General features: G+C 36.6%; 8 protein-coding genes across 9 annotated transcripts in view; 2 read left to right on the top strand and 6 right to left on the bottom strand.

Annotated features, from left to right (window-relative positions):
• The window catches only part of LOC145232344 (26S proteasome regulatory subunit 6B), a 4,538-nt gene extending 2,143 nt beyond the window's left edge, over positions 1–2,395 (top strand). Inside the window, exons 6-10 of the mRNA XM_080096945.1 lie at positions 44–219; positions 327–412; positions 1,669–1,745; positions 1,867–2,035; positions 2,130–2,395. Coding sequence (XP_079953071.1) covers positions 44–219; positions 327–412; positions 1,669–1,745; positions 1,867–2,035; positions 2,130–2,299 — 678 coding nt within the window. The 3' untranslated portion in view covers positions 2,300–2,395. The remainder of the gene's footprint in view (positions 1–43; positions 220–326; positions 413–1,668; positions 1,746–1,866; positions 2,036–2,129) is intronic.
• A 980-nt stretch (positions 2,396–3,375) lies between these two features.
• On the bottom strand, positions 3,376–14,421 carry LOC145232343 (APOBEC1 complementation factor-like). Of its 2 annotated transcripts, none has more exons than XM_080096943.1 (13): positions 14,309–14,421; positions 12,518–12,756; positions 11,946–12,088; positions 9,319–9,486; positions 8,604–8,783; positions 8,066–8,222; positions 7,384–7,571; positions 6,990–7,126; positions 6,447–6,729; positions 5,376–5,433; positions 5,025–5,141; positions 4,692–4,790; positions 3,376–4,605 (listed from the first exon to the last, which is right to left on the bottom strand). In XM_080096943.1, exons 1-13 carry the CDS (start codon positions 14,328–14,330, stop codon positions 4,147–4,149), a joined length of 2,250 nt encoding a protein of 749 aa, XP_079953069.1. In that variant the 5' UTR covers positions 14,331–14,421; the 3' UTR covers positions 3,376–4,146. The 2 variants fall into 2 exon arrangements, with proteins under 2 accessions (XP_079953069.1, XP_079953070.1); XM_080096944.1 differs by having other exon boundaries at positions 4,380–4,605; positions 6,404–6,729.
• Positions 14,422–22,009: 7,588 nt separating this feature from the next.
• On the top strand, positions 22,010–28,047 carry LOC145232863 (uncharacterized). The gene is made up of 14 exons (XM_080097539.1): positions 22,010–22,114; positions 22,340–22,485; positions 22,690–22,778; positions 23,017–23,083; positions 23,407–23,468; positions 24,068–24,218; positions 24,612–24,700; positions 24,881–25,036; positions 25,341–25,536; positions 26,214–26,364; positions 26,586–26,736; positions 27,094–27,246; positions 27,317–27,401; positions 27,847–28,047. The coding sequence occupies exons 1-14, from the start codon at positions 22,022–22,024 to the stop codon at positions 27,953–27,955; spliced, it is 1,698 nt and encodes a 565-aa protein (XP_079953665.1). The 5' UTR covers positions 22,010–22,021; the 3' UTR covers positions 27,956–28,047.
• A 251-nt stretch (positions 28,048–28,298) lies between these two features.
• Positions 28,299–32,677, bottom strand: LOC145232861 (carboxypeptidase B-like). Its single transcript, XM_080097538.1, has 13 exons — positions 32,511–32,677; positions 32,359–32,431; positions 31,963–32,063; positions 31,381–31,501; positions 31,100–31,198; positions 30,567–30,668; positions 30,235–30,342; positions 29,893–29,980; positions 29,754–29,815; positions 29,267–29,404; positions 28,916–29,000; positions 28,586–28,697; positions 28,299–28,380 (listed from the first exon to the last, which is right to left on the bottom strand). The coding sequence occupies exons 1-13, from the start codon at positions 32,675–32,677 to the stop codon at positions 28,299–28,301; spliced, it is 1,338 nt and encodes a 445-aa protein (XP_079953664.1).
• Positions 32,678–33,643: 966 nt separating this feature from the next.
• LOC145232860 (carboxypeptidase B-like) lies at positions 33,644–37,706 on the bottom strand. Its single transcript, XM_080097537.1, has 13 exons — positions 37,642–37,706; positions 37,428–37,500; positions 36,996–37,096; positions 36,453–36,573; positions 36,138–36,236; positions 35,877–35,978; positions 35,593–35,700; positions 35,212–35,299; positions 35,090–35,151; positions 34,734–34,871; positions 34,451–34,535; positions 34,220–34,331; positions 33,644–33,725 (listed from the first exon to the last, which is right to left on the bottom strand). The coding sequence occupies exons 1-13, from the start codon at positions 37,704–37,706 to the stop codon at positions 33,644–33,646; spliced, it is 1,236 nt and encodes a 411-aa protein (XP_079953663.1).
• A 4,187-nt stretch (positions 37,707–41,893) lies between these two features.
• On the bottom strand, positions 41,894–48,533 carry LOC145232859 (carboxypeptidase B-like). The gene is made up of 13 exons (XM_080097536.1): positions 48,469–48,533; positions 47,956–48,031; positions 47,774–47,874; positions 45,845–45,965; positions 45,369–45,467; positions 44,969–45,067; positions 44,571–44,675; positions 44,103–44,190; positions 43,421–43,482; positions 42,919–43,062; positions 42,540–42,624; positions 42,273–42,384; positions 41,894–41,975 (listed from the first exon to the last, which is right to left on the bottom strand). The coding sequence occupies exons 1-13, from the start codon at positions 48,531–48,533 to the stop codon at positions 41,894–41,896; spliced, it is 1,239 nt and encodes a 412-aa protein (XP_079953662.1).
• A 1,979-nt stretch (positions 48,534–50,512) lies between these two features.
• Positions 50,513–56,417, bottom strand: LOC145232857 (carboxypeptidase A2-like). Its single transcript, XM_080097535.1, has 13 exons — positions 56,353–56,417; positions 56,149–56,221; positions 55,710–55,810; positions 55,047–55,167; positions 54,850–54,948; positions 54,610–54,708; positions 53,862–53,966; positions 53,514–53,601; positions 52,648–52,709; positions 51,983–52,120; positions 51,666–51,750; positions 51,404–51,515; positions 50,513–50,594 (listed from the first exon to the last, which is right to left on the bottom strand). The coding sequence occupies exons 1-13, from the start codon at positions 56,415–56,417 to the stop codon at positions 50,513–50,515; spliced, it is 1,230 nt and encodes a 409-aa protein (XP_079953661.1).
• Positions 56,418–60,122: 3,705 nt separating this feature from the next.
• LOC145232856 (carboxypeptidase A2-like) lies at positions 60,123–64,274 on the bottom strand. The gene is made up of 13 exons (XM_080097534.1): positions 64,210–64,274; positions 63,848–63,920; positions 63,403–63,503; positions 63,070–63,190; positions 62,866–62,964; positions 62,368–62,466; positions 62,120–62,218; positions 61,882–61,969; positions 61,757–61,818; positions 61,323–61,460; positions 60,950–61,034; positions 60,643–60,754; positions 60,123–60,207 (listed from the first exon to the last, which is right to left on the bottom strand). Exons 1-13 carry the CDS (start codon positions 64,272–64,274, stop codon positions 60,123–60,125), a joined length of 1,227 nt encoding a protein of 408 aa, XP_079953660.1.
• Positions 64,275–69,862: the final 5,588 nt, after the last annotated feature.

Here is a 69,862-nt window from a genome sequence, read left to right as displayed (position 1 = left end):
TATATTATTTGTAAATGCTCATTATTGCATTTTAATATTTTAGATTGGAATTGACCCACCTAGAGGTGTACTCATGTTTGGTCCTCCTGGTTGTGGTAAAACAATGTTGGCTAAAGCTGTAGCACATCACACAACTGCATCTTTTATCAGAGTAGTTGGTTCTGAGTTTGTGCAAAAATATCTTGGCGAAGGACCAAGGATGGTCCGTGATGTTTTCAGGTAATAATCGTTTTGAAATTCTAAATTCCGCGGGGCTAAGTTCTTTTACATTGTAATTCACAAACTTATGTGTTACTGACACTGTGCAATCAGCTCTTTGTTTCCAGATTGGCTAAAGAAAATTCCCCATCTATTATATTTATTGATGAAATTGATGCAATTGCAACAAAACGATTTGATGCTCAAACAGGAGGTACATAACATTCAATGCTGTGGCCATGTCATGTTACTTTACAAAATAAAAATTAATGTGTTTTTAATCACTGCCATGTTGGATAATGGTTTATCTTTTTGTCTAAATCATAACAGTCATTATGGGTCCCCTTCCCTGAAGGGGACTCGTATTGATTTTACTCAAATTGTTTTTATTTATTTTTATTTTTTTCTTTCCAAAGTTTGTCCGACTCGTTTTTCCATCAAATGTTTGATGGATTTGGCTGAAATTTACACAGATGGTAGATGTAGTTATGTAGATGTGCATCCCACTTTGTTTTTGTTGATAGCCCCAGTATTTACCCTGCTAGCCCCCTAAAATGGGTGAGTTTTCAAACAGTGTCAGAATTGGCTGAAATTTGGATTTCTTGTATAGTATGCCATTTATAGGTGTCGATTGTTGTGTTCAACCCTGTAGTCCTAACATTTACCCCACAAGCCCCTAAAGTGTAAAATGTATTTGTATGTTACTGGGCACCACAAACGAAAGATTTCTTTGGCGCAATAGTGTTACAAGGGCAACCAGTTGTATGTTGCTCGTTGGTGGGTTGCTTGGTGGTCGTTTTTGCGCCATGACAGTTTGGGGCTTGTCAACAGCCCTATGACGTCAGAAACATGAACGGTTGTTGCTCAAAACTCCTCTAGTGGTCGAAATTTTAAACATTGGCGGATTGGGCTGAAATTTTGCAGTACTATTGATTGAGTCATTGCGGTTTTTATATATTTTTTAATTTGTGTGTCGAACCCAATTAGTTACCCTACTAGCCCCCTAAAATGTGTCAGTTTTTTAAAACGTTAAATAGGACATACTTCAAACAATATCTGGGGTGAATCTAATTTTATAGTTCGTATTCTACATAGCATTATTATTTAAGCCCAGTGCCGGTCACTGTGTTTTACCTTACAACACCATACTTTCTCATGGTTATCTCTTGAATTGCATTATTTTCAACTTTGCATGTGTGGGGACCCATGAGTTTTTGCCTGCAGAAACGACTAAAGTTATAAAAGACGGTAACTAATATGGGATCCAATACAAAATAAGCATAGGAAATATATTTATGTTTTAAAATAGGTTATAGTGTATATGCAGGGGCAATATGTGCTAAGCCACCCTTCTAGTTTATATTACAGTTTTTGCATTGACTGTGTTCCTTAAAAATGTTGTTTGAAACTATCCTTTGCTTTTGAGAAGGCTGTTTTGTGTCAGAGTAACATGTACTTTGGGGTTTTCAGCTGATAGAGAGGTTCAGCGTATCTTGTTAGAGCTTCTCAACCAAATGGATGGTTTTGACCAAACTGTCAATGTTAAGGTGGGGCTGCTAGACACCTTTGCAAATAAATCAGTTTACAACAAGCTTATTGAATGACACATGTCCAAGATACCTAAAATATCTTTGTACACATAAGTTATTGACAAGTTTGGTATTTCAGGTAATTATGGCCACTAACAGAGCAGATACATTGGATCCAGCTCTTTTACGTCCAGGCAGATTAGATCGAAAGATTGAATTTCCATTACCCGACCGTAGACAAAAGCGTCTTGTTTTCTCAACAATTACAGGCAAAATGAATCTCAGTGATGAAGTTGACCTTGAAGACTGTAAGTGTTTGCGTCGAAAATAAAACTGGAGTATTATTGTGCTTAAGCCTTAGAGTAAAAACGCATCGTAACTTATAAATTTCATATCTTACAGATGTGGCTAGACCTGATAAAATTTCCGGTGCAGATATCAATGCTATTTGCCAAGAAGCTGGTATGTTGGCAGTGCGTGAAAACCGGTATATAGTGCTTGCCAAAGATTTCGAGAAGGCTTACAAAACACAAATGAAGAAAGACAACCAGGATATGGAATTCTACAAGTAGTTGTTGGAAATTGCAAAGAATAACCCAAATGCTGCTTTTTGTCACAGGTCGCATACAGTTCATTATGGCATTCAATAAAATATCTGAATAAACATGCATTTGTGTCTTGTTCTGCAGAGTCAATTTGCATTTGTTATTACGGGTCCCCTTACCTGAAGGAGGGACATTTTGATTTTATTTCTCTGTTTTTTCTGTTCTTTGGGGGTTGAATTTTGACCATGCACTTTTAGCCAAAATCGTTTGTAAAACGTTTTTATTTTTGCACGCTAGTCACCACAAAAGAAATGTTTCTCCAAGCGATTCTGGTAATTAATTTCTGAATTGAATTTTTTCTTAAATTGATCAATTGTTTCAACTGAAATTTTGTCAATTCAAACTTATTGGATTTTTCAAGCAATGTTATCTACGTTTAATCACAGAAGCAACAAACTTATATTTGGTTTATGGCCTATTTAACTCCCATGTGGGGACCCATAAGTTTCTGATTGCAGAAAAAAACAAGGTTATACAAGTGTGGCAAATATTGGACCCAACGTCGAATAATATCGTGAATATATCTCCTTTTGAAAATTAGTAACAGTGTATGTACAAAAGGCTGGTGTCTGAAAAACAAAAATTTTCAAGATCATCAAAACTGTAGGTCTACTGATTACCTGGAAAATATTTGTGACAAAAGCTATTAACAGTCTTCAAATGCAATATGCCTTCCCTTTTAGTGTTAAAATAGTGCAGATCTGGTACGAAGGCCAGCTCGGAGAATTACCGATGTAGTCACTCAAATGCTTTGTGTAGGAAGTGAACCATTTTGTGTTTATTTAAACGTGGCCTATTTTTCCCAAATAATGCATTTGGACAACACTAAACCAGTGGCGGATTAACCATTAGGCAAAGTAGGCACGTGCCTACAGACCAGTCAGAAATCCAGGCCAATTTACAACAACGATCTTTGTGACAATGATTTGGCAACACTGATAATTCTATTTTTTTAATTGGCAACCCTGATTTTCGGGCCACTTATAAAATGTGCCTACAGGCCAGCAGACCCTTAATCCAGCACTGCACTAAACGCACAGGAATTGTGATGTTTTGGGTTTATTAATTAACAAATTTACAGTTGATTACACAATAATCGCAACACGCCATTTTTACAATAATATCACACACCCATTATCGACATAAATTGACACAAATCATTTCCTATTTATTTTCTTTAGTCATAGATTACATGAATTGAATTCCAAAACTCCGAATAACGAAGAGACACTATGTGAAATTTTTTAAATGTAAAACATAAGTAATAAACTTTAGATAAAAAATGGCAATATGTGGAACTTTACCCTACAACAATAATTGTTCGCATTGATTTTTTCATTAGCACCAAATTGATATCAAGAATAAATAAATTGATTGTTTCAATTTTCCGATTATTAGCAGATTTACAGACAAACTACGGCACGTAGAAACTTTGTGCGTCACAATAGCGCATTCTTGAAATTTAGAATGCTGGATTGTGATGCAACACGTCAGCAACACTGTTAATGGGAATGAACGTGTTCATTGTCACAAACTTGAAAAGGGCGCAGGTGGTTCAACTAAACATAACAGCACAGTAACGAAAAGCAAATTTTCGTGGAATAGAAGCAGAATTACGCAGCAAAGCGTTTGCAGTTTTTACAGGCAGCCAGCAAAGGTGCTATTTTTATGTTTGATTGCATTTCTCTACAGGTTTAGTTAACCAGGCATAGTTATGCTAGAGCATGTCATATCGAGTCAAACAGAGCGCACTTATATGGTGCAACTACTTTTGGGGTCCACCCAGCAGCATGAAAACGCGGTTTTAACGTGGTTTAATATTGAGTGTATACCTCATTTGGAGGTGAAGCGATACCAGTGTACCCAACCCCATTAAATACAGGATAGCCAGCAGCATATGTACCCTGAGTTGTATCAACACTTGCACCGTTGTACACAGTGGTATAGCCGTTGACATCTGGGCTGCGAATGCTTATAGCAGCCACACCAGTTGTGACGTCACCGGTGACGAACATGGCATCGTTGTCGTTGCTGGCGTCATTGCAATTGTTGTTACTGTCGTCCTGAATGTTAAGGACATTTATTACATGTTCGGCTGCGATTTCCTTGGCTACTTCAAGAGAAGTAGACAATTTGGTAGGGGTGTACAGGCTGCTGGGACTGGGTGGCGATGGCTGTAGGGGCGGCGACGCCTGGTTGCTGGACGCTTGGTTGAATTGCTCCTGCGAGGCTACCGGGGATGGCAGCTGGTTGTCCGATGCCGGTAGCGCCACCTAATAAAAGCATAGGGTTTTTCATCTTTTGAAGTTGTTCGCCAAACAGGCTTATGCTATTTTCGCGTTTTTTGCATTAAACTTACCCGGTATAAAAACAGTTGGCGGCCATTCGGGCCAACGGTTGAGTGCAGCTTGTATTCCGGCATCCCCAGGCCCGTTCTCTTGCAGTATTCCTCCAGCAACTGCAAATTTGAGATGTTAACTTTTTATCATGCTAGAAGTACCACTCGTGTTAGCTATGTTTTGTATTTTAAGTACAATTGTTTGTGATCAATACGGTTTTTTTTTCAACGTACGGTCAAAAAAACGCTTAAGATGAACTTGTAAATTAAATTACGATTATTTAGGGGAAAAGTTGTTTTAGTGACCGAAGCCTTATTCTAGTAAGGTTACGACCTAAAGTTGTGAAAGCGAACCTGTGTTGGGGATTTCTGTTGTTGGCTGGGCTTGAGTGAGTGGGGACTGATAGGGATGAGCTCCATACCTGGCAGTAAGTCGTATCTCTCGCCCGGCCCCGGTGGCACCGATGTTACCTGTAAACAAAACAGTAACAATGTTAATAAGGAGGCTTTTATCAAGAATTTGGTAGTTTTTGATTGGCGCAAGTTAAAACACGAAGTTTGTTGATCAGTAAATTCGTCTTGAAGTGTATTCGCGAAATTTGAAAGAACTAGTAGAAACACAGTGCAGGAAATCTTGATTAACTGTATTAGTGATGTGCAATGAGAGTCGATAAATTTCAACAATGTTTTTGTAGTAACGCTTACCTGAGACGGCGCCTGCCATATTGGACGCTTGTAATGGTTGTAGTAAGTCGTCTGAAACCTACACGAAATGATTAATTGTACAAAAGATGATTTAGTCAGATTCCGAAATATGTTTTAGGATTTTGTTCATAGAAAGTATTAGTGAAAAACCAACCCGTCTTTATATGAATTAAACCAATCTTAACTAACAAGCAATGTGTCAACGGCAACCCACAGTAAAAACAACATCAGCAAAGCCAAATTAAGTTAGTTCTCAAATTATCTACGCAATTAAATGCCTACTGGTTTGAACACTATACAGTCAAGGATTAAAGGTGAAATCACAAACAGTCGCCCAGATCCAGTACAAAAATTACGGAATAAATGGTTCGGAAAGACCTTGTGTGAAAAATTATTTATGTTGTCCAACATGTAACAAGCGCCAGAAAAATGCTTACTTGACTACAAGAAACGTTAGCAGACTTTTATGCGCTGCAAGCATTGTGGACTGGTAAAAGGTGGTTATCTGCCAGCAGCTTTTCAGTTTTTCATCGATTGGACAGAATTTTGCCCTTATGTTTTGAGATGGTTATTTGCAAAATAGGTTTTCCAATGACGACAATAATTTAACTTAAAGTGAATTTGCCAATGATAATGTAAGAGCATATTTGAAATTTTAGTGATAAGTATGTGTTTTTGTTTGAAGTGCAGAATCGGGGTCTAGATGAAATTATGACATCAAAATTATGACGATTACGTCGTTTGGGCGCTTATGAAGAGCTTCGCTTCAAAGCCAATTTTGCCAAATTTAGTTTGTGAAAAAACTGCGTCTACTGAGACGTTTTACCGGAAAGTTACAATTGATGTTGAGGCAGACCTTCCGGCATTCTGGCGCTCTTTTGCGAGCAAGCTCCGGCGGCAAAAACAAGAATTAGAGACAGGAATTGTTTAACGAACAAGTGCACATTATATGAGTTACAATCACTAAAGAAGGTAAAGATAATTGGGTAATTGTTAGAAAAGTATTAGATTGATTGTTCATTGCACACCTGCAGATCTCCACCAACTAAGGAGACCTCGGTAGGCGCATACCCACGACCGACGTTCAGAATATTGCGCCCCGCGACGCCACGGGTGCTTGTGCCCCGGTTCCGACCTCTCATAGCGGCACCACGACCTTGGGACCCTGCTACGCCCGTGCTGGCGCCAGGGATTCCAAGTGGCACGCCGGCGGAACCGATTTGGGTAAGGCCAAGATTGGGAATTTGGGGTATCCCTCCACGCAGATTGGATGGGACCGCGTATCTGGCTCCCGGTGGAAGGGCTGGGATGGTAGTTGCAGCATAGGGTACTCCGCCGTAGTACAGAGGCGCTCCTAAAAAACATGAATACATGATATACACTAAATGATTTTTTACATGCGTTTTTGTTTTAAACGTTTCGGTAAATGCTCACGCAGTCAACAGTGATTTGAGGCTACTTCAGTCACCCCCATTTATCAATACTTTGCATCAAAAAATTAAAAGGAAGCAAGGGGAAAATGATAAAATGGTACACAGCAGTAACGCAATGTTGTAAAAGGGTATGAAGCACCTATCTGTCAATGAGAGATAGTCGACATGTGTAATAATGTACCTGTGTAAGAATACACTGCGGCTGCTGCGGCGGCTGCTGGGTCAAGCCGTGGATCGTAAGTTGTAGCGATTAATCCAGGGTAAGCTGCAAGGTTTTCGGTCGGTTCCACGTTTACTCGGTTTGCAGCACGAGTGTATCTAAAAGCAAAGAGTTATTCCACAAGTCGGAAATTCTAATTTAAAAATTATATATTCATCCTGAAACATTCCAGTTCATCAGCGTTTTATTTAAGTGTATAAATAATTAGGGTATATTGTTAAATTTATTTTGATATTATTTCACATCTTCATTTGTAATTGAGCGCCCTGTGGTCTTTAACTGATTATTTTTGTACCCGAGCAGATGAAGGAACATCATGGCGTCTAGAGATCAAACTTGAAAAACGTTAGCTAACCTGACATAGGTTTCACGGTCCACAGGTTTGGCCAGAGTAACCTCCATTGGTGCTCCGTCCAACGGCTTGCCATTCAGCGCTTTCATACACTTGATGGCGTTCTCTCGCGTGTTAAAATGAATGAAGCCATAGTCGCGGATTTTCTTGACCCGCTCAATGGCGCTAGCAGGAACAATGGCAGTAAACTCCTGAAGTGAACATAAACAGTGATGAAAAAAACGTGGTTTCATGCAGCTATACTATATAAAGATGAATAACTGAACATTTGTCGGTAGAGCCGGGCTAGTATTTTTGGATTGAATATCAGACCCTTTTACAACTCTGCTAAACACAATTGGCGCTGATAGCATTGCTATTGGGTTGGTGATAAACTTCATGTTTTGTGGTTAGTCTCATTTATAGCCTAGGTCGGTTGAGCAATGTGAATGTATTATGACCACAATACGAACACAGCCGAGTTGCCTGACTGCTGCAGGATTTTTTATTAGATAATGTGGTGGCATTGGTGACTTTAATTTGCTTAGTTTTGGTTGTAGTATAATAAAACTGGAAAAACTTAATAGTTAATTGCAGCACATGTTTGTAGTGTGGGACAAAACAGATTAAGGTATTTTGAAACTCTCAGACTATTAAAAAGGCGTTTGGAAAGATGTCAAATGGTGGTCCATTGTTACAGTCTTACCCTTTCCAGCTGTTCCTCAGTAGTGTTCAGCATTAGATTTCTGACGTAAAGAATCTTGACAGTAGCCATTACGTCATCATCCACTTCTACCTCAGGTTCAGCCCAGTCTACGGCGATCGGGTGTCCCCATATTTGTGGCCGAGTATGCATAAGTTTTCTGTGAAAAAAAATCCATAAATGTTTACTACTTTTAGCCAATAATGGATATATGATCGTTGTTAAATAGCTTTGTTTATCATAGAGAAGTTGTGGTTTATGCGCTTGCGTAAGTGTTACTTATGGTTGTGTATGTTTTGACTTGTTTGGAGCTGTTGAACTTTTATACTATTGTGGAGTTGGGAATAAAAACAGCAATTTAATTTTGGATTATTTTCCAATTAGTTTTTTACTAAATAAGTGAGATACTAAAAATGGATAAACTATTTACTCGAATTACTCCGAACGGTTGGCTCATATCGTTACAAGGATGTAATACCCCAACGCTTTACGATAATTTTTCAAACCGTAGCAATTGTAAAAGCACTTTATGTGTAATAACCTTCTTGCCATTGCGGCTGTGTGGTGATCCTGGTATTCAACAAACGCAAATCCCCGGTTTTTCGTTTTATCCGCTGCTGACGGGTAAACGATGACGTCGACCACGCCTTCCGTGACCTTCTGCATTTCGACAAGAATCTCTTCTTTTTGTTTTGTCTTGGGGATTCCCCCTACAAAGAGTCTGAAACGAAGAAATCGAATCATTTTAGTTAGTGCAAGAAAAGGCATTAATAGAGTGTGGAAAATTGTAGTTAAATTCAAATGTAGGATGTTTCATTAAATTTACAACTTCCAAATATTTGTCAAATAGCCGTGTGTTTAACGACAGTTGTGCAGTTAGGTGTAAAGTGAAAGTGATTTCCACTGTGCCAAACGGACTAGCATCTTTATGACACCAAGCGCTTAACAACAAACTCGTTTTATTTTAGGCACAAAGTGAGCAACCTGCTGATAGATCTGTATTTTCAACTTCAAACTAATATCAAAGTTTGTCTAAAAACTTCTGTTGATCACAATTTATGTGAAAATGTATATTATTGAGTTTTCTAGGGTTTCTCCGCCCGTTCTAATTCGGAGGTTTTCTAAAAGTGTGTGGGCTTTCTGCATTTAGTCATGTTTTTTTAGCAAATATCCGTTATTTCATAAAAACACTATAGATTAATCGCATTAGTACAAAGCTTTCTGCAAAAGGATGTGGTGCTGAAAAGTACGTTTACCTGCAATTGTCGACACTTTTACAAACTCCCAGCAAACGTCCTTTGCGTATTTCAAAGTTGTTTAACTCTTTCAGCGCGCGTTTTGCCTCGTCTGGTGCACAATACTTGACGAATGCGAATCCACGGTTGTTGCCGTTAAAATCCATCATTAAGCGAAGTTCGTAAATTCTGCAAAAATATATGTTTTTTGTACAAGTTTGGAACCAAAGGCCCACGTATCGTGAACTACAATTAAACGTCGTTCCAAAAATTCTGGATAAAATATCAACAGTATTTGAAACTGAAACACGTCTGTGGACAATTTATACTTTCGTTGCTCTGTGTTTCTAAATAAGTAACCTTGATTTAAAAATGGTAGTCTTATAGCTAACAACCGTCACGAAAAGAGGCAATTACTGCCACGAAACAATCACCAAATGGCTTTACAGCTCCTTAAGCAAACAGACTAACTAGACAGTACGGTTCGACCGCAATAAGTTGGGCGATTCGTAAATGATTTACAATGCATTTCTGATCTTAACATAGTTTGTTTGAGTCAATCACGAGTTTTCGCCGTAGTTTATCGCAAAGATGCTTTGGCGCGAAAATTTGCCTAGTCATGTAACCTAGTGTTGTACTATAACACATCCTATCATTTATTGCATGGAATAAAATGTTAGACAACCTGTAAGTAAGATAGGAAATGGTGTAAGCAAGGTTTAACACGAGTGTTTGATGCCAAAAGTTAACCGCATTTCGTGTCGTGGCCATGTTTCAGGGCGCTCTTCTGCTTGCATGTGCATTTTTAGTGAACTGATCAATACGATTTTTACTCTGTTTCCCCTTTGTTTTTTACCCACGTTCAGTTAATTCATAGCAAGGTCATGGAAATTATTACATATCAAGATCATGGAAAGATCTAAGTATTTGAATCAATGAAACTCATTTGTCAAACAGAATGTGAATATCTGGTTTTCTCTTCAGATTTGTTTGACAAAAAGATTTGTTTGTCAGATTTGTTTTTTGACAAAAAAATTACAAATCAGTTCTGTTTATAAGACCGAAATAAATTTTCATTATATCATAACCTCCTTTAACGTGTTTGCACCAAGGTAACCCGTGCTGGCGAAGTGAGAAAAACGAGTTTATCGCCGACGATTAAATTGCCGTTGACGATAAGCAGTGTCTGATTGATTGCTGTGCAAACCTTTCGCGCAAAGCTCCTGCATTGCGGGACAAACAACATATAATACGCTTGTTTTATTATCACCTAGCAGGGTGCAAAGTGTAACAACGGACGTCCTATATCACCCATACGATAAGATCTAGGCGGCTTATATTAATGCAGGCCTTGTCATGACTTGCTTATACCGCTCGTGCATGTGATTGGCAAATAATTACCCAACCCCCGTGATCGATAAAGACGCACAAGCTGCGCTAACTCCTAGGTAAACTCCATGCGCTATATCGGTAAAGTGATTTACGGCTTTACATCCTTTTGAATTGCGCTTATATCCACATATGTGATCAGTATATCAAGCGTTGAAAAATGATTCGAAAATTTATGGTTAGACTCGAACGAAAAGTGAGTACATGCCACATGTTTGGTCCAAAACCACCGAACAAGTAGATAATTTATGGTTTTAAATAGGCTTAATAAGAACACACAAACCAGTAGTCTCGTAAAACTTAACTTTCGTTGCATTTCGTTAAGCGCTGGTAGGATTTTATGATAAGCAGCTGTTGTTAAAAAATCTAAAATGGTTGGCGCGTATGTGGCCTGATTAGCTTTTTAATGTTTTAAAATTATTTACTTTAACAGATAAAGCAACAATTCAGTGACACATAAATAAGCCGACTTTTTGGTTGGGGTAATTACTGCATTCGCTGTGCAATAGTTACCTTATGACTTGCATATAATGGTGTATTGTGCACCCTAGAGAAAACAATAGAATAAATTCTCCTAAAAAAATTATGCAAACAATGATTTTGCGATGAAAACCGCCGCGTAAGAAGTTTGGCCAAAAGCGTATTTGTAGCTCCAACTTAAATATTTATCATTGTGCTTCACCCCAGTGTCGTTGCCCTCGGGTGTTTGGAGTGTTTCGCACATGATTAAACTATTATAGTTTTACCGACAAATATTTGTTCTTAAAGCGCACGATATTTACGGGCATGTCAACTGCAAGTGATTTGAAATAATATATTTTAGTGTACAGGTATATGCCTGTAGTGTTTGAACCACCAGGGCTGGATTAACCGTTAGACAAAGCCAGCACGTGGTTGAGGCATCAACACAAAGGTCGCCAAAACACTTTTCATAGCCGAATTTTTAGTGGTGTCCTCAGTATTTGAAATCCTGCTAAGTTGAATTTTTTTCTTGATGCTGCGCCGTCTTCTATGAATTAAAACGTAGAAAGAATACAACAATATTTAAACCCCCAAGATTGCTTTGCCCCCGAGCTACAAGTTACCACTGAAAACTACAAGTTACCACTGAATTGGGCAACGAAAATCTGAGTGCTTACGGTCTTCAAATGACTTAAAGCATCTCTTGTTATTTCTGGCATGATTAGTGATTTTTGTGCTGCATTGGTTCTATACTTTTTTCTAAAGCTTTAAGTCGTGCATGCAATGGCATATCTTACCGCCCACACTTCTCCAGCACCGGTACCAACTCGTCTTCATACAGATCTCTGGGCAGTTTTCCCACAAATATCTCACATCCCTTAGTAGGTATGGGGTCATCCCATCCTGGTGGAGGTCCACCGTATTTGCGCTGGCCGTTTTCCTGCGAATTAAAAAAAGTTATTGGCAGCAAACTCATTTAGCTTTTGTGGAAAATATTAGGTAATAAAACTCCACTTACAAGTATGTTATGTTGTAGAGTCGCATGTTTTTTTAACCATTGCGAAATCTAAAGACCTCGATGAACTCATAATCGTTATTTGATTTGTTTTGCAAAAGTAGGCTACGAACGATTTTGAGAGTCTGACAAAAACTGACTTTGATTAAGAGATTCGAATCGATAATCCACTGAGACAAGGTACGAACCTAATTACATTCCTAATTCCCACTTACGTACGCACAAATGCTCCATACATATTTAAGGCTTTGCATTTAGTGGCTTTGTTAAAAGATGATGTAAAAAAAAACTTTATGACTGAATGAAATAATAAATGTATTTTGGGACTGAAAAGCTTTCAAATTCTCCACTTGCCTGTTTTAATGTATACCCAGTTGTTTTGCATAGTTCGAGCAATACAGCCTCCTTGGCTGGGTTGTTACACAGTGGCTCCTGATTGCTGGCATCGCTCGGCGATTTTTGATTGGCTGGAATCATTGGTGGTGGTTCAACGTGGCGGTATCCGATTGGCGAATCGTTGCTGAGTAGCAGTGCAGTGTCGTACGGGTGCGGATGAGGCTGTGTGGTCAATCTCTTCGGAATTACGGTGCAATCTGTAGGAATATTGATGGCAACGATAAGTGATAGATATTTGTAACTCTGGCATAACTAGCAAGACCAAGAAATATTGCTAAAATCTTTACTGAAGCTTAATTGATGTGGACAGATTACAAGTGACCATGTCACAATTTCGAAGATTGTATTTGAATAAGGACTGATGATGCCATGTTGTATATGTCAAAATCCATAACAATGAGAATTGCAAAATTTAAAACATGCACAGACTGATGTTTGACGTTAGTTAATGCTGTGACACGTCAATGTATGTAACTGGAATCGTGTGTTGAGCATCAGTGGATCAGGACAATTTCTACGTCTTTGATATTTTCGCATTTGTGAGCCAGAAGTCGTTGTAGACCAATTAGGCCATTGAAACCACGCTTGTTTTCTTTGTGTGAAACTATTGTAGGATTTTGATATTTTTGATCGCGTTTATAAGCCTTGTTGCATAAAATCGTGGTTTTTGACGAACATGGACCCAACCTTATCATTTTCTCCGTATTTGATGTAAACTTGTACTATGTTGAGATTTTTAGAATAGTAATACCGGTTACGTCACGGCCGAAGCGTGATGGATGTAGCCGCCCGTAAAGCAAACATTGCAAAACTTATGAACTTATCGACCTTAGGTCTATTTCCAAGTTTCATTCTGTTCAAATTATTACCCAATTTGACTAACAATCTTATTATTACCAGGTTTTTGATAGTTCGGTAAAGTAGCCTATTTTATGAAACAGAATATTTTAGTCAGTCATGTGCGTTCAACCGTGACCATCACAGTCATTAGTTTAAGTCAGTCGAAGCTGCTCAGCCGGTCCTTAATAATTAACTTTGCCCTACTCGGAACAGCATCGGTGTGTTTTCAGCTATCGTTGCTCACTGGTCAAACAGAGACAGTTAGACTCGAAGGCCCAGTATGTAAACATAGCCGGTTTGCCGTACGACCTGTTTCACAATCTACTAAATCGCTGGACCTACAAATCGCCACCCACACCTATTTGGGTTAACAGTTTTAAGTAGATGAGTGCTGCCCTGTAGTGTTTAGTAGATTGTATTATGTTCTTGCTGAACATAGCGTTACCCACTAATTTTACAAATGCGAATACACACCCAACTTTTGTCACCCAAACCATGTGTCAATCCTATTCACTGCTTAGCCTTGGGTCTTATTTAAAACACACTTTCGGGCATTCGAAGATTAACTGAAATACGTGTGTCAGTCAATGGTGGTCGGATATACATTAAGTTAACAGAAAATATTAAAAAGGTTTGTTCCTTTTAAAGTTTGTTTTCGCAGAACACATCCATTGATAGTATTTTGACCCCCTGATATCTCATGACTCAATCATATTACCCCGACGTGCTTGAGTGATTTCGGGACAGGCAACACCCAGAAACACACAGCCTTTTTACACCTGCTACGCAATGTTGCGTGCGGTTGGAAACAAAGTTAATTTTTTGCCAACATATGCTAGCAAGATCGTATAGGTATTGTACGTTGTACGTGAAACTTTCTCAAATGACAAGGTCCTGACTTTTGCTTACCTGTCACAGTGATGGAAGTCATTGATTGATACAAAATTGTTAAAGGATTAAGTGGAATTAATTGAAATTAGTCCCAAATCTCATACAGCTATTATACAATAAAGTAATAGTCACATTCTGCAACGATAAAGTTTAATTGATCAAGTTTAAGCAAAACGTGCAGGCGAACTCTATTCTTTCCACACTCTGTAATACTGTTTTTCATAGCGAACTATGAGCTCACTGCTTAATTCTTTTTGACATTTTTCTTGTCTTCGGCGTGAATAAAGACTGACTGAAGCAACTGTTTCGTTTTGCCACTTTGTAATTTTCACGTATAACAATCGATCTATCCCTTTCTTTAAAGCGTTTCAAAGACAGTTACACCGTCACAACATCAACATATAGTCGGAAAATGCTAGATATGTCACGCTTTCGACTTTACTAAGCCCTTGACAAACCAAAGGCGTCTAAATCAAGACCTCAATATATATTACATTGAATTCTCGTTTCACAGCAGTCCTATCGACTCAAGGCCTACCTGTCTTTACCTGTACTGCACACACTCACGTGTACAGAACGTTTTTAGGGCCCGAGCAAATAGACCTTCAGTATGTAAACATCACGTTGCCCTAATAGACCTGGTATAAAGTTGGCTTGTTTGACCTGTTTTGTGGAGGCTGTTTGCATGTGCGTTCGCTTTTCCAATACGTTATGGTGCAGGTGGTCCGACAAACGGCCTTTCTGTGTCCCGTTGGGTCGTCAAAAGTTAGCCCAAGACGGGTTACGTGCCTAGTTAAGACGACTGAGGAAAGGTTTAGGTTTTTATGGGGGCATGAAGGCTTAAGCAAACAGACAAACGAGATTGAAATCCTTCCATGGTTTGAAGTCTTTGCGTTAACAAATTTGACATCGACTTAATCAAGTCTGTCTGTCCAACTAGAAATCAAGTAGAATATCGAATTGTGAAAAATTCATTCAGCATTTCCTTTTTTGTTACCCATTTTTACGCTTTGCGAAAAAAGTGCTTTCTTAACGCGTTATATTCGTAGAATTTTGTGTTTTTTTCCTGCATTTATCCCATTTTCTTCGGGGCATTTTACCCATCAACGAAACTCGATGGGCCAAATTCAAGAAACCAATTTTTTTCAAACCTAAACAAAATCTTGCAATAACGCTTGTAAGTTATGAGCAAAACGCATATGTGGAAGGTTACAGAATTGTTTGCACATTGTTTACTCACGGATTTAGAAAAACAAACATTAAAAGAGCATAGACAAACATAATGTAGTAACAGTAAGCAAAAACCATACCACACGTTGCCTGTAGTATGTTCGAATCGTTACAACCGACATTCTAATATTTGGTCAAACTTAGGTTTATGAGAATATTTTTCACACCAAACACGAAAGTGTTTTTGTCGTAGCGTTGACTTTCAAACCTCATAAAATGACTTTTGGAAATTTGGTTCAGGTTGTTGACTTTGGTCTGGTGCAGCACGTTATGAACCCACGGGGCACGGTTGAGTATATGTTTAAATATCTTATTTGTGTTTTGAGAACAAGTCTTTTCTTGCCGTTGGTGTTTTTTCTGTTAAACTTTATTAGGAACATAAGGCAATTTATTGCCTGGTATAAAATATGACTGATAAAAATTTTGATAAGAATTCGTTCCACATTTCGTTCATCTTCCCATTAAAACATAACTGAAATTACATTATATGTAATTTAAAATCATGACATAGGCTTATTTGTATTAAGTTGATGTCGTATGTTGCCGGTAGAGTAAAACTTAGTGAGCCTACATTGAAATAAATATTTGGACAAACCATTTGTTAGTTCAAAGGAGTTCAAAATCTGTAAATTTTTAAAGCTTTTATGCCCCGGAAGAATCTGAACCTCGAGTCTGTGACTAATAAAGGCCTTACGATTACAAATGTTTGCTTAGTTTAGCTTTGCCGTTTTAATTTTGAAAATGTAACGCGTTAGCATCTTGCGATAAATGTTTAGTTTGTCTGTGTTTTGGGACTTTTGAAAAAGTAAATAGCAAATACGCGATTGAAAAACATTAAATTGCATACTTTCTGGAATGCAAACGTATCTAAAAATTTAAATTTATAGCATAATACTTTCGTTTTTCTATATTCTTTCAGTCTTCATAATAGTAATTATTTTAGTTGAAACCCTTTTTGGCTGGCCCCGGCGTTCATTCATTTTTTGATTTGTTTCATTTGGCACTTCATTTATTTCGACATAAAACTAGAACGTTGCTGCAAAAAAAAAACTGTTTTTCACCCCTAAGCGTATTTAGACAGAGCATACAATGTTTTGTTAGTTTTTTAAGGGACGATGTGAACTTTAGCCGAATTTCCTGCCATATAACCATAAAGCACTCTTGCACAAAAGGTTTACACAGCTATCACGTTCACCCCCAATAAACCTTGAATACGCTTTACCGGCAAAAGGCTACAAAAATAATACAACGCCTAAATTGGATACTTCAAATCAATTTGGCATCATATATTACCTAATGCCAGGCTACTTAACCTAAGTGATAGTTTTGTCTACATCTGAAAACGCATTTGAAGTAATTTTCCACAGCATGGTGTACTGCTGGTGTCAAACTGATTTAGTGTTCATAACTCTCGATACAAAATCTCCATGTAATTTCGGTCGTACATGTGCTGCTATTTGAAATGTGTGTTATTCATTTGACAAATATGGATTTTTATTTTAGTTGTGAAAACTGTAATATCCATAAACAAAAACGTGAAACATTATAAACCAACAAAAACAATTTCGCCTCAGACTTTATCACCACAAAAGCCAATGTTCACAGTAAATATTTGGTCTAGTATATACAAATATTCCAAAATAGAAGCGTTCGATTTATATGAAAAAAATCGTTGAAAGTTTTCGGCTAATAAATATATCCAACAAGTTTATTGATATATCCGTAATTTCATAGAAGGCTCCAACATATCACTTACTTGCAATCTATTCAAATCAAAAGCTGATGCTACGTTTGAAGCAAAATATATTTTATAACTATGAAACATATCAAATTTTTAACCTTCAAATTTTTAAAGCAACCAAAAACTCTTAATAGGTAAAAACAAAGAGTTAAACTTACCTCAAAATTTCTTTCCCGAATCACAGGCGAGCGCAGAAATTAGCTCTTGGTCGAGTCGAATCGCTCAGCACTTGATCCAAGGAAAACGAGCAACACCGATACATATAAGAGGCAGAGCACAGCGGAGGAATGAGTTACAACCCGGGTGTTTACTCGGCTGATGGCTCGGCGGAGTAAAACAACGTTGTGTTTGTACAAGATAAGCGTGGACCGTCGTTCCCTTCCACCGAATGCTAATACGTTACTTATTAGCAAAATGCGAAAGAGTGTTGCGTGGATGCTAGTGGTGGTGCGACGTTGCAGTTTTAAGACAATTACTAATGATGCGTATTTCGATTGTTTGACCGACAGCAAGCGGACATTCTCGGTTTTGCAATGTAGTTTTATACTCTTTGAAATTAGGATATTGCAAATACATACATTATGTTTGTGCAACGACTAAACTACTGTCGTCAGTTAAACCCATTCGAACAACCCGTCTATCGATGTCATAAACATTATTTCTGACCGTTGGCGATTTTCGGCATTTAGCTAACTAATGTAATAATGTTCGAACACTGGGATGCGATGTAATTAACATGTGTTGTATTTTTAACTGTCCGCCAGAGTGCGCTAACGAGACGCCATGCTTATCTGAGACCTAACCTCAAACTAAATCAGACCAAAATAAGAAAAACTCCGTTAAACTCTAACACAAATACAGCTTAAAAACTCTAACACCACAACCTGTATGTTTAGTTTGTAGGATAGTTTTCCTGAGTATCGCGTTAATAAACCAGATAAAGTTAAACAATAACTATTAAAAATTATTGACCCAAATACAAATATTTCCGTAAAATCGGTCGTTTAATTTTATAGGGAACCTCTAACTTACGGAGTGGGCGACTCCACCCAGCATGATCAACACAGCCAGAAAACACGTACATAACAGTGCGAAGAAAATGCATGAATAAACACGAAAACTTGTCAATCGGTGAGTTTGGTCCATATTTAGCCCTATTTTTTTAACCTGGTCGTTGACCTGTATAGACTAGAAGTCTTACTGCAGAAGTAAATATGTTTTAAATTCTGGATATATAGGCTATCACAAGCGGTTTGATTGATAAATGCATTAGTATCCTGATTATATTGACATAGTCAGTGCATAACAAACGGTTTAAAATGACCGTTAACTAGAGTTTGTTGTTTGCACGGACAAGATTGGTTCAGTTTAGGATGATTCATTTAGCTCAAAGGCGCGATTAAACTCGATCACCCCGCTAAAAAAATTTTTGAAGTCATCCGACTTTGTAAATCAAATTGGTACATCGAAAATCGAAACAAAGGATATTAAATAAATGTACACAAATTAAAACGGGAACATGCAGTGAGTTATTGAAGCACACCAAGCGATGCTTGCACCTACACGAAGCCTATGTGCGGTTATATTGCATACACATCCTAAGCAAGACATCAAAACGTCTCATAAGTATGCAGTCCAGTTGCAATATTTTATATTACAGCGTTGGTGGAAACATCCTTTAAAATCCACTTTCCGTGTTCAGAATTGGATAAAATTGTCAAATCTGTACCAGACGGTCGTTTTGATACATAGTTATGTGTGTACCAGGCGCCAAATGTATATATATAAATGCACCAAAACGATCCCAACATTTAAATTGCAAGTTTGCATGCCTGGTACAGCCCTACACTGCGATTTTCTTTTCTTTTTTTGTTTTTGCGGATTAAATGGCGGGCCGCTCCTTTACCTGAGGCGTAAAAGTGATCGCCTTCCAGGTGTGTTACGTCATAAATATTTTGGAAATTGGCGAAAAAGTTTGAAGCCTGAATATAAATGGAACATTGTCAGGGCATTTGTGGTTGGAACTAAGAAGGCTTGGGTATAGGTTGAGAAGGGTGTTATCATAGGTAAGTAGCATGTAAGCGTAAATTTATACTACTGTGTGTACGATTTACGATTTTATAAGGTATGTTTAAACGCTAGATCGGGCATGGTTTCTTTGTTGTCAACATAGTTGTTGCATACGATATGTGGACTTAGAATTTAGATCAGGGGTGGGCAACCTGCGGCCCGCGGGCCGCATGCGGCTCTTCATTAAAGGTTGTGCGGCCCGCAGAAACGCTTGGATTTCAAAAGTACTGGCAAACGAGTCCAATTATTACATATTTTTAAACTGATTAATGCGCCTGATGCTAGTTTTCTGCGATCTGGCAAAATGTGGCTAGAATCAAATACGAATTTTACTTGTAGTTAAGCATATTTGGTAAGAAACAAAGCAAAATCACTTTGTGTTATGCACATGTGTGGCCCGAGATCCGATTTTGACATTTATAATTGGCCCTACAGTAACAAAGGTTGCCCACCCCTGATTAGATCATAGAATCTAAAATGTTTCTGTTTGTTAGGTTATTTGCAAAGCATAATGTGTGGATTACATATTGATAGTTGATTTGATACGATGCACAAAATTGCAGCGTTAGTTAAACCGTTTTTTTGCAGCTAAAGATTATGTTGGACAGCCGTAAATCATTGCTAAGGACAATCTTTCTTCTCGCGGTGAGTGTTGGGACGATCGACCTTTTATTGCACGTTTTAGCGTAAAACTCCTAACATGCCAGAAGCGATGGCTTGGTTGCCGGCCAAAATATGCTAATATCTTATCGGCAAGCAAATTGTCGTCTCATGGTACCTAGACCACGCCCCCTGTTTGTATAATGTACAACTACCAAACGTTTAAGACTTCTTTTTTAACCATGAAGTTTTACTACATTTTTGTATGTATTCTGAAAGCTCAAAACGCAAAGCGACTGCGATAAAACAAGACAACGCAAATTAAAAATGTTTTGGTTAAAATTCAGGTCCAACTGGACATCACGTAGGATATGGAGACAGTATTACTTTAATTCATGAAATTTATGGGCGAAACCCTTTAAATAAAGTGTACATCATTCTTTATGACCACATTTCTTAGCAGCATGGATGCCAGTAATTCACGTTTGTTGAAAAGTTTACTTTTCTGTCATATAAAATTAACATTGAGTTTCTGAAAAAATGTGCAAGGTTAGTGTGTCACTAAATTCATGAAAACGCCTAAAGTTTTACAATCACCCCAAATTTCTTGTAAAGCTTCGCCAAATCTTTGTTGGAACGAATCGGGAAAATTAATAATAAAATTCCCTTTTCGTCAACGTGAATTCGATATCGTCTTGTCGGCCTTAAAAAAGTTACAAATTTTTTAAAACTGTTTGCCGAAAATTCCCGGCCCTTGTTGAAAAGAAACGTGACACCGAGCTTAATTTCCTCGCGTATCGGGTTTGGGCTTCTCCAATAAAGTCAACTTTGAACAAGAATATCGTGCCTTAAAATTTTGCCCACGGCTACGCTATCAAACAATGGATGACATTCGCGAACTATTTATTTCCATTCTTGACACTGTTTGATCGATAAGTTTGTAATGTAGACAATATCAACGTTATAAATTTAATGACTTAACGTTGGTTGTTTAATTAAGTACAGGACTTTTTTACGGCCTTGGTAAGGTGTTGAGTTGCCTACATGAAATAGAGTGGTGCCAGGTAATACAAAATCTTCTGATCAAAATGTAGTTGCGTATCATATTCCAACGAAGTTTTAGCGGCAAATGGTTTGAATTTAGCGAAATTTTGGGAACGAATTGAAAATAACATGCGAAATGTGTTTTTTTGAAACAATGCGATGATAAAAAATAACCGCGTTGTTTCATTGCCAAATTTTACAATTTTGTTTTTTTATTTGGCCCAAGTGAGAAAACGTTTCTAAGCATAGACAGACTTTGATCAGATGTAACATGCTCTTATTGGCTGACGCATAAAACCGAAACAAAACACTGGAAATAAATATTATAAACGGACGTCATGTCACCATTTAATTCAAACACGAATAACATGAAATCATGCAAGTAAAATCATTTAATAACTTAGTTGCTGCTGTTATAAAATGCAGCATGATAAATCAACCTATTTTTGGAAGCAAGCCCAAAATCTTCTAAACCGCAAATAAGATAATTGGGTTCCTGGCAGTTTCCAGTTCCGTTATTTATGCGGTGGTTTTCAACGCCTAAAGGCAAAAAGTTTGCCTGGGAGCGAAGAAAACCGCAACCGTAATTACAGTGTCTGTGGCCCTTTCTTGAACTGCGATTTCCACTGCATGTACTTATATTCCAGAATTTCACACTTTTGTCAATACGTAGCCTATATGCGTAGAAACTTGTTTAACTCACGTTTTATTCTGGCTTTTACGGTACTTATATTACAAAATTTCACAGCTTTATTTTCCCAGCCAGTAAAATGTTTATGCTAAAATTAGATGAATACAGTTTTACTCACGATTTTAGCCCCAAATTTTCCAGATTACTTCGATGGGAAAAACGAAAAAAAAACGAAGCACTTTATTTTCTAAAAGTAAGATTAAAGGCCATACCTATGCAAATATGTGTATTGTGTTTCTATAACGGCCTCGATAAAATGCTCTTAACAGACAACCCAATTTGATTAATTTAAGGCTACTAAAAACTGATCAATTACTCATTTTTGCAGATATTTGTTCATTCAAGTCAAAGCTTTATGTCGTTTATTGATGAAAACTTCATGAGTAAACTAAACAAAGATGAACAGTTACAAGTAAACAACAGAGAAATGGTCGTGTTTACAAAGCAGGTTCGGTGTAAAGGTGTATTTTGAACTAACAACATTATCTGAAGTTAAAAAACGCTCTAATAATCATTTCTTTTGTCCTATTAAATATTTCGAATTTTGTTTTGATATTTATTTTAATTTACATCAAATTAGCCGAATAATTAAAAACAATATTAATATACATCCATATAGTGGTTATATGCCCAAAAACATTTCTCACTTTAAAACATTGTTTTGACACTAAAGGTGGAAAAGAGCTATCGTGTAGGTAGAATCTTGTTCATTGCGGAAAATGACGTCGGCAATCACTCTACAGCTCCGCCTGGCGACCTAAATCTTCGATATAAACGAGCTACCACTCAATCTTCTACATCGCCGTACACCTGTTGCAGGTTTTTAAACAGCAAATGGTCTTACATAATCCGTTACGAAAATACAATAGATTCAATGATGGGCTATCGAGCAATTTATTTTGTTTATTGCAGAACAAACGTGTAATTTGTTTTTTAGGTTTCGAGAAATAATCGCTTTTTTCTGTTTTGCAATTTTATACGCTACCACGTTCGTTTAGAACTTTTGCCTCTCTTTCTTGACAGAAAGGAGAAATATATCAAGACGCGGACTCGGAATTCGAACGGAATTATGACTGTCGAAACCGCACGCTGTTATTCAAATTATTGCGCAGGTTGGTGATGTTTCTTCTTTGAAACAGTGACCATATTCCAAGTGAAAATAATTTTGCACAATACAGTAAACGCCGTTTGTATTTAATTTAGTTAAACCCCAGCCGGCGTAAAAAGCTGAAAGGAAAAATTCCGATGTCTGCCGTCTGTTATTTTTTGTAAATATTTTTGTCGTTCAGGCTGAACTTTTTTAGCTTTTTGATGTTTCTTGTTTTTAAACAAAATGTTTTGCGTTGCCAGATTGCGAAAACACAGAGAGTTTTTGTGATGTGTTTGTGAGTCGTACCAAAAGTCTGTGCAATTCAGCGTAAGTGTTTGTTTATACATGTAAAGTATGGATTCACTTAACATGTTGAACTCGGTCTATTGAAAATCAGTCATGTCACTTTCTGTCGATTGATTCCAAAACTGCAGCGATTTTTTCAACCTATTTTCGAGCATTTTAAAATTATTACAAATGTTGTTAAAAACAAATTTCACAGATAAAAACAAATTTCTTGCTATTTTTCTCCATGTAATAGTATCCTGAAATAAAACTTTTTACAAACTACTTTGTACCATAACCTGCTAACATTGTACATGTTACAATCTTAGGTGAACCTGGCAATATTTTTTTTCTTCCGATTACAGGTTCATGATTCACTATTGCCCAAGAAGTTGTTCAATTTGTTCGATACCGAAACCAAAACCGGGTACGAATATTGTTTGGTATTTGTGAAAAAAGTTATTTATTTTTTTGCAGAAAGTTGTCGCATTAAAAAAATTACCCAACTAAATCCTCTTTCGATGTAGCTGCTTTCCGATCCTGCATAATAAAACGCTTTAACACAAAAATCCAAATTAACAAACACATTTTTTTCGTCGTTTTAGCGACATGTGCGTCTCAGTATATCTGATATTTTGCTATTCATTTTCAGCAACTAACTAAGAATTTATTTGTGTAGTACTTATTACAAAAAGCACATGCACATCGCAACCACAACCCGTCATATTTCCTTCATAATTGTTTTCGCAAATAAAAATTTTACCCAACGTTGGTAATTTTTATGCCCAAATTCAAACACAAAAAATCTGATCAGGGTGACCCAAAGCCAAAGCCTATTATTATGTTTGCATACTTTGCTACATTACACTTTTTTTGCTGTTTGCATTAAATATGTATTAACTCTTGTTTTGAAAATGCCATAAAATTTATAATAGTCTTTATCCACCAAGTAACTGAAGATGGGGGATTCTATATTCAAGTTTTAAGTAGGAAAATTGCTTTACTTTAGTGTTTCTTGGTCAACAGTTTTGGTGCCTGAAACACGAACTGTAATAATTTACCAAAAGAGCGGATATCCACACGACAAGTTTAAGTATTTGCTTTCGACTAGTTCAAAACCAGGCAACGGCTATCGACCCGCAAAGAGAACATTGAAAACCGTGACAATGTACAACAGGTAAAACTTGCAATAATATGTAACCATGTCAAAGTTTATCAAATACTTGAAACTCATCAAAGTTTCACATTGCGTGTTATACCAGGAATGTCAAAATTTATAGATTTATTTTGTCTGAGAAAAAAATCGAAATCCACACCGTAACGAGTTTTATACTTTTACCCCCAAAAGCAATATTATTTGTTTTTATGTCTATGTCTGGAAAAGTTTGAAACGACATAGTTTTTCTAGCTTGTTGCGCAACATGACTGGAATAATTAGTGCAAACAAATATTTAGACGATCAGGCGGTCAGTCTTTCATATTGTTGTCACATATATCGTTTTACCATTGCAAAGCGTTTACGTATGGGTTTTATAAATTAATGTAAAATAGTTTGTGTTCTGATTGACAGGCCTACCAAAACGTTCAAAATCAAGATTTACTTCTGTTTCCGAAACGACCAAGACGGAGATTTTGTTTCGTTTGATCCATGCCCGTCAGGTGTGCCCTAAAGTTAACACTAAATTATTCCGTTTTGCAAATTAAAACCACAAAGAATATTTAAATAGCTTTTCTTGCTTTTCTAGTGTTACGAACCGGTTAAGAGCAAAAATTCTAAAAACGAATTACATAGAGCCAGTGCAAAGAAACTTCTTTCTATGTTAAATTTTGCTTTGTCAGGTTTACACCAGCGTTTTGTTCTATACGGACGGGGTTCAATTTCTTCTCAACATCAAGTGATTCTCACATATAACATGGGCAGGAATACGATGATTAGTCGAAGTCATCCATGCTGTGGTTACACGTCTAGACCAAGCAAATTCTTTTTTGTCAAAGGTGCTAGATTTTCTTTCTGTTTAAAACATTATTTTTCTCAACATTTGTTACCCAGATTCAACAGTCTACTCTCTACTGCATAGTTTTGTTCACTTAATTTTCACATGTTAATTGCACTAATGCTTGAACGGTTTTGACGAAAAGTTAGTTCGTATTTACAAACATCGCATAAGTTTTCAAACAGGACCTATTGTCACGCAAATAAGTCACATTGCATAAAAATACCTACAACAGTAAAAAAGGGTAACAAAACACAAACACAACAAACAATGCGGTGAATTAGACGTTGACTGATTCTATTCAGGTGTTAACCAGAAATCCTCGTCTGTCGGAAGCAACAAGACACCTCCTGCAATTCCAAATCGTCCTGCGACACAAGCCCCAACACCGCGACCGGTTGTGGTAACCGCCCAACCTTACAAACCTAGACCTTTGACCCCGGTGAAGTCTAACTTGACCACTGATCAACAGAAATGCTTAGATGCTCACAACTACTTTAGGCAAGCAGATGTTTAAGTTTATCTATTAAGCCAGTGGTTCTCAATTCGTTTCAGGCCATGGACCACCGGCGCTCTAAAAATAATATTGTGGACCATTCCAATTTTAAACCAGCTTGAAGTAAGCATACGCAAAAAGCATTTTGGTTTGAAACAGACTTCTTTAAAACCGATTTTTAAGAAGTATGCCAAAATTATTAACAATTAACATTTTGATACTCCTTCAATATGTAATATACAATCATCTTCATTTTATCACCAAATTTAGTGGACGTCCTATGGACCACCCAAAAAGTAATCATGGACCACCAGTTGAGAACCACCGTATTAAGCAGTAAAAAACACCCCTTTTGCCAAACTAGTTACTTTAACGCAATGTTTCTCAAAATATACATATGCTCCCAAGAGAGTGTGGTTTGGTGAACCACGAGGTTCTTACTTATGGCGCCCACCGATAACCAGCAGCAAAATAAACCTGCAAACTTTACTTGCAAGGTTTTAGATCTCAATTTATAATCCTCTTTTTGAGTATGTGTTCATAAACATGACATGAGGTTGATGTCGAAGACAAATAATAAAAAAAACATTGAAATCTTTTATCAGGATTTTTTGCCAATTTGAAAGGGCTAAATGATTGTAATTGTAAAAACATTTCTCCTATAGGCTATACCATTTTTTAGGGCGCGACATAATACACGTGCTTTAGTGTGGGACGACAGTTTGGCGAAATCGGCTAGTTTGTGGGCGAAACATCTTAGTTTTGCTGCTCCTACAAACCCCAATCAGTTAGAACCAGGATACAGAAAAACACCCCACTGGCCTCACTCGATTGTAAGTAATACTTTTCGATTTTCAATTTCCACTAAAGAGAGCGATCCTATGAAAACATTGTACGATAACCTAATTGATTTAATGCAAGAGAAGATAAAGTTCAACTATCGTTGCTGAAACGATACAAAGACAATAAGTTGCATGTTTAAATCCTTTTACATGTGCCTTCCACAGTTTTGGAAAAAAATCGTTTCGCATAACGTTAGTAATGTGCCTTGTAGAGAGGATCCGTGTATCGTGGTTCAAACGTCGGTGAAAATATTGCTTTAACCCCGCGCAGCGCTTCCCAAGAAGAAGTAGTGGATTATTGGTATTCCGAAATATTCGATTACGATCAAGCTACTGGAACAGCTACAAGTCAAAATCCAATTGGTAGGACGGTTCGTTTGTTTTTGTAATATTTTATGAACGAATCGTGCAAACTGGAAGGTTGATGCCCCAGGTGTTTTCATGTTTGTCTCAGGTTGACCATTGGTCATTGGTAGACTCTTTTGTCAATATCGTCCCAACCTTAAATATGGCAAAGAGCCAGAAATAGAACGACAACTGAAAGTTGTATTATAGAAATGACACCACTACGGCAAAAATATTTGGAGGCTATGAAGAGAGTACAAATAATATCCTGTGATTTCAAAATAATTTTATCATATAGCTAGGGATTTTACACTAAACATAATCTGTGATACCATAGCGTTGACACGCGAGACGTTTTGTCACTTGTTTGTGCAGGACACTACACTCAACTTTTGTGGAAAGGTACTGCCCGTGTTGGTTGCGCGAAAGCCCCAAACAGTGAAACTCAAAGTTACATTGTGGCGCATTACAGATGGGCTGGAAACTACAAGCAAAGTATTCTCAAAAACGTGCTTCCACCTAAACAAGGTAGGAGACTAGTTTGTTTACTACACAAAACAGTTCGCACTTTTAATTTTATTTTTTTTTCGGAATCAAGGTACTTGCACGCAAAACAATTGTACATACGGCAATCAGTGCTTAGCTTATGGACAAGGTTCAAGCTGCAGATGTCAAAGTGGCAGGTGAGCAGTGTTACTGTTCCACGTTCAATTTACGAACAAGTTATTTACATTTGCAATCTCAAACAAACTGTTTCAGTTGTATGTAGTCATCAAAGTATATGTCAGTACTATACATTTTTAAAAGCTGACTTACAAAGGCAAACGTAAGAGCACATGCAATAAAATGTTTAGGCTTACGTAACGTTTTATTACCCTATTTCCCGTTAGTTTGGCCGTTTTCTCTCATAAAGCATTTAATAGGCAGTTCTTTCTTCACAGAAATATTATTTGACAAAATGCTAAGACAAGAAACGCCTTCATTTTGATGGTACCATCCAGTAACTCTATATAGTCCAGCAAGTGATGTAAAAATCGAAGTTTGTAGAAGGTCAAAAACTATACAACTTATTTGAGTGTTTTATATATGTTATTTATTTATTGCTTTAAATTGTTTTGTATTGATTAGAATGGCAACTTGTAGAGGAAGAGAAGGCTGCATTGCCCGTTGTGGGTCCAATTTTTGCAAGGGGATCACTTATTGTCGATGCAGCGGAAGTCGTGCCTTTTGCGCGTAAAAAACTACTAAAAAACAGCAATGGATCTATTGATTTTTTGAAATGTATGTTTTTATTCTGGCTGTAAAAGATTGATAGTTCCTAACCCAGTCCCTGTCAAACTGCTTAAGAAATATTAAAAAAAAGGATTTTAATCTTTTTTTATTTTTCACATTTTTTGTTTTACTTCGTAAACCTTTAAATTCGGAAAACGCTTGGATTTTTTCTGACTTACAGAAGAGATTTTATTTAAAATGTAGCAGACAAGGTGACAAAAGTCTTTGTTTATTACTTGCTTTCATTTGCAGTGACTTGCATATACCAGAAAGACTGCAAGTAGAAACTTTTTTGGCTTAAAGCTCGATTAGCCACATTCACCAATAGTCACATAGTTGGCAATGACTTTCAAACCGGCAAAGGTCTCTTCAGCTGTTGGTTGAATGAACCTGGAGTAAAACATTTATTGTTTATAGCTTTTGTTGGTAAATAAGACTAGACAGCAACTCTATAAGTTAGTAAGGAATTTGTAGGTTTAATTTCAGAGGTTAAACCTAAAACATCATGAGGATAAAAACGCATTTAAATATCCGCAACTTTTTTCAAATTAATTTAGGTAACAAATATATAGTGGAAATTAATAATTAGGCTTACGCTTCGGGAAGTACGAAACCAAAACGACCGGTATCTCTCAATTCAGCAGCAAACGAGCATGTAATGCCTTGTTTGTCGTAAAAATAGTCGGCTGTGCTTCCAGATGCTTGGTCTAAAAATAGAACGTTTCAAACAGTTTCTATAATGATTGATTAACATGGTTGTGTTGGGTAACAAGTCTTTAGTAAACACTATTGAATTAGGTCTTGGGTTGGAAACCCCTGCTACGCAAGTATTTTCTTATTTCACGAAGTTTAAGAGGTATTCTATTTCACATAGTTTATCAGATGTGATGCTTTATTAGTTTTAATTATTAGAATAACTACTTACATATCACATCAGAAATCGGACCAGATTTGTACCTCATTCCATGGACGCTTTGAATTACTGAAGCGCTATGTCCTGCGATAACATTCTACAAAAAAACAACGATTTCATACACAATGTTTGTAAATGAAGATGTCAGGCAAAATTGTTGGAATTTTAACTGAATATACATTAACTTTTTTAGCCGGTAGCAACTGAAAACAAATCTAGAATGTAAAACCTAAGGCATTGTGACGCTTTTTGGTACGAACTCGATGTTACATTAAGTTCTAAATTAAGTTGGAAAAATATATCATAGTAAGATTTTTGACAATGAGGTTTTTTGCTAATGTTAAACACAAACAAAGTTCTTACAAGCGTGGCATAATCGAGTGCGTATGCATACGTGTATGCGTAAGGGAACATCCATAACTGGCCGTATGCGTGGATATCAATGTAAGCTTTGACGTTGGGAATGTTTCCGACGAACTCTGCTTGTGACTGTACTTCAATCTAATAAAAATAATTTTTTTAAATTTTGGGAAGTTCTACATGTAAATGTACCAGTCGCGAATTCAACAATTTAACATCTGTAACCAACAGGTAATGAACAGTTTTGTTACAATGACATTATTATTTATTTTTATTTGTAGAACTAAGTTGAAGTAAAAACTACCTTTTTCTTGCTATTGTGTGGTAAATAAATCACAGTTATGGGTCTACATTGAACAAATTTGCTAAAACAGGCAGCGTGTTTGTAAAAAATGAGCTTTGATTCAAGTCACCCTTTAACATAGCCGACTGGGTCAATTTTACAAAACTAAAAACAGGTTTGTAAAATAAAACAGTAACTAAATCTCACTTCAGACATCATGGATGGACCGTAGTATGAATCATCACAAGAAATATCGCTTGCTCCTGGACCTAATCAACGATAAATAGACAGAATAGACATAGTACATATGGTAAGTTGTGTCAATGCATAAAAAAGCAAAGCATACCACCCCAATTTGCATCCCAGTTCCTGTTCGGGTCAACACCGATGCACACCTCTTGGTTGTCTGATCTTGTCTTGCGCCACATGCGATCCTGTTCGTTTTCACAAAGATTTTAAAGTTCTTAACCGACATTATGATTGCGTTGTACGCTTGCTCCAGACAAGCGATGAGTAGCCTATTCGTTTGTAGGCTGGCAACAATTACCCAAACAAACCTAAACAACCACAGAACTAAGATGATGATCTAATATATCAACCATTATACAAATTAAACAACCAACTTGACACCTGAACCTTTTTAAGGTTTTCTCACTAATAGGTTGCTATTTTACAAACTACAACTTACATCAGTCCAAGTATAAACATATCCATCAGGATTGGAGATTGGAATTACGTACACATCCATGTTATTGAGAATGGAAGTCTCGTCACTTCCTGTTGTCGCTTCAACAAACTGAAAACAACCAAAACTTTCTGCATAATATGTCAACAGCTCAAATGTTAGATGTGTATAAGTTTGGACCACTTAGTTTAGTTTCTTGCCGCAAGCACATTTAAAAAACAATGCACACAACTTTTCTAAGTTCAGAATTGGACATATTTAGCCTAAGTTGAAACGTGAGTATTCGTTGGGCAACATACGCTAAACGGAAATAGAATTTGTGAATATAATCTTACGTATTTGACAGTGTACAAGCAAGTTGATGGGCTGACCCATTCTCTGGAGTGAAGTCCACAGTTGATCACGAAAGCAGGTTTATTGAATCCTCCTTTGCTAAGCTGAAAGTTGTTTACTCACATGACAAAAACATTTATCACAGAAAATGTAAACATTTTTGGTTGCTATATTACTTTCGAAAACTTTTTTACATAAATTATTTTATTTTTAGAACCGTCGGCTTTCGTACAGGCATGATCAAAGTTAACATTTCTGATGTATACAAATTCATGCTAACTTTTATTACCGAGTAACTGGTTAACACTCATTCGGTGAATTCAAAAAAGTAGAGCAAATGACATCTAGGTAATAGAGTGCTTAAAATATTAAAAACGTTAAAACCAATTCGCATTAAAATTCCCAATTGATAACTGTAAAATGTCATTTAAATTTACATAACAATCGGTATATGCACTCGTCAAGTTGTTCATAAACTTCCAAATCAATCACTGTTAAGTTTAACTTGTTTATACTTATATGTGTTTCATGTAACCTTAATAGCGTGAAACTGTCTTCCTTCGAAAGAGAATCCCACTGACATTTTGGTGGCAATACTGGATGATGCTGTGATATCGTCGATCCATTGCTGAATCTGTTAAAAAGACAAACGTTTGTCACGTTGCTAACATTTCGCCCAGCACCATTACCTTTTGTAACTCAAAGCGTATACGCTTATATTGTATTATTTTTACACCAGTTGCACAAAAACTTTACCAGAAATGTTTCTGCTAACTTAGTTGTTGTATATCACAGTATTCCAATCAATTTTTCTACCTCATCTAAAGTATGGTATACATTGTAGTTGAAGCTTGCCAAATCCATTTGTTCTGGTCGAAATGACCTTTCATTGTCGATGTTCTTCTGCACATCATCGATGAAAACCTCGTTGTTGATCCTAAACCAAGCTTTACAGCATTAACTTAGCTTTAGTTTAAAGTATAAGCTGCTACTTACAACGAAAATTAGTTTACGACAATTAAGCGGTTTTTTAGATATTTTAAGAAAAATCTTAATCGTGATTAACATTTGCTTTAGAAAAACAGACCTCATCACATAAGACTTTTATTTTTTTTGAATTTCCACAATTTTGATAATGGCTATGAGGTACATATCGTTACATTATTTCCCAATGTAAAGTACAAGCAATCCTAGTTTGCTTTGTATCTCAGACTTAGCTAGTAAAGGAGGTAGGGCAAAAAAGTTCGCAGTTTGTGGTAAAACATGAACTTCAAATGATACCTAAACCGCTAAAACCGTAGGTAAGTATCTTAAAGTATATATAAACGAAAATAAAGTAAAGGATTTGGGCCAACAGAGGATTTAAAGCCGCGACTTCGGTTGATGACAAAATATTACCTGTGGCGATTCAAGAACACTTTGACAGGTCCGACGAAAGCCCATGAAACATGAATGTCAACAGGTCCACTACCTCTTGGGCCGGTCCAGAAATCAATTGCCTAAAATGTTTTAAGACAAATTTGTAGAAATCGTATTTCATAACATTGTTTGATATTCATTAGGAAACTGTATAATTACAATAAATGTTAAGTTGACTTAACGGAAAAATTTATCTGTTACCCTTTATAACGTTGAACTGAAGTAACCAGGGTTAATCATAAGCTGCGACGTGATACACTGTTCAACGACTTTTATATGAATAAAATAAACATCTGTAGGGATTGTATTTTGCAAGAAAATGGCGCTAGCTCACTAGTGTCCTAGAGTAATATGAAAAGCAAAACAGTCGTTTACCGGAAAAGTTTCAGGCAATTTTTTCAGCTGGTCTCTCTGCCCTTCAGTGGGATGAACTCTCAATACTTGATCACTACAAAGAAGTAATTTTATTCTTTGATATGCAATAAGGTGCGCGTTTTACTGTTACAATCAAATTTGACAAAATATACCTTAATAAATTAGTACACGTTAATGCTCTTACTTGTGAAAAAGCCTTTTGGAGAAACCAAACGCCAAACAAGCACAAAATATCATAAAAACCTTCATGTTTAAAAACTCGTTGTTCACGAACTGAAATATCAGCAGCTTCATCCGATACTTTATTTCCTTCTAACATTACCACAAAAACTGCTGACACGATATGAAACATGGCCAGCAATACATGGAAAATATAGCAACTGTCGTTATGTCAACCTGGCTTCTTTGTGAAGATTGTTTTAGGTTGTCTCGAACACACAATAAATGTTCCACTACGTTCAGCAGTTTTACTGGTTATTAATGCTGACGTAATGAAATAGTAATGCTGGACAAATTCTGTTTAACTTACTGATTGTTTTTCAAACACTTGAAAACATTTTGGAATTAGACATGCTATTACAGCAATATATGGCTATATAACAGACTATTAGGCCTATAGCCACACTATCTCATGACTTGTTGATTTGTGATAAATACTGTCGCCCCCTTAATAAGTTCACCGAAAAGACAAACACTTCACTGGGTTGACTGTTGACACAGAATGAGATGCTGAAATGCTGGTTTTCACGATAACAACGCGATAAACAACCACCAAAGTAACAACAACGGGTCTACTGTTCTTGAGTTGTTTGTTTTAATTCTGATTGTGAACACATTGTTTCATTGGTATCATTAGCTGCAGCTTGGACCTAAATTAGTTCTATCTAGTTCACTACAGGGTTTTTGCTCCGGGTAATAAAATAGACATCCTTTTCGATTGGAGGTGAAATACAAGATTAACAGGTTTTTAAGCAATTGTTTGTGCAATTAAAGCGAAATGTCTTGTGCATAATGTTTATCTTAAATTTAAAGCACAGTTGTAGTTTTTTATTCGCAAGCCTTCTTAAAACTAAGCACAGCTTCTATGAAACTTGAACAATATTCACTTTTGGACTTCTATCTTTCTGTATAACTCTTAAGTGTTTTCTAAATTGCTAAACAGACCTTACTTAAAAATCAAGCCGGCAAATTGAATTTTTTTTTGTTTATTACTTGCTTTTATTGCAGTGCCTTGCATTTATTACAAGGTTGCTGCATATTGAAGCTCCTTTAGTATACAGCACAATTAGCTGCATGCACCAACAGCTACATAGTTGGAAATGACCTTCAAACCGGCAAAAGTTTCCTCAGCTGTTGGTTGGATGAACCTGGAGTAAGAAATTTATGGTTTACTCCAAAATTGCCATACGACTTATTGCCATTTTGTTGGTAATTAAGACTGGTCATGGCATAAATATTTATTGTAAGTACGAAAGGCGCATATTTTAAGCCGTTGTTTTCATGCAAAACAACCAAGAATATTAATGTAGTTTATTTAATAACACTACTTGCACCGCATAGTTGTCGTTATTTTTGACATCCACAATCAATCACCTTTTAAGGTGTATACATGCTGCCAAAATTTATACACTTCCAAGGAAAAAATTAAGCAACTTAATTACGTTGAAAAGGCAATTGGTAAATGAGCAGCGTAATTTTTAAACAAACTAAATTCATTTGATATTTCCGTTTAATTTAAGTAGTAAAAGCTGTAATAAATTTTATACCCATAAAGGGTATAAAATCGCAATAGAAAGTTCGCAACACGTTCAATATCATCTGAGGAACACATATATGCTTGAAATTAACAAAATAGCCTTACCTTTCGGGAAGGGTGAAACCGTACCGACCGGTATCTCTCAATTCAGCAGCAAAAGAGCATTTAATGCCTTGTTTGTCGTAGAAATAGTCGGCGGAACTTCCGGATGATTCGTCTGAAATAAATAACTTAAGTTTCGTATTGGTGGACCAAAACGAGTCCAATGATTTGATAAGCTTTGTTTCCAGTATTTCGTTGTGGGCTAAAGTTCATCATAAAACATTTACTACTTACATATCACTGTAGAAATTGGACCATGTTGATAGGTCATACCATGAACGCTTTGGATTGCTGCGGCGCTATCAGATGCGATAACATTCTACAAAACAAATGTATTTTTCAATGTCTGTAAACCAAAAACTGGGGGAGCTATGACTAAAATATGTATTGATCGGTGTAGCATACAGAAAATGCAAAAACAATCTAGTAGGTAATATAACAAAGACAAATAGTTCATTACAGTTAAAAAGTAAACTTTTTTTTTTTTTTTTCGTTTAATACAATAACAAACTCTTACAAGCATGTCATAATCATCTGCATGTGTATATGTGTATCCGTAGGGGAACATCCAGTATTGGCTGTACGCGTGGATATCAATGTAAGCTTTTACGTTGGGGATGCTCGCGACGAAGTTTGCTTGAGACTGTACTTCAATCTAAAATGTTTTAGTGTTAAAAGATTTATGTTCTACATGTAAATACATCAGTCGTAAATCAGCATAAACAATGAACAGTTTTGTTGCAATGACATTAAACATGTAGTGCACAAGGGCAGAATTTTAAATAATCAGCTTATTTTGTTAGCTTTAGAAACGCAAACTCGACTCATTGAATGAAGCAAGTCAAGGCTGCTGAACAAAAAAGTTAATCTCACCTCCGACATTACAGATGGACCGTAATATAAATCATTACAAGATGAAGCGCTTGCTCCCGGACCTGAAAAGTGATACATGAACATAGTATAGTTGTGTTGCTGCATAAAAAATCAAAACATACCACTCCAATTAGCGTCCCAGTTCCTGTTTGGGTCAACACCGATGCACACCTTATTGTTGACTGATCTGGTCTTGCGCCACATGCGGTCCTGTTCGTTTTTACAAAGATTTGAAAATGGTCAAATCACCATTATGATTACGTTGTAATTGACTTTGAGTGAAGCTTCGTTTTTCCGAGTTCATGCGGCTCAATCAGTGTTTATGTTAATCGAAAACTATGTTACAATGCCAGGCCAAACAACAACCTAAATGCTAATATTAATAAAACAAACGTTGTACAAATGAAATAACTAAACGTTTTTGGAGATTATAACGTGTTACTTTGACTAAAATACCTGGATTGTTAGCACAAAATATTGTTGTTTCAAACGCTTCAACTTACATCAGTCCAAGTATAAACATATCCATCAGGATTTGAAATTGGGGTCACGTACACATCGATGTCATCGAGAATGGAGGACTCTTCACTTCCTGTAGTCGCTTCAACAAACTGAAAACAACCAAACCTGCTGCAAGGTGGTGATGGCAAGCACAACAAAAAAACTATACGCACATAATTTTCAACCAATGACTTTTTAACTTTAGCATTGGACATATTAACCCTAATTTGAAACGTAAGTACATTTTGGCAAAATACGCATATCAGAAATATAAACCTTATCTTACGTATTTGACAGCATACATGCAAGTTGCCGGATTAACCCATTCTCTGGAGTGAAGTCCGCAGTTGATCACAAAAGCAGGTTTAGCAAATCCTCCTTTGCTAAGCTGAAAATTGGTTTAAAATAAATAAATTGTATTTCAATTGAGTAATAACTGCAAAATGTTTAGTTATCACTATAACTGGCACTTGCCCATACAAAACTACAAATTTCCAATTCAATCACTATAAAGTTAATTTTAATTCAAGGCAATGTGCTTTTTAACCTTAATAGCGTGAAACTCTCTTCCTTCGTAAGAGAATCCTTCATGTACTTTGGTAGCAATACTGTATGATGCTGTAATATCGTCAATCCATTGTTGTATCTGTAAAAACAACATTTCGTTCTCCAGCTTGTGTATTTACTAAAGTTTTGTCCCATTGGTGCAAAGAGCTCGTGGTCGAAACGATAGTAAAATTACAAGCTATTTACAAAAAAATTGCATATATTGTATAGCATTACTCAACACCAGTCAAAAAAACTGCTAAAAATGTTTTTACTCGTTGTTGTATATTACAACATTGAAATCAGGTTTTCCCACCTCATCTAAAGTGTGGTATACGTTGTAGTCAAAGCTAGCCAAATCCATCTGTTCGGGCCTGGGTGATCTTTCATTGTCAATATTCTTTTGTAAATCTTCGACGAAAATTTCGTTGTTGATTCTGAACAAAACTTACGACATTAACTTAGCTTTGGTGGATAATATTTCACACAAAAATTGGGTAATTAGGTGTTAGTTTTTCGGTATTCTTTGTGATTTTTTTGAGAATAGCAATGAGCGTTTTAGATTATATCAGTGTTTTACTCTGGTTTATGCAAAACGTATTTGTTAATTTTTCTCCCTATGTAAGAAACAAGCATTCTAACACAGTAAACTTTCAATAATACTGCAAAAACACATTATTTTGGTTTGTAACATCGCAAAATAAACATATTTTATACGCTGTAAGTAGGTTTAAGCCAACATTATGTACAAGTTAGCGGTTTTTGACATAATACAACCTTGCAATAACACCCAAGTTGTAAACTATTTGGACTAACAAAGCATATAAAACTGTTATATTGGTTTGCAATAGAACATTACCTGTGTCGATTCAAGTACACTTTGACAGGTCCTACAAAGGCTCGGGGAACATAAATGTCAACAGGTCCACTACCTCTTGGGCCGGCCCAGAAATCAATCGCCTAACATTTTTTAAAACAAAAGTTCCTAACGTTGTATGTTTAATACTCATTAGAAAATAAAGTGTAGAATTGCAACAAATATTAAGTCAGTTGAACCATAACATTCAACTACTGTACGCTTTATGACGTAACAGAGCGTTTGTTCTCAATCCATCGCGCGATGCGATTGAACTGAAATAATCCAGGTTAATCGTAAGCTTTGACGTGATACATTGTCAAGATATTTTAAAAAGTTAAATAAACATCTACAGTGTTTGTATTTGGCAAGAAAGTGACAAATTAGTTAACTAGTTTCCGAGAGTAATATGAAAAGTGAAAAACAGTTGTTTACCGGAAAAGTTTCAGGCAATTTTTCCAGCAGATCTCTCTGCCCTTCAGTGGGATGAACTCTCAGGACTTGATCACTGTAAACGGGTAAATTTATATATAAAAAAAAGTACTGTGTTCAACTAGTTACAAAAAATTTGAAAACACATCGAAAAAATAGCGAATCATTGAGCAGTGTATTCATACATTAGTTATGAAGTACAAATTGAAGTACTTACTTGTGAAAAAGTCTTTTGGAGAAACCGAGCGCAAAAAGAGAACAGAGTACGATGAATATCTTCATGTTTGAAACTCGCAGTTTACGAATTGAAAAATCAGCACCTTCAACCGATATTTATACCCATCTAATAATGATGCAATAGCTGCTGACATCATGGTGTAAAACTGTAAAACATGACTTGCATATGGAGTGTCTGGAAAATATGGCAACTGTCGCTTTGTCAATCTTGGTTTTTCATGACGTAAACTGTATTTAATCGCATGATGAAAGTGCACACGGTTTCATGTTTTGTTGAACCAAAATAAACTTACGTCTACATTTAGCAGTCTATTACTGATTGGGGTATTGACTTTTTAAATAGTCTTGCTGATCACAGTCGTTATTGAACTTAGCGATTGCCCTTTTAACCCTTGAAACAAGATTGAATTTAGACTTGCTATTATAGGAACACGTGGTTTTAAAACATGCCATAAAAGCAACACTATCTCATGACTTGTTAATTTATGATACAAATACGTCTACCGGAAAGACAAACACTTCGAAGTCAGCTGTCGTTCGCACAGAATAAGATGTTTTTAACCTTAAGGTGCTAATTTCCTTTTTGCTATAACTGTCTCATACGACGTAACTCATCGTGAAATGTTTACAAGAATTTTTAAATTTAAATTAAATTGTATACAAGAATTGGCGTTTCAAATTTAAATTTTATAGGAAGGCATGAAAAGTACAATGCGATGTTACTGTGCTTATCACCCTAGAACAGGGGTCACCAAACTTTTTTCATTGCGGGCCGGATAAGTTTAAAAATGATTCACGCGGGCCGCATAGTTTACATGCCCTAACGCCTTCTTTCCAAATTTAGCCCGTGAGGCGATTTTTCTACGTGCGCCAAGATATGGTCTTTCTATAATCCCATTTAAAATCTGGTGATGCGACTTTTAAATTGTATAGGTCATGTGTTGCGAGCAACGCTTGTATATTACGTCAAGTAACAAAAAAGGCAAATGTTTGCGCACAATTTACACTTGTAGTCTTGTCTGTGACGTAACAAACTGGCGTTGGATCAACCCTGGGCATTTTAATCCTATGAAACTATTAATCCTGGGCGTTGTAATGTAATGAAACTAGATAATATTATTCTACATATCGCGACAGGAAAACTTTCGTTAGGAGTAGATAAATTTTTCAATGTTTTGGTAAACCAAAAAATGTGGTCGCGGGCCAGATAAAATGACCTCCGGCCCGCGGGCCGTAGTTTAGTGACCCCTGCCCTAGAAGCATCACTAATAACTAATTTTGCACAAACACATATTAGGAAACCGAAACATCCTTTGCGTTCCCAATTTAAATATTATTTGCAGTTTGGCTTGGGATTGGTGGGTTAGTATTGTAGTACTCAGTGCCGGATTAACCATTAGGCAAAGTAGGCACGTAACTACAGGCCAGTCAAAAATCCAGGCCACTTTACAACAACGATCTTTGTGACAATGATTTGTCAACACTGATAATTCTATTTTTTTTTATTGTTGGCAAGCCTGATTTTTGGGTCACTTATAAAGTTGCCTACAGGCCCGCAGACCCCCTAATCCAGCACTGGTAGTACTCCATGTCTAACTTAGTGGTTCTTAACCTGTGACATTATGATGTTTTCGTGGTAAAGGTGGTAAAAGCGTGTAAATGAGAAGCACCGCCTAAATATTCGTTAATTAATTGCTGGTACAGAATATGTGCATTCAACCGCGTGGTAAGCACAGTTTTTCCATGTTTAAACTTGCCTTAAGATGGTTAAGCGTGGTGGTATAAATGTAAAAATCTAAAGGTTATAAAATTTTAGCTGTAGTCTTGCGCAAACGTTACATGTTCCCTTTTTCTGTATGTTGGTTGTAGGGACCTGTGTTTATGACAACTACACAAACAGCATTCAATGCTTTGCTTATAGCAAAATATCAAACTATAGATTGCAAATAAACGTTGATGTTGCAAAGTCTACTACATTCAACAACCGATTTTGTAATTGTAAACAGCATCTAGTACTCAAGGGGTATGTTCACTATTTAGTTCATCTAAAGTTTAGATTAGATTCTAAACCAGGGGTTGGCAACCGTCACTGTGGAAAACAAAAACAAAAAATGCCTTACTACAAGTAAAATCGCATTTGATTCTAGCAGCATATTGTCAGGTCGCAGAAAAATAGCACCGGGCACATTAATCTGCTCCAAAAAATAATAATTGGACTCGTTTGCCATTACATCTAAAATCCAAGTGTTGTTTGCGGGCCGCACAACTTTAATCAATGGGCCGCATGTGGCCAGATTGTCCACCCTGTTTTAAACCATTCGTCATTTTGTAGAAAGCAATTCACAAACGTTCTAACAAATGCACATGTGATGAAACTCTCTGGACATTGTTTGGTATACAAAATGATGTGTTTACCCAATTTTGTTTGTAACCTCGCAAGTTTGCTTGAAAACTTTGGCTAAATTAGAATTTTTCGTCAAAACCCCAAAACTTCGGTCCCTGCATGTCAGGAAATGCAAGCCGCTGGGTCGTGGAAAATCACAAAGGTAAACTTGGAAAATATTTTTGGTCGCGTCAAAAACAGTTTGGGAACCACTGCTTTACGCCACCTATCAGTATTAGAAAATCTTCAGTATTTACAAAACTGATGGAGTACTATTTTTTTGCATTGAAAAAGAATTTTTTGCTCACACTTCGGGAAGGTTAAATCCGTATGAGCCAGTATCTCTCAACTCAGCGACAAAAGAACAAGGTATACCAGCCCTGTACAACCAGTCAGCGCTGCTTCCTGATGAAATGTCTGTAAAAATTGCTGGGCGTAAAATAATTTTCATATTTGATGCATGCGAGAAAAACTAACTATTTGTGTAAATAAATCAATTTGCAACACATGCGGTGATACATTACAGTTCATCTAAACATGTTATGAAACACTGAACCAGCCATTCTTAAACTTGGTTTAGATTTTAAGCGATTGTTCGCGCTCGATTCTTTTTAGTTTGTAAATAAAAAGTCGTTTCCGTTCTTAACCTAATTGAAATTGACGAAACCAAACGTAATTGACTTTGCATGTATTTGTTGGAATATTTTCGCATGAAATAAGTTTTTAACTCCAGGTTTTGTTTCGCAAAGGCACAGTTTAGTTTTATAAATAAGTAAAAAAATTGACCGCGGTTGCTCAAATAAATGCGAAGAGACCGTTGTAATAAAAAAGGTAAAAAGTTTCAGAACCACTGCACGAAACTAACAATACACTCACAAATAACATCCGAGATGGCACCAGGTTAAAAAATCTTGCCGTTGACGGCCCCAATTGCATCAACACTTTCCTCTCAATACTTTTCTGCAAACATATCGTTCGTCTTACAAGATAATATGACTTAAAGGCTTAAGTTTTAATAAACGGACTTGTTTTAGATCTGACATAACTGTCAACATTTTTTGTCGCATTTTCACTAGACTTTGGGTTTCGAGCCAATCCTCTCATAGCGTTTTTTAAGTTAGAACTGCAGTCATCAACAGCTTGTAAATTTTCCGTGTGTTCTGGATCACGAATATTTTCGGGGGACGACCGCTTGCACAACTGCGTAAGGTGAGATTAGTCACCAATAGGACAAAATGAACTGTTGCCCTTAATTATATCGCAGCACAAAGCAAGCAAATCATTTTTTGAAACGACTTTTAACCGCGCTGAGTGGTTAATAACTGACAACAATCACATTACTAGGTGTCGCTATATATCAAATATTCTTGTGGACCATCTAATCGAATAGTAAAAAGGGCAGGAACTTGGCCGAATGGTCTGGCGCGCCTGACCCACATACAGACATAAAAAACCTTGATCGGGATTCGTCCCCGGGAGTGTCCTGGGTTCAAACCCCGTGACAAAAAAAACATAAAAAAATCGAATAGTAAAAAGGGCAGGGGCCGAACGGTCTGGCGCGCCTGACCCATATGCATCCTTGATCGGGATTCGTTCCCGGGAGTGTCCTGGGTTCGAACCCGGTGAAAAAAATCTAATAGTAAAAGCCTCTTGAACCTGACAGAGACAAGAACAACTAAACCTAATTCGACAATTGATTGTACAATATTATCAGTTTACCAACGCGCCCAACCTGCATGTCATTAGCGATATTTTGGATAATGCAACAAAAAAATGGGGTCTGTAAACAAAATTCCGGACTGACAACAACAACAAAAAACAGGTGAAATATTGCATGCCGTTTAGTTTATTATGCGCATGTGCCATCGGCAACAGCTTGAGCAATAACCTTCAATCCGGCGAAGGTTTCCTCGGCTGCTGGCTGAATTTGCCTAAAATTTGTAAATAAGAACAATGTGAATTATAATTGTCACCGACAGCATATCATGTCTTGAATGTCTTATTCATAGATTTTAGTTAGAATGTGTCCAAAAAAGCTATGTTAAATTGTTTTCAATGATAACAGAACTGACTTGTTGTCATTATGAAGTAAGTCCATGGCTTAAACAATTTAATAAAGCCATTGTAACGTTCTGTTGGTTGCATGAATTTTTACAGTTGAAGCAAAATTCATACAACCGGTTGAAGCAATAGTTTTATAGCGTTGCGTAGGGATTTTATTTACTCACCATTCGGGAAGGTTGAATCCGTACAAACCGGTGTCTCTCAACTCAGCGGCAAAAGAGCAAGTAATGCCAGCCTTTTCGTAGAACCAGTCAGCAGTGCTTCCAGACGCAATGTCTGTAAAAATGGTTGGAGGTAAATTGTTGTACTTATTTGATGTATGAGAAAAATAGTGACAGGCTAGTAGGGTAAACAATTGATTTGCCACACATGCGGAAAGCACGGTGTACATAAGCAGGTCTGATACCAAAACGACAACACAGTATACTCACAAATAACATCTGAGATAGCTCCGGTTTCAAAAGACTTGCCGTGGACAGCACCAATTGCGCCAATACTGTCTGATCCAATTTTGCTCTGCAAAACATATCGTTCGTCTTAAAAGCCCCATGCTAAAGAAACGGCGATCAACCAAAAGGGCTTGAGATTCAACAAAACGATTTTGATTTGTGTTTTAATATTACACTCAGCATTAACGAATTTAACGAATTTTCACTAGAGGTTTCTTTTTTCGAAAAAATTAGGGCCATAATGTCAGTCCCCCCTTACAAATTTGGTATAGTATAAAATATATTATATTTATATGACATGGTTTACAACATAAAATTTAACTTTGAAAAATATTTATTTATTGTAGACTATAAACTTTACCAGGATTGCGCTGTCTGGCAAGCTTGGTGGTCCTTGTTTGTAACCATAGGGATACATCCAGTATTGGCTGTATGCGTGAACATCAATGTAACCCTGGACGTTGGGAATGGCAGAAACAAAGTCCCTTTGGGATGTAACCTCGATCTAAAAAAATATTTGGAATAATTGTCAAGTATAAGAACCAACAAAAGAACTCACAGTGAAAAAGGTTTGCTAAAAACTGATAGATGGCGTAAAGAGCGCAGTTATTTAAAAAGCTGTGAAACACAAATTGCATTTTGATTTTATTGTTTATTCGTGGTCAACCATGTCCAATTAAACATGTTGGTACGATTAAGTTTTTTATCTTTTCTGTTTTCTGAACTAAAGCTTATGGGGAATTTTCATAGGGCTATTCCAAAATGTGTTTTTTTAATCTTTAACCGGCTTGATTCAGTTGTTCGCTTTCAATCAGCTTGGCGAACTACGACTAAGTTTTTTAATAATTTGCAATAAATCTTACCTCGGAAAATTTCGATGGACCGTAGTAAGCGTCGTTGCAAGAATTAGCACTTGCCCCTTCGCCTGAACAACAAGAGTAAGAATTAGAGCACGTCTACTTTATTAGTTTTGTCAAAGGTCCAGTAAGTGAAGGTAAAAATGATCAAAGGTCCGGACACTTTTATCAGTAATGCGAACGCAAACCTCTTAGACAATTTTGGTCATAGCTACTGGGGAGAATCGCGGTCAAAGATGTACACTTTTATTTACGTCGAATACTTGTGCCAGCAAAACAGATGCTTTAATTAGGCACTAAACGTTAATTTACTCCCTGCGAAAGTTGATTGCCCTACGACACACATAATACATTTGATCTAGTTTTGCAGGATTGCTTCGTAAGGTATAATGATTCTAAATTCAGTTTATCACCTCACAGATACAATTGTGCGCAAACAACCACCGTTTTGTTATTTGTACAGTGAATAATAGACCATTTTTCGTCACTGTAGGCTCCTCACCGCAGTTTAAAAACTGCCGTTACATGATCACGTAATTAACCACAAACGATAGTCGATATCGAAGATCGAAGACTGTCGAGGTCCACATCGAACGCTTCAATAGTCCAGATATGGACCACGGTGAGTAGCGCGGACTTAAAGCAAAGTCATGCTCTTGTAATAATTTTCACAAAATCAAACACATACCACTCCAGTTGACGTCCCAGTTCCTGTTTGGGTCGACACCCATGCAACGCAAGTTATTGTTGGATCTGGTTTTTCTCCACATACGATCCTGTGGCACAATACATCGTAAGACTCTTATGGCACAAAAGGTTTACCTCGGGTTAACGGTTTTTTTATACGCAATAATATTGAAGTACACTGCAGTAATGGCATACCCCTGCCTTATATATGGAAAGAAACTAGTGAGATTAATGTTTTAATAAATAATTTTGTAGATGTTTTAATGTAACTGGTGTTTGCAAATGGTAATATAAATTTGAGGTGAGCTGAGCGACGGAGTTAGCACGTATCAAATACCAGGCGGAAACATTGGGAACCCGTTTATGCCCCTAAGAACCATTCCACTGTTTATAACATTTTGTGGGGTGTTTTATGATATTTTTTTATGACATCAAGTATAACACCCTTTGTCGTTGTGATAAGACTTACGTTAGTCCAGGTGTAAACGTAACCGTCGGGATTGGAAGATGGAATAACGTAGACATCGATGGAATTGAGAATTGTTTCGCTTCCATCATTGGTGCCATCAATAAACTAAAGACATTTTTTGTAAAGCTTTTGTTAAAGCTAACTGCCCCAAAAAACAATTCAATTTTCTGATATCCAAAGTACTCTCTAAGACCGTCAGACGATCAGCGTCAGTTAAATCAACAGAAAAAATAATTTTTCCAACTTAGAAGGCATCGTCAGTTTCCATCTTATTCGAATAGAATTTTCTAATTTTTTGACATTTTTTCCACGCATTTTCGGACCAATTTTATTATACCGTTGCTAGGTTTGGTAGCAAATAAATTGCTTTAAAACAAGATATTTTAGGTTCAACTTACGTATTTCACTGCGTACATGCATGCTGCAGGGCTAACCCATTCTCTAGCATGAATTCCACAGTTGATCACAAATGCTGGCTTTGATCCTCCAGTGCTAAGCTAAAAACATAATAAAGTCATATGAGCATCATTTTAGTTATGTATTGACAACGACATTATTTTGCTAATTCTACAAACATTTAGAATACAAATTACCTTGAATGGTTTAAATACACTGGATACTTGAGCGAATTTTAAAGCAGATCACTAATTTTGAACTTGTGCGATTATCAGGTAAAAATAGTATTTTAGCGACTTTTTGAGATGGCCTGCGTGTTTTTAAGTAGGTTTTAAATTATTGCTCCGAATTCCGCAGAATCTTTTGGAATTTTTTAAAAATGGTTAGTCAATCCGAAATTACCTTGACAGCACTGAATTCTCTTCCTTCGTAAGATCCTCCTACTGACATTTTGGTGGCAATACTGGATGATGCTGTAATATCGTTGATCCATTGCTGGATCTGTCAAAATTAGGGATGATATGTTTTAGACTTGAATATATAGATGTTAACAAAGGCTAACACAAATAAGTTCCGTTAAATATAAGTTTACCAAAAAATGAATTTGTACCAACCGCTTAATGGCTAAAATCTTTGTTATCCCGTTACAGCAACGACTTAAGTTCAGCCAAAAAGCTTTGGCAAATATGCATTTATTAAGCTAAAACCGACATTGGTGGGATTTTTGCATCTGCTGCACATAGTGAAACGCAATAGCATTTTTGCAGTAGAAATCGTTTTGGCCCTTGTAAAGTGAGTTTTGCGTTTCGAAACAAAAACAAAACCGTGACAAAAAAGCAAAACCTTGCGGGTAGCTTGATGTAACTTAATTTCCTCACCTCATCAAAAGTGTGGTAAACGTTGTAATCAAAGCTTGCCAAATCCATTTGTTCGGGTCTGGGTGACCTTTCTTGCTCGATGTTCTTTTGCAAATCTTCAACGAAAACTTCGTTGTTGATCCTATAAAAAGATTGATTGAATTCACTTTGACTTCGACTCTCTATACCAGGGGTGGGCAAACTACGGCCCGCGGGCCGCATGCGGCCCGGCAAAGGTGTTTGTGCGGCCCGCCAAATGTTCCCAAACTTTAAAGAGAAAGTTACCGAGTAACGCTGAATAAAATAGAAAAGCACAGGCGTATAGTTTTAAAAATACCAGTGATGCGACTCGCCTAAACACAGATACTTTTTACGTACTTTAGCCTGTTGTTTCTGCCACGTTATTATGCAAATCGTCTCTTGACACAATTTCTTTGTTCGATAAAGTAAAAGCGGTTTACGTTTTTAAATACAGCCCACTTTGCAATGTTGACGCCAAAACTTTGGTCACTTTGGATCAAGTTTAGGTCGTTGCAGTTCTTTGCAAACGAACATTAAACACGGCTACTAAAAGCGGATCGCATTGTTTAATGTTAGCGCAAGGAATTTATTAACAAAAAACGTGGTGTAGCCTATGTTGAAACAAATGCTTGTTTATTTTTTAAAACGATTACAATTGTAGCGTTTCAACCAGTGTGTGTACAATCATTAAAGTGACAACAAACGTATTTGCACATAGCTGAAAATATAGTATGTTAATATTTTGGGCTAAATTAGGGGTGCACAACGTGCGGCCGTAAGGCGACATGCGGCCGCGGAGACGAGTTTGTGCGATCGTGGCCATGTATGTTAAAATACATGTACTGGCGGCCGTCACGTAACTAAAACTATTTTGCCTAATATTTTGATTTTTAAACTGCTAAAAACAGATTTCGTGAGACTGGAAAAAAGATTACCAGCCTAGTGACCGTATACGCCAGGCTTTTTATCCGCTTATTGTGTGCAAACAATGCGAAAAATAGGCACCGCAATCGTCACAACACAGTTTATGACGTCATAAACAGTTAGCTCCGTTCAGCTAAACCAGGGGTCTTTGATCCCTCTGATGCTGCTCAGGTCTTAAAATTACCGAACGTTCATAACATTTTATTGCACACTCTGTGACGATTAAGCCGAACACAGAAGTCTAAAATGAAAATTACGGTGCAATAACATGACCGTGTCCGCTTCTGGTAACTGCGGTGGCGCGCAGGTTAACACTCAAAGTGAGATACTGTTTTGGTTTGCAGTGTATGTGCACACGCAACAATATCTGTTTGTTGTCTCACAAGACGCGTTAAACAAGAAAATTAGCGTCTGAAGCAAACACAACATTTTAGTACCACGTGGATAGATTCGTTTGCTTTCACTTCTGACGAGACTGGTTTACCAGTGTACCTAATATGTGAAACTAGCTAACAGTAAAAAGTCAAACGTCGTGAGATAAAAAAAGGGCTTTTGCATTGGCATTTTATTTCATATTTTAAAACGGCTTTGTGGCTCCCAGTGTTTTTTTACTGTGTAAAACTGGTCCAAATGGCTCTTTGTGTGGTAAAGGTTGGCGACCCCTGAGCTAAACTAATGCTCCAAGTTAGAAATTATTAATCTGAGCATTTTAGGCGACTTAAAATGGTATATATATATATATATGATATAAACCTCATTCTTTATACACAAGTTATTTTAAAACAAAAAACAAGCAAGCCATTGGCGGCCGTTGGTAAAATACTATGCGGCCCCATAAGAATAAAAACCTTTGAATGCGGCCCTTGCACTGAAAAGTTTGCCCACCCCTGCTCTATACAAAAATTTCTTGAGGAACAAATTTTGGTTCAGTGCTAATTATGTAAAAAAAAAACAATATTTGCTCGGCCTGGAACGCACCAAAGTATTTAAGTACAGTTTCCTTACCTGTTGCGGGCCAAAAACACTTTGACGGCACCAACGTACGCACGTGGAACATGGATATCAACATGTCCAACTCCTTTTGGGCTGGTCCAGAAATCAATCATCTATTTAGCCAAAAATACACGAGGTTAAAACAATACTATTTTCTTGAAATTTTATATTCAGCAAATTATTGGTTTGTTTACCGGAAATCTTTCTGGCATTTTTTCCAACAAATTTCTCTGCTGTACGTTCTCGGGAAAAGTTCTGAGAACTTGATCACTGTAAGAGCAATACATGACTTTAAATAAAATTGATACATGGAAATTCACAAACGCAATTTCGTTTTGTTAGGATAATTTACGAATTTTATCGTGTAAAAATAGAAATTCTCCCACCTTTGTCCTAGGCACAAAACACAAATATTTTTAAACAGGCTATCCAGTGGTTTGAATGAACCTTAGAACACTGTATTGTTGCCTTTAAAAACGACTAAAGAAAGAACAAAACCCCTCGACTTATGTTACAATTTTATAACAAGTAAATTTAGGGTTACGTATTATATTGAAATCATTTAAATAACAAGTAATGTCGATTTAAATGACTGTGGTATCATAACAGGCATTCCAATTCATCCTCTACCTCAATGATCAGGCTAAAAATGCCGTGGCAATTTTACGCCAAATGTATAAAAAGTAAAAACAAAAACTTATACTTACTTGTGAAAGAGTCTTTTGGCATTGCCAAGCGCTACAACAGCGCAAAGTACAAAGAAGACCTTCATGTTTGAAAACTCGTGTTAACAAATGGCAGCATCACTGGCTCAAACGCAGCTATTTATTGACCACTAGGCTATGACGTATTTTTTGCTGACGCGCTATTTTGCTGAAGCTAACATGACTACGAGAATATAGGCACCTGTCCTTTATTGACCGATAGTGGACACATAGGCGCTAAATATACTTTTTATCGCAACGCTTGTCATTTTCCATTAAGTTTAGTATGTTGTCCACGCTTTTCGAATAATTCGCCTTTTTTAATTGGAATTTTGCGCCTGTGGCCCTAAGTAAAAAATGTCTAGTGTGAACAAAACAATTTAGAATAAATAATTTAGAAAACTTGTACATATTCGTTTGAATGTATGTTTCTGGCTCTTATTTTAGCATTTTAAAACAATATTCAAAACAATACTGCAATCTAAGTATATGTTCAAAAGATCATTTGTTACGAATCACCAAATTGATCTCATACCGTTTTGGTGTGCTTGAATATTTGCCACAGTTCAGTATTTGACTCGAATATATGTTTATTAAGCTAATTTGCGACCGCTTAGTTTCAAAAGAGGACAAAGGGCTTAATTGTCACATAAACTCAAATGACATCCAGTTGAAAACGAACATAAATCTATAGTTAATTGACTAATAAGCAAAAGCATGTACATTTTTGCGGATAGATATGCTTTCTGAATATTGAGTTGAGATGAGTTTTCTTTCGCTCGATGATAGAATACATAGCGACACATATTACGTACCAGCAGGATAAAATGCTCAACAATTTCATGCAAGTTACAACCCCTGCACACTTTGGACTTATTGTAACATCAAAATTCGTTTCTAAGAGGCCGTTTTTTTACTTACTTAAACTAAAACAGGGGTTTTACACATTTGCCATACCCAGTTTCACACTTTTGTGTACAAATGCTTCAGACAGACAATAGCCCCCGAGCCTTCATTCCCTTGTGCATTACTTTAAAGTCACTAACAGAACAATGTAAGCTGTTGTCTATAATCATATTTTGGCACAAACCAAGCGATTCTTATTAAAAAAAAACCTTAAATAAAACAGCACTTTAGGGGTAAGAAACTAACAAAAATCACATTACTGGGTGTCGCTACACACCTAAAATCCTTTTGTAACGATCTGATCTAATAGGGTCTCTTAAACCTGACAGAGATATGAGAACCAAATGTAATGGGGCATCGCAACGGTTCCGGTCTCGAACCCTGGCAACAAATATGTCTGTGGGTGTATAATGTATTTCAGAATAATGCGCCTAACACAATATTTACCAAACTTTTTTAAAACGTTTAAACTTGTTTTACTTCTGCAAAATTTGTTGGCATTTTGTTTCAGCAGATCAACACCCTCTGTTTATGTCTTTTTGTAACCGAAGAGAAGAGGTTTGGTTTCCTAATGCTTATGTTTCCAACTCTTTTCTCTCATTAACTTCTTGGTTTTTGACTTTTAAACACACACAAAAATATTTTTAAGCTTACTTTTTCTAAAGATTTTATTTGAATAAGGAACTGAAGATACCAGTTGAGAAATATATGTATATATATATCATGTACAGTCATTGATTCATCTGTTTATTGGAAAGTACTTTCAATTTGTAGTTATTTATCAATGACCAAGAGTGTGATATTGTTGAGTTATTTTACTAATTAATTTTTTTTTAATTTTAAATTTGCAAAACCTAAAAAAAACGAAATTCCATGAGACGAGATTCATGCAAAACCTTCGTATATTTGCAAATTTATTTAAAAACCAATTGTTTTGTTTAAATCTAGATTTGTTTTAACAATAAACAATTTAGGTCTTGGACGATATTCATTCCACGTCAATTCCAACCTGCGAAATGACTTTACTCAAAAATCAAATAGACAAGTATAAGGATCACTTTTTATTTATTACGTGCATTCGGTTGCAGTGACCTTGCAAGAAAGTTGCTGCAAAAGCTGCTTTAGCTTTTAGCACGATCGCTTAAACACATTGTCCATTGGCCACAGATGCGGCAATGGTCATCAAACCGGCATAGGTCTCCTCAGCTGTTGGTTGGATAAGCCTGAAGGTGTAAATACATGTTTAGTGTAAAATCTGGACGAATAAATGATTTTTAATTTAAATTATTACAGCGCATAGTTTAAGCAGACTTGGACAACTAGATTTTTTTTCGGTTTTTCAAATTAGATTAGAATTAAAATTAGAGCATCTCCTTTTTTGCAAATTAGATTAGAATTAGAATTAGAATTTTCTCAAAATCTTGAAATTAAACTAGAATTCAAACTAGAATTAGATTTAAGCCAACCAACATTAGTTTGTTTCAAATTTGAACTTGTAGATTTGCACATTTATAACAATACGATTCGGTGCATCTAAAACGTGTTTAAACGGAGCTGAGTGTCAAATTTCACCGAATAACGTGTTTCAGTGATGTAGTTTGGTCAGGTTAATTGCATGGTTTTGTGCGCTTTGGTTACAAAATGCATGCTCAGATCACATGCCTAAAAGTGCCGTTGGACAAACTAGCGATTTTGGGAAAACTGTGAATTAGATTAAAATTAGAATTAGAGCTTATCGATAATTCTAAATTAGATTAGAACTAGAATTACCGCCATTTTGCTCTAATTTGCCCAACTAGACAACTAGAATTATCTAGTTGTCCAAGTCTGAGTTTAAGGCAAACTTAAATCGCCATTTCAAAAACAAACTTTGTTTGAATTTAAAATAACTGTCCACTCCAACTCGGGCATTTTACATTTTTTAGAGCCCAGTGATTATATGTACATGCCAATTAGACGAAGACCTGGTTAGGTGCAATATTTCCAAAGTCATTTAATAACATCATGCCCAGTTAGAATAAGAATGTTTTACCTTTCGGGTAGAAGGAATCCATAACGACCGGTATCTCTCAATTCAGCAGCAAAGGAGCATTTAATACCTTGTTTGTCGTAGAAATAGTCGGCAGTGCTTCCAGATGCTTGGTCTAAAAACAGATTGCTGGTCTGTAAATAGAATGCTCGGGGGGCTTGCAGTTTTTATCAAATTTCTTGGTTAAGTCTATACTCGGCAACTTAGTATTTTTCTGCTGGTCAAGGTTAATCATTAAGTTACATAAAGCATCTATACTACTTACATATCACTTCAGAAATTGGACCATATTGATAGGTCATTCCATGAACGCTTTTAATTGCTGCAGCGCTTTCTCCTGCTATAACATTCTGCAAAAAACAATTTTATTATAGAACGTTGGTAAAGGAAAAAAATAGGCAAAGGTAAACGAACCTTTGACCAAAATAGGCATCAAATGTTTTAGAAGGTGGAAAATGCAGTGGGTAAAACATACAACATAATACGTATTTTCATTAGAACTGTATGTTCATGTAATGAAATGTCGGTAAAACTGATAAATTATAACAGCAACAATACTTTATTTACAATACACAATCTTACCAGGGTGCTATAATCTGCTGGATATGCATACGTGTACCCGTAAGGGAACATCCAGTACTGACTGTACGCGTGAACATCAATGTAAGCTTGAACGTTGGGAATGTTCGCGACGAATTCTGCTTGTGACGACACTTCAATCTAAAATGTTTTAGTGTTAAAGAATTTATTCTGCAATAAATGCATCAGCCGAACATTAAATTTGTATTGCATTTGGGCCTCAGTACATTAATGCCCATAACGAAGTTTGCTTGTGACTGCACTTCATCCTGCATGTTATAGTGTGAAGCGGTTAGTTCTACATTGAAAGTTGGACCGACTTTTAATAATTTAAATAAGTTTCGTTTTAAATGTTGCACGAAGAAGCACGATGATTTGCGCTTTCTCACCTTCGAATATTTTTTTTTACATAACCAACATATTCTGCGTTATTACAACGATAACTTACTCAGTATAGATGGCAAGTCGACCAAAAGTGTTGGATTTAACAGCAATTACAAAACTGCTATACCGACATTGGCTTGAGACGTGTTGTGTCTTTACGAAAAGTTGTGTTCTTTTTCAACAATTAACCAATTAACTAAACTCAGAGCCAAAATGTATTTCAATGTGCCAAAGTTTATCGAGCTATTTTGCTGAACAAAACATTACCTGCATATAAACCTTACCTCAGACATTACAGAGGGACCGTAGTATGTATCAGAACAGGAGCTCCCGCTTGCTCCCGGACCTGAACAACATGAGATAGACAAACATAGTAAAATTGTGTCACTACACAATACTGTAAACCAGGGGTGGGTAAACGTTTCAATGGAGGGCCAAAATTGAAATCTTGCAATTTTATGGGGTCACATAGTATTAACAACCCAGGGCTGTACAACCTTTTCGCCACGGCGTCCTCATCGCAGATCCTTATTTCACTGTTAGTACTAACAGTCGCCAATTGCCAGCTTGCTATTGTTTCAAAATTACTGACGTGAAGAAATAGGTTTATATCATATATATTCCATCTAATGGCGCATAAAAAGCCCAGATTAATTTTTAACTTGATGCACAGATTTTAATGAGCAGTCTGACCACCAGTCTTAACTGTTAATGACGTCATGGTCTATATTGTGACGCTTGTGGTACCTGCATTTTCGCATTGCTTGCACACACTAGGCGTACAAAAAGTCTGACACATATATGGCTACTAGGCTGATAATACTTTTTACAGTTTCGAGGAGGTTATAACAATCAAAACATTTAGCAAAAGAGTTTTATTAACGTCATGGTCGCCAGCACCTATATTTAAAAAAAAACATGTTCACGGCCGCACAAACTCGTCTCTGCCGTCCCAGGTTGTTCACCCCTGAATTAACTCAAAATAATTAAAACCGATATTTAAAAAACACAAATCTAAAAGGTCTCAACTCCTGAGGGAAAGCTCATAATATTACTTAGCGTTGCTCGATAACTTTCTCTTTTTAGTAACATTTGGCCGCATGCGGCCCGCGGGCTGTAGTTTGCCCAACCCTGCTCTAAAAATACTTACCGGACCAATTGGCATCCCAGTTCCTGTTTGGATCAACACCGATGCACACAAGTCCATTCTGAGATCTGGTCTTTCGCCACATGCGGTCCTGTTTATTTAACACAAAGGTTTTGAAACATTATATTCTACTTAAGTAATCGATGACACTTCAAACGCCCACATGTTCCTTTACCAGTTAACACTTAAGAAAGACGCCATCATTAGCCAAAGATACAAATGATGTTTTCCTAAACAAAAAAGAATTCTACTGTTAAAGGGAAATTCCAGTTATTTTCAGTTAGATTACAAACGAAGTTTAAAAAATGGTACACATTATTGGTATTTTAATAATTTTTAATAACGACGTACGTTAGTCCAGGTATAAACGTAACCATCGGGATTCGAAGATGGGATAACGTAGATATCGACAGAATCAAGAATTTGTTCGTTTCCGTTTTCGGTACCTTCAATCAGCTAAGACCACAAAAAATGTGCTAATGGGTGTATAAGCGGTCTAAATGTAAGATGCAGCTGAGTTTAAGCAACTGTGAAGCATTATTTTTTAAAACTATGGACAAACTTAATTGCCACACAGCTTTAGCACCATCCATGTTTATAACATTTAAACGGTTTTGCATCTGAACACTCATAAATCGCATGTTATCGAGATAGTTTAGGGCAGTAGTTCTCAAGTGCGCCTCTCAGGGCTGCATGCGGCTCCCAACTACTTATACCCGACCTCTGAAAATCTCTAAAGATTATTATTACCATGAAAGCTACAATAGCCAAAAAATCGATGTTTCGAAATTTACCATTTATAAAAGTTTACAATGCAGCCTATTAAAACGCTATGGTTAACGTTCAACCTAATCAATGTATTACCGAGTATAATTGCGTACAAAGGTAATTGTTTATTGTATTGTGTCTCCTAAGTCACAATCAGAAAGCTTTCTGTATAGAAGTTATTGAAAAAGCAACTTTTCAGATTCTTGTTGTTCGGTCCAAATCCTGCATTCTTTTTTAAATTCGTTTTTGCGGCTCCTTACACACTTGAAAAACTACCGTTCGGCCCCGACAATACAAATGGTTGAGAATCATTGATTTAGGGTTAACTTACATATTTCACTGTGTACATGCAACTTGCTGGGGTGACCCATTCTCGGGCATGAATTCCACAGTTGATCACAAAAGATGGTTTTACTCCTCCAGTGCTTAGCTGAAAAATAGTTCAGTCACGTGATAACAACGTTAACCGTGAAAAACTTTTTTTTTATATTAGTTTAAAATAATTTTCACTGCAGACAAAATTGCTGATGCACTTTCGGTCGCATGTAGTTTTGTTGTTGTAATATTTTACTTTAATAGCGGAAATGTCTCTTCCTTCATAAGTTGTTCCAACGGGTTCTTTGGTGGCAATACTGGATGACGCTGTAATATCGTCAATCCATTGTTGGATCTGTATAAAAATGAAGTTGAAATAAGGCAGGTCAATTTAAAAGCCCAAAATACGTTATAGGATGTTGAATATTGCAGCATGCTGATCAGGTGTTTTACCTCATCTAAAGTATGGTAAACGTTGTAGTCAAAGCTTGCCAAATCCATCTGTTCTGGTCTTGGGGATCTTTCTTGGTCGATATTATTCTGCACATTCTCGATGAAAATCTCGTTGTTGATCCTAAACAAAACTTGCAATTGGCCAAGCTGTAGTAAACACTAGTTACATGCTAAACACTATTGTTTACTATGTTTATTTTCGTTCATCGCAATAAACAAATATCTGTGTAAAATCTATAAAAAAAAACAGTCGTTTGCTGTTTTTTAGGTAAAAACAGTATTTTACTGTTGTTTTAGAAAACGCTTTTAGGTAAATTTTGTTTAATAAAAGGTTCAACCTTGTGTATGCAATAAATTACGGTAGAGCTATATACTGACGGGGTGCCTCCTAGGAGATCCAAAAGTGCTTAATTTTCGATAGGTGGCGTAAAGAGCTGAATTATTTGTTTAGCGGCTAAAGAGGGTTGGTTTAGGATGCAAATGTTTAAAAAGTTTTGCATTAGTAACTTTTTTGGGGGTTAGTTTTATTGAATTTCAAATGCTAATACCTCACCCCGACCCTAATAGCCCTAACCGTTAGCATTTTTTGAGATATACCGTTATAAATTAGACACTTTTGGATCTCCTAGGAGGCACCCCGTCAGTAGCTCTACCATAAATTACCTGTGGCGATTCAAGAACACTTTAACAGGTCCGACGAAGGCTCGGGGAACATGAATGTCAACAGGTCCAGTACCTCTTGGTTCGGTCCAGAAATCAATCGCCTAAAATATTTCAAAACAAAAGTTTCTAACGTTTCATGTTTGATACTCATGTGGGATGTAGGATTTGCAACAAATATTAAGTCAGTTAAACCATAACATTCAACTACTGTACGTTTTATGACGTAACAGAGCGTTTGTTCTCTTTGTATCACGCGATGCGATTATACTAAAGTAACCATAGGTTGTTGTTGTTGTGTTTTGGCTGACAGTTATTTTACAGTAGTTTTGTAAGGGTAAAGTAAACATCTTTTCAGTATTTCTAGTTCCAGCTGGCAATTATTAGCACACTAACTAGTTTACGGTGATAACATAAAAAGTAAAAAAAAACAGTCGTTTACCGGAAAAGTTTCAGGCAATTTTTCCAGCAAGTCTCTCTGCCCTTCGGTGGGATGAACTCTCAGGACTTGATCACTGTATACAATTAACTGCAATGTTCGCGTGCAACAAGGTGCTGCGTTTAACTAGTTACAACAAAATTTTCAAACATGCAACAAAATAGTATTCCATTTGGTTAGTAACTAAGTTTAAATCAGAGCTCTTACTTGTGAAAAAGTCTCTTGGCTGAACCGAGCGCCAAAAATGCGCAGAGTACGATGAGTATCTTCATGTTTGAAACTCGTAGTTGGCGAACTGAAAAACCAGCACCTTCAGTTGACGATTTATACCCGTCCAGTAGTGACGCAACGAACTGCTGACACAAGGTAACGTGACGTTTAATATATACCGTTTATGTGAAACTTAACAAATGTCGTTCTCTTTGCCATTTGACCCAATTGACTGTAACCCAACATTATCCGCTTGAAACAGGCTTTTTTCGAAAACGTTTCTTCAGTTCTTCACTTAAATTCTTAGTTCGAGCAGCAGAAGATTTTTGCCCCTAAGGTTTTTGTTTTGTTTCAGAGTTTTCGTAGCTACAAACGAGCAGTATACGGTCCTTGATGTGGCTAGTTACATTGGTTTTGACATTTTAAGATTTTGTTTCCACCAAACTTGTTTTCCAATTTTAACGTCTGCACTGTTAACCAGCACTGAAAGTATTTTGTCCCACAACACGTTCATCGCAATATGTAGTGTCCTATCTCATGACCTGTTGATTTGCGATAAACATTGTCGCTACCAGAATAAGTTTACCCAAAAGACAACTACTTCACAATGTGGTCTGCTGCTGTTCCCACAGAATGGGGTATGAGCATTTTGTTCACCTAAAAGTATTTTACATTACATGACTATAGAAGGATATCATATATTTATTAATAATGCTTTAAACAGACAAACCGTTATTGGGAACAGTAGAAAATTTTGCAGGTAAGGGCATGTTTAAACATATGCATACTTACAGGAATGGATTATTATATCAACTTGCGCGCCGGCGCCCATACATACAGCCCCTGAGCATTAAATTATTAAGCATTCTCTATGATGTAGTGCTTTTCTTTTAACCCACCAACAGGGCATTTGAACTGCTGTCCATGCAAACATTACATGGTTTGCTATATACCTAATATTATTGTGTGACCACCCGTTCTAAAAACACTTTAACAGGTCCGACGAAAGCCCTGGGAACATGAATGTCAACAGGTCCACTACCTCTGGGGCCGGTCCAGAAATCAATCGCCTAAATAATTTTTAAAGAAAGATATTAAGTCAGTTGAAGCATAACATTCAACAATTGCTTTATGACGTAACAAAGCGTTTATTCTCAATACATTACGCGATGCTGTTTTAACTGAAGTAACCATAGCTTGCTGTTGTGGTTTTGCTGACGGTTGTCGTAGGTTAATTTTGTAAGGGTAAAGTAAACATCTTTTTATAGTTTCTAGTGCCAGAAAGCAATTATAAGCATATCAACTAGTTTGCCGTAATAATATGCAAAGTAAAACAAAGTCGTTTACCGGAAAAGTTTCAGGTAATTTTTCCAGCAGATCTCTCTGCCCTTCAGTGGGATGAACTCTCAGGACTTGATCACTGTAAACAAGTAACTGTAATGTTTGGCAACAAAGGTGCTCGGTGTTTAACTAGTTGCAACAAAATTTTGAAACACACAAACAAAACAGTATTCCATTTGGTTAGTAACTAAGTTTAAATCAGAGCTCTCACTTGTGAAAAAGTCTTTTTGCGGAACCGAGCGCCAAAAAGCGCAGAGAGTGATGAATATCTTCATGTTCAAATCTTCGTAGTTGACGAATTAAAAAACCAGAACCTTCAGCTGCAATTTATACCCGTATTGTAGTTGCGCAATAAACTGCTGATGTGAGGTAACGTGACGTTCATGACTTTAGGTTCATGAGAAACTTACCAAAAGACGTTCTGTCAACTTGGCCATGTCATGACGCAATTGACTGTAATCCAACTTTATCTGCTTAAAACGTGTTTTTTTTTTCGGAAACACTTCTTTAGTCCTTGACTTTTTGATCCTAAAGTCTTAGTTCGAGGTGCAGAAGTTTTTTGCCCTCAGGGATGTTTTTATTTAGGGTTTTCGTTGCTACAAACGAGTAGTCTATTGTCCTTGATGTTGCCATTTGTATTGTATTGACTTTTTAAGCTGTGCGATGAGCAAATTTGTTTTCCAACTTGTTTTCCAAGCGTTTGCACTGTTAACCACTGAAAGTATTTTTGTCCCAAAACAAGCTTACGTCGCAACATGTGGTGCTGTCCTATCTTATAACCTGTTGGTTCGTGATAAACAGAGTGACTACCGAAATAAGTTTACCGAAAAGACAAACACTTCAGGGGGTTGTCTGCTGTTGTTCCCACAGAATGACGTGTAAGCATTTTTTTTACTTAAAAAAGTTTGGAATCACATGACCATAGAATGTATTACACTTTTGAATAAGAACGCTTCAGACAGGCAAACAGCCCCCGAGCCTTCATTAAATGACAGCACAGTACTTTGTATTGTGCAGCGCATTACTTTTAAGTCACCATGAGAAGAAATTGAACTCTTGTCCATAGTCATATCCCAGAATCAAGCCTTTTTTGAACGTTTTTCGAAACACGCACTGACGGGTTAAATAATGACAAAACTGGGAGAGCTGCTAATGAAAGGACTCAAATCGCAACAAAATTGATAAATACCTAAGGATTGCTTTAAAAGCGCAGTTTTTTTTTCAATTAACAGTGAGGCTGTAAAACGGTTAACGACTGAATTGAAATTTAGAAAAACTAGCTTTGTAACTTGGTTTGATTTTTTACTTATTTTTGGTATAAAACCTCACCCTAACCCTAGTAGCCCAAACCGTCAGCCTTTGCACATTGCTTTCGAATACTCGTACATGCATGTTGCGCCATCCATTGGTATACACCTAATACTTTTGTGTGGCAAACCGGCCAAAATGTCCTGAGACTCTAGAACAGTGGTTCCCAACCAGGGCCCATGGCCCCCCAGGGGGGCCACGAGCTGTGTTCCGGGGGCCACGGGCGTAGATTCACAAAAAACACCCACTAAAAGTCATTTTCACTTTACCTTTATTCCCGAATTTAATCGACTATTTCACATACTATTTGTCTCTAGTGAGGTTTATCACGCTCATTTACTCTATTAGACCTGTTACTCTATTAGAAATTTATACCGCATTCCAACGTGAGATTGCTATCTACATTTTAAGGGGGCCACAGGTCCTACATGGTAACTTGAAAGGGGCCACGAGGCCAAAAAGTTACTTTAAGGGGGCCATGGTCCACGAAAGGTTGGGAACCACTGCTCTAGAACCTTGTATAGATATAATAAACTAAGCCTAATAAAGAACCTGTACTCGGAAAGGTCAAGAATTAAATCACTGGCAAAAAAACTTAAGTTTAAATCTTGGCAAGAAGATTTACCAAAAAAAAAAAATTAGTTCATTCAACAATGAAAAATAACCCCACGCTATGTTAACACCCTAATTTTAATTAACTCTTTTTGTTCGTTTTATTTACCCTGAAATCATTTTAAATTTACACGTCAGGGGTCTAATGGCGTAATGTTTATTACAATCTTTTTTTTAATTTGCACACCTTTAAAATCAAAGCCCGAAACCATTAACATCTAGGCAAAACGTTAAATATTTGCAGAACAATAATGAAAAAACACTCTTTATTTTTAATCAGATTTTGTTCCAACAATATACAATTCAGGCCTTAGACCCTTTTTTTGTTTTGCATTACCCTACTCGTTTCGTGTGTTTCTGCCTTACTCAAACTATCTACACTAAAATTTCAAAATCTAACAGACCAGTACACGATGTTTTCTTTTGTTGTTTATTACGTGCATTCAGTTGCAGTGACCTTCTTAGGCCAGGTGCTGCATGTAAAAAAATCTCAGCTCATGGCACGTTTAGTTGGCACATTGACCACTGGAAACGTATGAAGCAATGACCTCCAAACCGGCAAAGGTTTCTTCAGCTGTCGGTTGGATGAACCTGAAGTTGTAAATAAAAAGTTTAGTTCAAAATTGCCGTATACATTTTGCTTATTTGTTGATAAATAAGCCCGGTCATTGCATAAAAATATTTTCAAATATAAGTACGATTTTTAAATATATTCCAAATTATAGCGCATATGTCGAAGCATTGATGTGATATATTTGTCCTAATTGTTTTTTCGCAGTTATAAGCAATCAATGTTGTATAATGTTATAAGTTTTATTACATTTAAGTGTGATTGGCAAAACTAAAAAGTAACGTTTGAAACAAACTTTATGAAATAACCACAGTTAGCCAGCAAAACTTTTTACAGTAAAATCGACGGCAACTTTATTTTAACGTTTAGGTATAAAATCGCAACTAAACGTTCGTTTTTTATTATTTTGGGGAAAAATATTTGCTGGGAGAATAATAATGAAGGTAGGCTATTACCTTTCGGGAAGGGTGAATCCGTAACGACCGGTGTCTCTTAGTTCAGCTGCAAAAGAGCATTTAATGCCCAGTGTGTCGTAGAAATAGTCGGCGGTGCTTCCAGATGCTTGATCTAAAAATAGATTGCGCGGGTAAAAATCTTTCATCGACATTTCTTGGATTAAGTCTCGATCTAGCACACCCTGCTACGCGTGCATTTTTTCGCCAAATCGAGGAGAATTTGCTCAGACTCTGTGATTTTATATTTATTACACAGTAGTTCTCTGCAAACAAATCTCAGTTAATTCATAAAAGACTTTCAACTTACAGATTACTTCAGATATTGGACCACTTTGATAGGTCATTCCATGAACGCTTTTGATTGCTGCAACGCTGGCTAGTCCGATTTCCCTCTAAAAAAACATTCATGTTAGGATTGTTTAATTTAATCAAAAGTAAGAAAACCTATGACTAGAATAGGCATTAGCTGTTTAAGGCGGAAGTAAATAAAACCAATTCCAGAAGGTAAAACAAAAAGCGTCATGAGTTTAATTTTGATGCCAAACCGATGTAACAGTGAGTTAAAAAAAACTGGGAATAACCGATTAAAATACTACAGTGTTGTCTTTAACATGATATATTTTGGCCAACAATTCTTTGTTTAAACGTTTTTTTATGTCCAACACATCATAAGTTCTTACAAGCAAGGTATCATCTGCTGTAACAGAATATGTGTATGCGTAAGGGAACATCCAGTACTGGCTGTACGCGTGAACATCAATGTAAGCTTGGACGTTGGGAATGCTCGCGACGAAGTCTGCTTGTGACTGTACTTCAACCTGATCAAAATGTAATTTGAAAAAATTAACCAACAAGCAATAAACAGTATTATATTTGCCTAATTTTAGATATAATCCTTTTTGTTTCCAACAAAACTGGTTACTGTGTGGTAAATGAACCAAAATTGTGGAGTTTTCATTCAACGAATTGCAAGTAGTAATACAAAAAGCAAGATTAATCGAAGTGAATTTCCTTTAAACATAACTTAACGTCGACTCAACAAGTCAAGGTTGCAAAAAACTAGATATCAGATATCACTATGTTTCAGAAGGTAAAACAGCTACCTTAGTCTTACCTCAGACATTACGGATGGACCGTAGTATGCATCATTACAAGACGAAGAGCTTGCTCCCGGACCTAATCAACGATAGACAAACATAGTATAGTTGTATCAATGTATGAATAAGCACGCACACATACCACTCCAGTTGGCATCCCAGTTCCTGTTTGGATCGACACCCATGCAAATCAAGTTATTGTCGGACCTAGTTTTTCTCCACATACGATCCTGTGGCGAAACACAACTGTTTGGAACTCTATTGCTAAAACAATTATGGAACCCACCACACTAAACTACACTACAATAAAGACGTACCACTGCCTAATAAAAAAATGTTGTAAATTTTACCTGCAGATGTTTTACGAAACTAAAACTTACGTTAGTCCAAGTATAAACGTATCCATCAGGATTAGAGATTGGAGTCACGTACACATCCATTTCATCAAGAATAGAGGCCCCATTACTCGCTTCAACAAGCTTAAAACGACAAAAACTGCGGAGTATGATCACATTCACATAATTTTCAATCATAACAACTTTTGCACTGGACATATATTTACCCTAATTTGAAACTTAAGTATGTTTGGCAACGCTTATCCGGAACAAAATTGAAAATATCATCTTACGTATTTGACAGTGTACAAGCAAGTTGCTGGATTAACCCATTCTCTGGCGTGAAGTCCGCAGTTGATCACAAAAGCAGGTTTATTAAATCCTTTGCTAAGCTGAAAACAAGGGAAAGGCTTACAATACATGACTTAACTAAATGACATGTGAATATTTTTGTAGGAAAAGTTTAAAAAACGTTTTCACCCATAATATTTTAGTTGAAAAAAATCAGTTTAGGTCCGTCGACTTTGCATACAAAAGCATATACATATTTGTTACCTCATATAGGATCCTAAAACCTTTTTGTTTAACAGCAATTGATCTGACGATTTCTAGCTAATAAAGTGAGCAAAATGTTTTCATACAGGTTTTGAAGCAAACTAAATTTGATTGAAGATGTATGAAATAAAAAGGAAAGGCTACAAACCATGCCTTTAATGATAGATTCGCAACGTGTTTCTCATTATATATTTCTTTTTTTAACAATAAATTCGCATATATTTTTGGTGTCGTACCTTAATTGCGTGAAAGTCTCTTCCTTCGAAAGAACTCCCTACAAGTTTTTTGGTGGCAATACTGTATGCCGCTACAATATCGTCGATCCATTGATTGATCTGTAAAAAATGCCTTTGAAATTAGGCACGTTAATCCAAGCACAGCACATTTCAAATGGTTGTGTTGGTTGTTGAGTGTCACAACATTCTGATCTGTTTTTTTACCTCATCCAAAGTGTGGTAAACGTTGTAGTCAAAGGTCGCTAAATTCATCTGTTCAGGCCTGGGTGATCTTTCTTGGTCGATGTTCTTCTGCAAATCTTGGATGAAAATCTCGTTGTTGATTCTAAACAAAACACAATTAGCCAAGTTTTAAAGAACATTAGCTACAAGCTAAACTCTTCTATATTGTTGGTCGTAATAAACAAATGACTGTGCAAAAATCTATGCAAAAAAACGTTCATTTGGTCTTTTTCTAGGTAAAAGCAGTATTTTAGTTTGTTGCGCCTTTTCGGTAAATCTTCATCCAAAGCAAAGTACTTGTTTCGAATTTATTACCTGTGGCGATTCAAGAACACTTTGACAGGTCCGACGAAAGCCCGGGGAACATGAATGTCAACAGGTCCTTTATCTCTTGGGCCGGTCCAGAAATCAATCGCCTAAACAGTTTGAAAACTAATTACTATGAAACAAATTTCCGAACATCGTTTGTGTGACATTCATTAGAAAATATGAGTGTAGGATTGCAACGTAAGTTAAATCAGTTGAACCCTAACAGTCAAATACTGTACGCTTTATGACGTAACAGAGCGTTTGTCCTCAAAGCATCACGCGATGCGATTTAACTAAAGTAACCATAGGTTGTTGTTGTGTTTTACTGGCAGTTGTAATACAGTATTTGTAAGCATCTTTTTAATTTTTCTAGTACCAGAAAGCAATCAATAGCACGCTTACTAGTTTACGGTGTCCAAAGATAATGATATGGAAAAAAACAGTCGTTTACCGGAAAAGTTTCAGGCAATTTTTCCAGCAGTTCTCTCTGCCCTTCAGTGGGATGAACTCTTAGGACTTGATCACTGTAAACAAGTAACTTTATCCACGACACATTATAGTGCTGTGTTTAACTTTTAAAATAAACTTTTTAAACATTTAGACCAGTGTTTCTTAACCTTATGTGGACCGTGGCCCCCTAAAAGTAACTTTTTGGCATCATGGCCCCCTTCAAGTAACACTGTAAGTCCTGTTTTTCTGGTTAACCTACACCCGTGACCCCCTGGGGGGCCACGGGCCCTGGTTGAGAACCACTGATTTAGACAAAGTAGTATAATATTTGGTTAGCAACAAACTTTAAATAAGAGCTCTTACTTGTGAAAAAGTCTCTTGGCGGAACCGAGCGCCAAAAAAGCGCAAAGTACGATGAGTATCTTCATGCTTAAACTCGTAGTTGACGAATTACAAAATTATTACCTTCAACTGACAATTTATACCTGTTTAGTAGTGGCGTAGTAAACTGCTGATGTGAAGTAACGTGACGTTTATGACTTTATGTTCATGTGAAACTTGCCAAATGTCGTTCTGTCAACTTGGCCATATCATGACGCAATTGACTGTAATTCGACATTATTTTTCGGAAACGTGTTTGTTTTCCTGAAAAACTCTTCAGTTTTTGACTTACTGATCCTAAAGTCTTAATTTGAGCTGCAGAAGTTAGACGTTTTAATTCTTTCCTGATGGTTGGTAAGATCCACAATTAATAAAATATAAATGCAATCGTTCCACAGCTCGTGAAAATATATTCTGTATTTTTAATACAAAAACACTGCTAAAAGGTTAAGAGACCTACAGATTAATTGAACCTATAATCTCCGCTGACAAAACATGTAAAAAAAAGCAGCTCTATGTTATTGTTTTTTATGTGGAAACACTGCTGAAGGAGTTACGATTTGTGCTCGGATTGAAATATCTGTGTATTTACTTAATTCGGAATTGTACAACATTTACTGTAGTCCAACAGCAAAAAAATGTTTTAAATACATGGGGACTTCAAATCTGCTAAATGCAAAAACTTGCGAATGTGTTGAAAAGCCTAAACAAAGCCTACAACTGATTTTTAGCCCAAAAATGAAAGATATAGGAAAGAAGGTCTTGTGAACAGAGTAGGTTTTGAAATGTTTAACATATGGACCATAGATAGATTTTGTTGCAGTAAACGAAATTGTTTTTAGCATTTATTTTGATGTCTTTAACACAAAAATATTCGTGAATGGATCGCTGCGAACGAGAAAAGGGTAATCCATTCTCCCTAAAGCTACTTATACTGGTGCTTATTTTTTAATGGTAGTGACAAACAAAGTTGTTTTCAAACTTTAGAGATAGCCCTAGTAAACCCTGGAAGTATTTTTGTCTTCTAACAAGCTTACATCACAACATCTGGCGCCCTATCTCATAACCTGTTGATTTGTGATAAATTTAGTCGCTACTGGAACAAGTTTATCCAAAAGACAAACACTTTACAAGGTGGTCTGCCGTTGTTCCCACCAAATGAGGTAGGAGCATTTTTTCTCTTTTTTCACGTGGCTCTAAATTACGCAAGACCAGTTCGGTTCTGCTAAAACAGAAGGCAAAACATTTATTTAAAGTTTTGCTACGTGCCGTTTGTCATAACGCGTAACCAAGAATGGCAGTACGGTACGGTACGATGGTACGGTACGGCACGCAGCAAAATTCATCAAAACGTACGGTGCGTAGGTACGGTACGCCAAGAAAGCTGAGGTACGGGTGCGCATAACAGGTGTTGATTAAACGGTCATTTTTTAATCGTTACCATAGGCAGATAATATTGAAATTGCCTGAAGCTTGAATTTAAATTGTATATGGCATGATTTCATCACAATTTCATTGTACCATACGAGGACTTTCAAAAGTGATGAGGTGATTGCTTCATATTTTGTGCTTACGGGCTGACAGCTATGCAAAAGGAGGGTTACACGCACTGAAGGCCTATTAATAAAACGCGCACATGACAATAACTGAGATTAACTCGGCATATGTAATTGATTCTGAAGTTAAATGAAGTTAACTAGATATGTAGCCTCCTTCAGCAATGATTTGAAAAAAAGTAAATAAAAAACACTGTCGCTGCACAAGCCCATCGCAGAAAATACATCTACCTTTCATTTCAAATAGACGGGTTTGTAGTGCGGCAGCTTTTTTAGAAACCTATCCTTTAAGTGCATGTCATAAAATTTATTCAAATCTGATTCTTTTGGTTTATTTGAAAATACGGTACGACTGTGCGTAAGTTACGTTTTGATTTTTGACATTCGATACGGTACGGTGGTACGTGGTACGGTCAACGCAATACGTACCGTACCGTACTCCCATTATTGCGCGTAACTCTCAATGAAAATCATTAGGCAATTACAGTCCTTGTAAGTACGGTTTTGCACACTTTACTTCTTAAACCAAAATAAATGTTTAAATTATGAGGCTTATCAGTTGTAAAAAATGCACTTCAAAAACACCTACGCGTTTCATCAATTAAGCTTATATGTGTTAAATAAATCATCGGTCATTACAGTTAATATTTGCCGAAATGCAATGTCATTGTAAGTTTACAAAAGTTGTACCCGTTTACGTGACATTAGGGTTTTGTTGAGCAGTTACGCCATACAGAATAACATTTTCAGCAACAAAGCTATATCCTTTGTTTCTCTTAACCTGACCACTATGTGCCCCTAGTGGTGGAATAATATACTTTTTAATAGTTCGCTGAACGTCTGTAGCATATCTTCGTTAACTGCAAGTTTACAGTGAGTGCTTAGACAAATACTCGAATTTGCATAAAACGTTTAACTGTTTTTTGGTCAAGGCTAACACAAACCTGCTGAAAAAATATATAAAACATGGGAAAATCGAATAAAAACGTTTAATTTTCTAGCTAGTTTAACTACCGCTGCCTAACAATTAAGTTCCGTACTTTGATAAAGTAAAATTGCAATCATGTTGTCACTGTATCGTCCCAATACGAAATTGAAAGTAGATTTGTAACAAAACATTTTAAGGCACTCGGGTACGCACAATAGTTACTTTTTTACGTTATAGAAAGAAAAAGCCTGCACGCTACTAAACTAGAATAAAAAATATCGCGAAGTGTATGAAGATTATTCAATAATTTTAGGCCTATGTCAATAAGCCTACGTAGACGCCTTTGCATTAGGACCTAATGATTAGGTGAATAAATATTAAACAGCGGAACGACTAAAGGTTTGGGTAATATTTTTAAAAATTTGTTGACCTTCGGGCAATAACTTTCTTTTTGCAGCTAGTGGCAATTACAACTGTTTTGGTAACAATTGTTGATCAAAAGTGATAGCCGAACGAGACTTCATGCATTTGTCGTCAATACATATTCAAAATCAACAATCTCCGCGGTACTTTGTGTAAAACTAATTACCCACTCCACTTTATAAACGATGTTTGTGTTATGACTTGTAGTTCCCACTCTAAATTTGTCAAACGTGGCCAAGGTCTGTCCAAAGAGATTATAAAACATGAAATGAAACTCGGGCATGTCACGTGACTATATTTGCATTGTTAAGCTGAATTTAGGTCTGCTTTAGTGCATAGAAGTTTTGCACGTTTTTCGCTGAGTTTGTGTGAGTAGGTTAGCAGAGCCTTCACCTCTTATTTTAGCTCAGAAATTGTATTACATAGTTAACTACCTGTTGTAAACTATCAACTTGTGTTTAAAAAAGTGTTACCTCTTTGTTTTTACTCTCAATGTGCTCTGCACTCTTTCATTTAAACAATGTTCTAATTGCACTTTTTGCAATGTTGTGTTTTTCAGATACTTCTGTCTTCTGTTATTGTTACGATTATCGTTCATATCTAAGCATGAACAGCTGGAACACTGCGTTGAAACAGCAACAAAAATTGAGCAAGCTGATGAATTGTATGTATTTTAGCAAAAGCAAGTGTGGCGAATTTTAATCACGTTTTATTTATGACGCGTCTTTTGAATAATTTTCCTTCACACACGTATTTTCACTTATTCTTTCACGTTACTTTGTTATATTTGTTCGGATCATTACACACCTTCATGCACATAACGTTCTTTACAGTGTATTATCCTGCGTTTCGCTATTGTTTTGTCTAATCGTTGTTATGTTTCGCCACTCATCTTCTCACTTAATGGTTTTGTTTAATCGTTGTTATGTTTCGCCACTCATTTATTCACGTTCTTAATTGTTTTGCGTATGATTCTCACCACACAGTATCTCCACTTAATGGTTCTTGTTACACATGATGCCTTTCCTATGTTTTATACGTTCGCCTGATATGTACCAGTTGCGTGTTCACGCTTGTTGGTTCTGCGATACCCGGATGTGATTTGTTAATCAACGTGATTGATGTGGTAAAACGTGCTTGAGAAGGAAGCATGGTCAGTCTTCCTCTGGGCGCCGTGCGAGTAGCACTGTGTACGTTTGTGTCGTGTATTTGCTGGCGTTGACTTGTAGTGGAACTTGTCGAATTCGGAGTTGTTTTATGCGAATGCTTTTTATCGTTTTACTTAAACAAGGCGCCCATTAGTGAAACCAGTTTGTGGTCTCTCTTTGGCTTAGTGGTGAGCCGTTATTGCAGGGTTCGGGCCGTTTCCGAATTAAGGAGGCAGTTTTGGTTTAAGGTGTAAAGAATTAGACATAAACAGATCAATTGGGATTTAACATCGCCACTTGAAAGGTCTTTTAGCCGTATTCCCAAAGCTGCCGAAATAATTCCGTAACTCAAGTTTTAATGTTCTACACAAGAGAGAATGTTAAACCTCGCCGATTTGCTATAATTTTCACACAGAGAATCAAGCTTATACTCAGTGGATCTTCCTGTTTAGTGGTGTAATGTGGGACGGAGCCTAATCCTGTGCTTCCTTAACAAATATTTGATGTTGTTATACATTCAAGAAGTTGGCTGATTGTTACATTCCTGACACACAACTTTTCGATGTAACTGGCTTTACCTCCCCATCCATAATAACTGGCATTTACTAAAAAAATTTTGTTAACAGCAACAAATATTTGGGCTGATCATGGTCATTTTGAAGACTAAACAAACTTTGTCTTTAAATTGTTTTCCCAGCCCTATGGGATTTTTGCATTTTTATATGCTTAAAAGTTTTTATAATACTACTGAGGAGTCACTTTTTTTCTGCTGGTGGTTGCCTTTTTTCATTTTTAAAACTTTTTTGGGACATATTTTGTGTTTGAAGGCTTCCAATTTTCAGCTGTTTGCGACTGCCTTGTTTTAATAAAGTAAACAATTAAAAAAACTCAACTTGGGCACTAAAATTAACAATAAGTTGAATCTGGGTAAAAAGCAAATACTAACTTGCAACAATGGGGTTAAAAGTGAATTTCACAACTTCTGACGTTGCCTTTTTTGTATAGCTCTTTGTGTGTTGATCGCTTCTATACCAAAGAATAACTTTTTTATTAGCCCATTGGAACGGGATAAATTTGTATATTTTTTGTTTGGAACATGAAATGATGTGAATTGAGGTGTCCGGTTGTGGCATTGTGGCAGACAGCAAGGCTTAGACATGTTTTATAAATAAAATATTACCTAAAAATAGGAAGTTGTAGAACTTTTCCGCTTTGTTAGAGCTCATTAGATTGCCTGGCAATGAAAGTTCAAATGAAATGGTCAAAAATACGCTTACCAAGAATTTATATTGCTTGTTGTACAAAACTTGTTTCAGTACGAAGTACCATCATACCATGCACTGTAAAAAGTTTGTTTCTTCTGCATTAGGAATGGAAACATGCGATGACAATTTCGTATCGTTTTGCGCACTATACGCTTAACCGTTTGCATTTGTCCCACTGATCTAGAAAAAAAGCTTTTTTAAAAAAGCCCTAAAACGCCATTGTTACGTCAGAGGTTCCACTCATGTTTTATAAATCTCTCTGGTCTGTTCAAAACAATATTGCTGTGTAGGTTTGTTAAACGTATAAGCTGTAAG

The sequence above is a fragment of the Phallusia mammillata genome, chromosome 6, assembly GCF_965637545.1.
Source record: "Phallusia mammillata chromosome 6, kaPhaMamm4.hap1.1, whole genome shotgun sequence".
Classification (NCBI taxonomy): domain Eukaryota; kingdom Metazoa; phylum Chordata; class Ascidiacea; order Phlebobranchia; family Ascidiidae; genus Phallusia; species Phallusia mammillata.
Note: the sequence above shows the minus strand (reverse complement) of the source record. Positions and strands in the feature narration are given on the sequence as shown.

Coding starts and splice junctions, on each gene's coding strand:
- LOC145232343 (XM_080096943.1), bottom strand. CDS start 14,330: ATGACTTCCATCACTGTGACAG. Junction 7,127..7,383: donor GACCGTGAAACCTATGTCAG/GTTAGCTAACGT, acceptor CTTTGCTTTTAG/ATACACTCGTGCTGCAAACC. Junction 4,606..4,691: donor GCCAACTGTTTTTATACCGG/GTAAGTTTAATG, acceptor TGCTTTTATTAG/GTGGCGCTACCGGCATCGGA.
- LOC145232860 (XM_080097537.1), bottom strand. CDS start 37,706: ATGAAGATATTCATCGTACTCTGTTCTCTTTTTGCGCTCGGTTTCTCC. Junction 37,097..37,427: donor AATTGCCTGAAACTTTTCCG/GTAAACAACTGT, acceptor AAAAAATGTTAG/GCGATTGATTTCTGGGCCGG. Junction 34,536..34,733: donor CAGATGATTATGACATGCTT/GTAAGAGTTTGT, acceptor TTTGTTTTGTAG/AATGTTATCGCATCTGATAG.
- LOC145232856 (XM_080097534.1), bottom strand. CDS start 64,274: ATGAAGATACTCATCGTACTTTGCGCTTTTTTGGCGCTCGGTTCCGCC. Junction 63,921..64,209: donor GCCAAGAGACTTTTTCACAA/GTAAGAGCTCTT, acceptor ACTTGTTTACAG/TGATCAAGTCCTAAGAGTTC. Junction 60,208..60,642: donor GGATTCACCCTTCCCGAAAG/GTAATAGCCTAC, acceptor TTACAACTTCAG/GTTCATCCAACCGACAGCTG.
- LOC145232857 (XM_080097535.1), bottom strand. CDS start 56,417: ATGAAGATACTCATCGTACTCTGCGCATTTTTGGCGCTCGGTTCAGCC. Junction 55,168..55,709: donor GTGTTCTTGAATCGCCACAG/GTAATTTATGGT, acceptor AGTTTTGTTTAG/GATCAACAACGAGATTTTCA. Junction 53,967..54,609: donor GCATGTACACAGTGAAATAT/GTAAGTTAACCC, acceptor TTGTGGTCTTAG/CTGATTGAAGGTACCGAAAA.
- LOC145232859 (XM_080097536.1), bottom strand. CDS start 48,533: ATGAAGGTCTTCTTTGTACTTTGCGCTGTTGTAGCGCTTGGCAATGCC. Junction 45,068..45,368: donor GAGAATTCAGTGCTGTCAAG/GTAATTTCGGAT, acceptor TTATGTTTTTAG/CTTAGCACTGGAGGATCAAA. Junction 44,191..44,570: donor ACGTTTACACCTGGACTAAC/GTAAGTCTTATC, acceptor ATTGTGCCACAG/GATCGTATGTGGAGAAAAAC.
- LOC145232863 (XM_080097539.1), top strand. CDS start 22,022: ATGTCGTTTATTGATGAAAACTTCATGAGTAAACTAAACAAAGATGAA. Junction 23,469..24,067: donor GATACCGAAACCAAAACCGG/GTACGAATATTG, acceptor CTTGGTCAACAG/TTTTGGTGCCTGAAACACGA. Junction 24,219..24,611: donor ACCGTGACAATGTACAACAG/GTAAAACTTGCA, acceptor TCTGATTGACAG/GCCTACCAAAACGTTCAAAA.
- LOC145232861 (XM_080097538.1), bottom strand. CDS start 32,677: ATGTTAGAAGGAAATAAAGTATCGGATGAAGCTGCTGATATTTCAGTT. Junction 32,432..32,510: donor ACGTGTACTAATTTATTAAG/GTATATTTTGTC, acceptor ACTTCTTTGTAG/TGATCAAGTATTGAGAGTTC. Junction 30,669..31,099: donor GACAGTTTCACGCTATTAAG/GTTACATGAAAC, acceptor AACAACTTTCAG/CTTAGCAAAGGAGGATTCAA.